This window comes from Suricata suricatta, chromosome 7 (genome assembly GCF_006229205.1).
Source record: "Suricata suricatta isolate VVHF042 chromosome 7, meerkat_22Aug2017_6uvM2_HiC, whole genome shotgun sequence".
In the NCBI taxonomy this organism is placed as follows: Eukaryota; Metazoa; Chordata; class Mammalia; order Carnivora; family Herpestidae; genus Suricata; species Suricata suricatta.
This window is the reverse complement of record NC_043706.1, coordinates 28,754,081-28,822,070: the sequence shown is the minus strand read 5'-3', so window position 1 is coordinate 28,822,070 and position 67,990 is coordinate 28,754,081. Positions and strand designations below refer to the sequence as shown.

The window sequence follows — 67,990 nt, the reverse complement described above, 5'->3', positions numbered from 1 at the left end:
TGGTGGAGGGCACTTAAGGGGAAGAGCACTGGGTGTTGTATGGAAAACAATTTGACAATAAAATATTATGGAAAAAAAAAGATAAAGGAAGAATTCTGAAAGCAGCTAGGGAGAAAAGGACCCTAACATACAAAGGAAAACCTATCAGAGTGGTTACAGACCTGTCTACTGAAACTTGGCAGGCCAGAAAGGAATGGCAAGAAATCTTCAATGTGATAAACAGGAAAAATATGCAACCAAGAATCCTTAATCCAGCGAGTCTGTCATTCAAAACAGGAGAGATAAAGGTGTTCCTATTGTGTGTAATACTGCCTTGTGAGAACTCTTATTGAATTATGTATTTAACTTCAATTTCTCTATATTTGTGTGTCAGGTGGTAACTATAGCTTATATTTCTTTATAATCCTCACAGAATTTTTTTAAATGTTTTATTTATTTTTGATACAGAGAGAGACAGAACATGAGAGGGAGAGGGGCAGAGAGAGGAGACACAGAACCAGAAGCAGGCTCCAGGCTCTGAGCTAGCTGTCAGCACAGAGCCTGACACGGGACTGGAACCCACAAACGTGAGATCTGACCTGAGCCAAAGTCAGAGGCTTAACCAACTGAGCCACCCAGGCCCCCCATTCCTCACAGAATTTATAATAGATACATAGAAATACTGGTTTATTAATGAACACATTTTCTCGTCCTTTTGTCACCATGCAAATGAGCCCAGCAGGAACTCAGGCTGACTCTTACCTAAATCCAGGAGTGACTCATTTTAGGAGCAGTAGAAATTCAGCCTTTTTTTCCATGACCCCTCCCCCCAAAGAATTCCTGTTCTCTAGCCACTCCTGCCCAAAGTCATCTGTAAGGTCACAACCAGACTCAGGAACACTAGTCAGGACTTGTCCCAACTGACAGTCCAATAATAATGATGTCTTTACTTTACAAATATTTTTTACTTTATTATAAAAAGACCAATAGAGAGGAAGCTATCTATTATCTGTTCATTCTTTCCCCTCTGTTGAATCAGTAATAGGTGAAAGGGCTTTAATAACTTGGAGAGAAAATCCAGATGATATGCCTAGAAGGGGGAATATCAGAATCAGGGGTGAAAGTGAGTATAGAGAGAATGTAGGCAGTGGAGAAGGCAAGTGACTCTTCCAGGAAAAAGCCCGGACTGGTTTTTTGTAGAACAGACAGGAAAATAAATGATGAGTGGGGAACACCATCAGGGAGGGTCTGGGATGGGGATCAATGGATAAGACTGCAGGCCAGACAAAAATCCCTTCCTGTGTGCCACCCACAACCCAGCAAGCCAGACCAGCAGGATGTCTACTATAGACACTAAGAAAAACTAAAGGATTCAGAAGGAAGAGGGAAGAACCATATGGATGAGAGATATTTATGATCTTTTCTGGAATTTTCCTTTCTCCCAGGTGTGGAAAGGGTGAAGGTAATAAGTTTTCTTTTCTTCTCAGATTCTACTTTTTTCATTTTAAGAAAGAGGGAAGCAAGTGTCCCTGGAACTTAAAGACAAGTCTACTTACACACAAAATCTAAGAGTAGATGGAAATATTATAGATTGATCCTGACACCCAGGAGCTCTGTCCTCAATCTTCAGGTCACACTCAGACCTGGGACATTGTCTTCTAAGGGACAAACTTCCCTTAGCCATGCTGCTCCTCCCAAAACTCAGTATCCTATGTTGGTGCCCACCCCATGTGTCCTTCAAACATCTTTTCATAAGAACACAACTGATGAAGAGTTAATGCTGTTAACTGTCAGTACTTTGCCTATTCTGGAGTCCAGGAAATAGGAATTGTGAGTCTAATTCCTCCTCTAAGGAAGGAAATTGAAGAGCTGGGGCCTTTCTGAAGGATCACCTTGGGGAAGTGATCTGGCCCTCGCCAAGAGTCTGCTGCTCCATCAGGTAGACTGGGTAGGAATTAGGACCCCTATCATCCTCAGGGTCATTGTCCTCCGTGTTCTGGATTAGTGCACGGCGTGTTTTCATCATATAGGCAATCTGTGATTAGGAGAAAGGAGGAATGAGTTTATCTGCTGTGCCATTTGCCTTCCTCAACACCCATAACCCTTTGATTCTATTTCCCTGATTCTAGACATTTAGCTTCCTCCTTTCTTAAGATTCCATCCAAACCTAGATCCTTATTCCAGCCCCAGATGCCATGCACTAAGTCCCAGACTTCTCCAATTCCCTCCTCTGTCCAATTATTCCCTATTCTCACATCCCAGATTCTATCTCCAGCCCCTAGTTTTTCCCTATTCTATATCCTTTTTTCTCAGCCACAGACTTCTCTCCAATGCCACTGTTCATGCCCCATGCATCTATTGTCCTTCCATACCCCCCCTCCACTATGCCTCTTTTCCTGGGCTAATTACTCCCTTTGGTTCAGATCCATAATCTCTCATCAACTCCTTGTCTCATGGGTTTACTCCCCTGTAGCAACCCTGCCCCTTACCAAGAATATAAGGCCAAGGAACACCAGGAAGAGAATCACAGCCACCAGGACCACAATTACTATGGCCCATGCAGGGAATGAATCATTCTCCCTCATTCCTCCGGCATGAAGACCTCTCTGTGACCCATCTTTGTTCTGATATGGATGGCTTTGGTTGCCTGGGGCCTCTGTCATGATGGAACTCAGCTCCATGTGAGATGTGGTGAGTGTAAAAGAACCAATGGGTACCTCATGGGTAACATCAGTTTTATATGAACCAGGAGAGGTATTAGTCATAGATTTGTCTCCTGTGACTTTGAATGGAGCTTTTATAGTCTCTGTGGCAGCTGTGTTTTTTGCTGTGCTTTCTTTGGATTTTTTGGGGAGTTTTGTGATCTCAGTGGCCAATGTGGCCTTCATTCCATGTTTTGTAGATTTGGATGGAGTTCTTGCAGTCTTCTCATTGGCTGGAGTGGCATTTTTTCCATGTTCTTTGGATCCTTCTGGGGCTGTTTTGGTGTTGCTGTTGACTGGGATGGTCTTCTCCCCATGGTCCATGGGAACTCCTGGGGCTCTTGTGGTCTTCCCAGTGACTGCTGTGTTCTTCTCCCCATGGTCCTTGGGCCTTTCTAGGGCTCTAGTGGTCTTCCCCTCATGGTTCTTGGGGTCTTCTGGGACTCTTGTGGTCATTACATAGGCCAGTGTTGTCTTCTTCCCATGGTCCATGGGCCCTTCTGGGGCTTTCGTGGTCTCCTTGTTGGCTAGGGTGGTTTTCTCCCCATGGTCTGTGGGAACTTCTGGGGCTCTCGTGGTCATCCCATTGGCCAGTGTAGTCTTCTCCCCATGGTCCATGAGCCCTACTGGGGCTTTTGTCATCTCCTTGTTGGCTACGGTGGTTTTCTCCCCATGGTCTGTGTGAACTTCTAGGGCTCTCGTGGTCATCCCATTGGCCAGTGTAGTCTTCTCCCCATGGTCCATTGGCCTTACTGGGGCTCTTGTGGTCTTCTCCCCATGATCCATGGGCCCTTCTGGGGCTTTTGTGGTCTCCTTGTTGGCTACAGTGGTTTTCTCCCCATGGTTTGTGGGAACTTCTAGGGCTCTTGTAGTCATCCCAATGGTCAGTGTAGTCTTCTCCCCATGGTCCATAGGACCTTCTGGGGCTTTTGTGGTCTCCTTGTTGGCTACGGTGGTTTTCTCCCTATGGTCTGTGGGAACTTCTGGGGCTCTCATGGTCATCCCATTGGCCAGTGTAGTCTTCTCCCCATGATCCATGGGCCCTACTGGGGCTCTTGTGGTCTTCTCCCCATGGTCCATGGGCCCTTCTGGGGCTTTTGTGGTCTCCTTATTGGCTAGAGTGGTTTTCTCCCCATGGTATGTGGGAATTTCTAGGGCTCTTGTGGTCATCACATTTGCCAGTGTAGTCTTCTCACCATGGTCCTTGGGCCCTTCTGGGGCTCTTATGATCATCCCATTTGCCAGTGTTGTCTTCTCCCCATGGTCTGTGTGAACTTCTAGGGCTCTCGTGGTCATCCCATTGGCCAGTGTAGTCTTCTCCCCATGGTCCTTGGGCCTTTCTGGGGCTCTTGTGGTCTTCTCCCCATGGTCCACGGACCCTTCCAGGGCTTTTGTGGTCTCCTTGTTGGCTACGGTGGTTTTCTCCCCATGGTATGTGGGAACTTCTGGGACTCTTGTGGTCATCCCATTTGCCAGTGTAGTCTTCTCCCCATGGTCCATGGGCCCTTCTGGGGCTCTGGTTGTCTTCTTGCTGTCTGGAGTTGTGTTCTTTCCATGTTTCTTGGACTCTTTTTGGGTTCTTGTGGTCTTCTTATTGCTTGATGTAGTCTCTTTTCCATGTTTTGTAGACTCTGCTGAGACTCCTGGAGTCTTCTCATAAGGCAATGTGGCCCTTTTTCCATGTTCCAGTGAATTTGCTAGTGATTTTGTGACATTTATATGAGTTGATATGGTCCTGTGTCTATGTTCTCTAAGTGTTGATGATATTTGTGTGGTCTTTTCAATGGCTGATGTGATCCTGTTTATGTGTTCTTTAGCCTTCATCGTAGTTGTGCCTGAGGCAACTGTAGTTCTATGATTAGCAACTATCCTATGATCTCCAGCTCCTTCTGACCTTTCTGGGATTCTTGTAGCTTCATATGATGGAGGTGTTATGCTTTTGCCTGAGGAATATACAGGTGTTTTTGTGCTCTCCCAATTGCCTGAGTTGTGGACAGGATTTACAGTCTTCTGTGAAGTAGTGCTTTTACTCTCTGAAGGAATGTTTCCCAAAGGTGTTACATTTTTATTTGTTCCTGTAGGTGATTTGGATGTATGGCAAGTTGTTTTGATCTTGGGTGCTGGGGTTGGATATTTTACACCAGACAATCCTTTATGTATGTTAGTAGAGTCAGTATGATCAATAGACCGTCCATTCCGGACATTTGGGTCTCTTCCTTGATTGCTGGGGTTTTTTTCAGAAGTAGGAGGAACTTCATAATGACTTGTAGAGTTTTGGGAATTGTCTATAGGTCTGTAAATCGGCTTGAGAGGGTGTTTAGTATTGCAAGTGTGTTTTAGCTTGTGGGTTTCTATAGATTTAGTGAGGACTAGAGGGCTATGGCTGGACTGAAGAGCAGTATGATCAGAGGGTGTTCTATAAACAAATCCTGAAGTAGGAGGGAACAACTGATCAGATGCTAGGGAATCAGCAGTTTTCTGAAGTTCTTGAAATCTGATAGCACCTGTGAAAGAAAAGAGACAAATAAGAAACTTCCATTATGTTCTTCCTTGTTTCTTTGCCCACCTCTCCCTCTAAGGGTCCCTTTATTACCCTAGATATATCTCTCCAGACAGTATCCTCAGATTACTATGATTTATAATCCCCATTCTCTCCTCTAGTCTCTGGACCTTTGTTCAGGCTGTGCCTTCAGCAAGAAGGCTACTTCACCTCTTCCCCATCTTCACTCCTCAGTTCTCAGATTCAGACCTTTCTGGCTTTATGGCATTTTTCAAAATCCTTCCAAGCAGATAAGATTTAGCTTCAACTCAATGCTCAAAAAAATTCTTTGTTAATAACCTTTCCTACTACCTTCACCTCGACCTTACAGTTATTTGTGTGTCTATCAACCTTTACCTCCTGCCCTCTCTATCAAGGGCCCTCTCTATCACAAGATTTTGAGATCAGATATTGATGCTCCTTTAGAGTTTATGTACTTATGGAATGAACTTCCCTTTCTATGACAGGGCTGAGAAGAAAGGGAATAGCAGAATCTCCATCTTTCCATAACATTCCAACTCCATCTTAAATGTAACTGTGTTAGAGACTAAAGTAAGAATTCTGGCAGAACTTACCATAGGAATTAATAAATAGACACAGATGATGAATGGGAGGAGGAATAGAAGAGGAATGGAAGATGGATAGAGGAAGGAGATGGGAGACTTTCATTTTGGTGTTACTGTTTGGTCTGGACACAAAGAAGTAGATTCCATGACTCAACCCTATGGTTCCCCACTGGACCCTTCCCCTCCCTTCACCACCAAAAGCTATCTGGGATAGATGAAGGTTGCCCTCTCAAAAGAAAAAGATGTCTGCTTAGGGATCCTGAGATGAGTGAATGAGGCAAATGAATTCTGGAAGGAACTGACTATGTTTAAGGACAGGGCGTGAGAGAAAACACCTCTATCAATGAACAGATATGGGCCTTAATTATGTGGGAAAAACAACCAATGGGGACAGAGGAGATGTCTCTCATACCTAGTAAAGAGATCGCCAAAGAGTGAGGGAGATAGTGTTGTTACATAACCGAGATTTCCAGTCTCTGTTAGCTCAAGGTGGCAACCAGAACCTGGACCCATTCCCAATCACAAAGAAACACAATCCACCCACCTCCCTGCTGCCAAGGAAAGTAGAGACCTGGGGAACTCTTTGAAAGAAATGTGGGTGGAGCAAGAAGGGGGTGAGGGTCTCAAGTCTCTTATAGGATTTGAGGTTACGGAGAGAAGGGAGGGGGGAATTTTCAAGCCCTCACTTTGCTATGTTAGTTCCATTCTTTGGTTCCCTCAGCAGCAATGCCAATGATAGCTACTATTCATCAGGCACCTCTACGCCAAGAGCTCATGTGGTTGCCTTACAGACATTCTCTTTCTGGATTCTCTTCTAGGATGACTTATCTCCCAGCTCCCCAAAAGGTGCCTTAGAAGCTATTAATCTCCCTATTTTACAGCCAAGAAACGAGTTTCAAGTTTCACCTCAGAGGAATGGTGACTGCACACAATATCACAGCAACAGCAATGGCCAACTTTCTTGCACACTTACTCTGAGACAGCAGGTCTTATTAATGAGGACATGTATTAACTTATTTAGCCCTTTTAAGTTGAGAATTATTTGTTATTCTCCAATTTTTATAAATGAGGAAATCAGGTTCAAAGAGGTTAAGTAATCTCCCCAAGGATACTCTCCAAGTAAGAATTTGAGCTAGAGTTGGAACACACATTCTGGATTCCCAGACACAGGCATTTACTGGTTAAGACTACACCGTACAAACTATAGGTCAGCCTAGCTGTTGGAAAAGGAAAACTGCTGGCAGGCACTTGTGGAACCCCTAAAGGATGCTGTCTATACATTTATTTATTCAATCTTCACCACAAACTTGTGAGACAAGTGTATGATCTTACTATTTTATAGATGAGGAAAGGAAGTTCAAAATGATGAAATAATTGGCAAAGTCAGGCTTCTGCTACACCTCAGATACTGTTAAATGTGATAGGGGATGAATAAATATCCATAAAGTGAATAAATGAGCAGCAACAGCACAGTGGCAAATTCCACTGACTTTAAAGAATCAGAGGATAGGATTAGAGTTCAGTCTCTATCCCTCACAAGCTTTGCATCCTTGCTTGGGTCAATTAAATGTTCAGAAGCTCCATGTCCTCCACTGTAAATAACAATGATGTTGCTTGCACCAGCTTGAGCATAGAAGGTTGAAAGCATTTGTTGAGTCCAAATTGTAGGCTTTCAAACAGTCTCATACATTGCCTTGTTCTCCTGGTAGTAAGGGGAGCCTGAGCCTGTGACCTTCTGCAGCCCCAGGTGTCTCTCCTGACCCACTTGCTTCACGTACTTCTGAGGCCTGCCTTGACCACCTCTTCCAAAGAGTAGCCCCATATTCCCGGGCCACTTCCCTCTGCTGTGTTTTATCAACATGACACTCATCATTTTCCATTTATAATAAATACTTCCCACAATAGCAGGTATTTTTATTTGTTTCATCCATTGCTATGTCTCCAGCCTAGAACAATATCTGGCCCACAGGAAGCACTTCATACATATTTGTTGAATGGGTGATTAACAGAATATCTTAAGACTGATGAAAACTCTTCAGAAGCAGTGCATGCAACCTCTCGTTATGCACTCTTTAAGTAAAAAGGCAGATATAACTGTGAATTCCAAAAGTTGGAAAAACAAAGAGTAACATCTGCCACATGAAGTAATTGAGCCCCTGAGATGTTAAAAGAAGGCCTACAGCCCACCAGTTCTGGGATACTGGTTTACCATTTAATCCCAGGACCCATATAGTCAATAACTAGATTCAGATAACTAGATCTTAGAATTCCAGATCTATATCACACAATTGTGGAACCATTGGTTATTAAATCTGGAGTTGAAGCTCAAAGGATTCCTTGGTTCTGAGCTCAGTTATGGAGCAAATCAGTGACTAACCCTCCCCCTGCCCCTCGATGAGATGATCATCTCTTCTCCTCAGTAGCAATTTTAGTTCCCTAGGAAGTTTTTACCATGAGATATTCATTTCATTGACTACCATAATGGCCTGAAAAATCACTTTTTTGGTCACTGATGTATAGGCAGAGAATAAAATCTGGCTTTAGCACAAGACACTGCAGATGGATGCTCAGCCTGGATTAAAGAATTAAATCCCACAACATAAAAATCTGTGTAATTCCATAGGTCTGTTCAATCTGTTTCATTGTCTTATTTGAAAAGAAGGTGGCATCCTGCTAAGTGATTCATTGATGTAGGGTCTCTGTCAGAGCAGCCTCACCCAAAAGAGTATATCTGGTGTTTCTTGGTGTCCTGCCCCTAGAATATGGCTTACTCTGTTTGCAATAACATGGGGGAAATGATTGGAATGTCTATAGAACACAAGTTCAGTATGTGACCTGAAACTCAGAGTAAAAAGATTAAAGAGAAATATACTCAAATAGTTGCTTGAGTGGGAACTGGAGGGTATTAGATTTTACTTTTCTTTCTCGTTTTTTTTCAATTTTTCACTTTCTGTAATGAACATATTTGTCAGATAAGTTAAATCCAATAACATTTATTGTAGGAAAACATCCTTTTCAGATTTGCCCCAGCATAAGCTCCCCTCAGAGATGATTTAATCCCATTTTTGCACCTCATGTTATAAGGCTGCATGCCACAGACTTCAGGTAACCGAGTCTCGGTATTGACTAGTCCTGTGCATAAATGATGGGGGAAGGATCAGAACTGAGCACTAAAGGTCTTCACCCACCCCAGTCGTCACTCTTCCCTCTCTCTCCTGGCCTCGCTCCCTGCTGGACATAGTCATGTACCCCACCAGCCTTATATTCCAATTCCACCCTTACTCCATCCCCACCTTATCCCAGTCTCACACCCTCCTCACCTATCACCCACTTGCTCCTCTCTACAGGATCTGAGTGTCCATTGCCCTGGCCCTTCCCCCAGCTCTCTCTTCCATTCCACCCAGGCAAACACTAGCAGCCATCTCCCCAGACAAAACCCACAGGGCCCAGGGTGTCCTATTCTGGAATTCAGATCTTAAGTCTGCCCTGTACCTGTCTGTGCCCTAGAGCAAATCTCCCTCAAAAGTTAATGTGTGTGGAGTTGATTTATGCCTCATTCCCTTCTGCTCTGTACCTACAGATCCTTTTTCCCAGGCAGCAGCACAACAGAAGGTGGTGGAGAGCAGCAGGTGGGATAGCAGCATGACAGGAAGGAGGAGAGAAGGGACCCAGGATTGGGAGGCAGAGGACGGCTCTGGTGCCTCTGTCCCCAGACCCTTGAGGTAGGGAGAGATACATCAAGTAATAGCACAGAGAGCACTGCTGAGACCTAGCATAGGCAGCTAGAAGATTCCTCAGCCCCTGTCCCTGCCAGCCACCATTCAATTGGTCCCCTCGCCCCCATTCCTGCTGGCCCCAACATGACCTGAGCTCAGGGAAGAAGAAATTTCCTCCAATATCACTCTCTGTGAAATACTATCAGAAGGAGAAGCTGCTGCCTACCCTACTGAAAATACGGTCCGCAGCATCCAGACTCACAACTTTCTGGGGCCTGGTTTGTGATCGTCAACATCATTTCCATGGTATATAGAGAGTCCCTCTGAATTTATTTGTGTGTGTCTACCTTATGAAGACCCTCCTTTAAATCACTCAGGTCCTCTCCAAACTGCCCCTGTGTTTGACCTCTCTATTCCCTGGGGTCATTCACAGAACTATCTCTTAACTAAGTGAACTAATTTGGTGATTTCACTTTAACTTGTAAGTTCTGTTGTGCTCATTAAACATTTCCACATACATTTTCTCACTGAAGCTCTGGAATGTTCCCTAGCTGTAATATGGGAGATAAAACCATACATACCTTATCAAGTTGCTATGAGGATTAAATAAGCAAATATGGCTGAAGTGTCTAGAACAATGCCTAGCACATAGTAAATGCCTGGTAAGCGTCATCTACTGGTATTGGCCAGGTGTCATTCTTCTAAGCTTATAAATGTAGGGAAGTCCAGACTAATTAAATGGGCCAGAGTCCAGAGTAGAACCAAGGTCAGCATAGAACAGGACTCTTGGGATGAGATGAAGTACCGTAAGCACCTGTGAGTTCCTAGCACATAAAAGATGCTCAGCAAATGTCAGGTCCCCACTGCTGCCTACCCAGGACTGCCAGCCTATACAGCGTCTTTATGTAAACTGCAAGCAGCTCCCCTGTGGATGGGTGCGGTTTTCAGGCTATGCCTTGAGAAGCAGAGCGCAGGCTGGATTTCATCTCCAACCTGCCCCTTAGCCAGCAAACTTGAGCAGTGGACACCCTAGGCAACTGTATGCAACAACCCTGTACCCATACCCCTTCCCACCACACAATCACCTGCTATTCATTTCTATGATTGGTCATTCAACCCTATAAATGCTAAGAAACAATCCCTTTCTGTCTTCTTTCTCCCCATGTTATGGTGACCCCTTTGCCTCTGAGGGCATCTTACCTGCCTCCTGAGAAGCTAGAAGGAAGAGGAGGCAGCAGTGGAAGCCAAAGGTGGAGCGGATGCAGTGGGTTGTCTGGGCCATGTTGGAGTTGGACAGCTGCTTGGGCCATGCCTGGGGTTCTCTCAGCTTATATGGGTCCATGTTTGACGTCACCGGGGGCTGGGGCCCCCCAGGTCTCAACCTTAAACAAATGGAACTGCCCCACCTCACAGGGGTGCCCTGATAACAGGAGACCGCAGCTGCTGTGTCATGGAGCCAAGTACCTGGGCACCTGCCGAATGGGTGGTATCTAGGAAAAGGAACACGGAGTAGGCAGATTCCTGACCCAGCCCCAGCAGAGGGAGAGGGGACTGGGTCGGGGCAGCCTCCAGGGCTCTGCAGAGATAAGGAGCAGATGGCTGGATTCTAGAAGGACTAAGCTCTGATGGGTGAGGCAGAGTGGGGGATGATTGGGTGCTTAGGTTCTGGGAGGAGATTCACATTCTGGTTCTTCTCCAGGTTCACATTTGCCCTTCGGCTTCTCTCACGTCAGCCTTGCTTTCCACACCCCTTACTCACACATGTTCACTCTTTTTGCAATGGGTGGAGTCATCCATGAGTATCAGGTGAAAGAGCAAAGAAGGGGAAAGACCTCACATGGCCCACTACTGCAGAGACAGGTGCTTCCAGATGTCCAGAGATGACACGAGATATGGATACAGTGAGGACAGTGACAGAGACAAGCTACAAGACTGATATAGAAGCCCAGGACCTGACATCACACATCTCGCCAGGGATGCAGACAGGAATGGAGGCTGAGCTCTTTGGTGGAGATGCCTGGTATACAGGTGCTCTGCCTTCAGCCCAGCAACCATCACTTTGCATCCAAGCCCCTATCCACCCCTATATAGAAATGCAGACATTCTCACTTCAAGAATCTCTTGGAGTCTTCCTCTTTCCTTCCTCCTGATTCCTTGCCTAGTTCAGAAGACTGTCAAAATTCATTCACTGGACTCCCAGTACCTGGGGCTGGAGTTGCAGTGGGAAATGGACTACTGGGGTCAAGGAGAGAGAGGTGTCCAAGTCACCACCTCTCTATGGCTCACTTGATTTGTTCAGTGTGTCTCCTCTCATGGAAAGTAAGCACCCTGCAGGCGGTCTTTGTCCTGACCACTACTGCTTTCCCTGTCACCTGAGAGAGTACCTGGCACACAGTAGACATCAGTAAGCACTTACTACTCAGCTGGATGGAGTGGGTGCCTGGACTGTCTACTGTCTTTCTGGGGGAAGTAGAGCAGGCAGAAGGAGCGGGTCAAGATCAAAAGGTCAAGAAGCCAGGGGTTCAGGACAGAACATATGAGTTGCTCTCATTACTTGGTGTGACTTGTCCCTAAGCCCTAGGCAGGGCTGAAATGAGTGAGAAGAGAACAGGCCAACTTCTTATTAATGTGATTAATGGGAAATTAATAAGGCTCCATGGAGTCAGGCCAAAGACTGACTACTCAGAACTGGGTGGCCTGCCTCCCAGGAAATGCATCCTGCAAGATGGAGGAACTAAGGGAGCAGCAGGTCTTCTCCTGCAGCTCCATCTGGACCTGGAATGACTAGCAACTCCCTTTTCCACTAGTCCCCAACCCCACCTTTTCCCCAAAAAAACCCAGTGTTCTGAGCTGAAATGAAGAGTTGGACGCTCAGCCAACTAAGTCACCCAGGTGCCCCTAGAGATATTCTTGTCACAATTTGGAGGGAGTGTTACTAGATAGTGGATAGAGACCAGAGGTGCTATTCAACATAATATATAATGCTCAGGACTGCTCCCAACCTGCAGCAAAGAGCCCAACATGTCAGCAGTGTTAAGATTCAGAATCTCTGCTTTAGTTGCATAAATAAACATCCATCCTTCTCTTTTAGTCACAACTTCCTCCAGAGGACCCATGCATGTGAGTTAGAGGAACTGGGGGGTAAGTAAAGGGTCAAGTTGATCTGTGAGTAGAGGTTGTTGTGTCTAAGAGGTCAGTCACAAAATAACCCTGCTAATTTCTGATGTTTGAGGATTTCTACATACCAAAGAATATGCTAAATACCTTACCTTGTTATAACCTATGAGATTAGCAATGTTAGCTTCAATTTACTAAGGAGAATAAACAGTCTCAGATTAGGGAAGTGACTTGCCCAAGGTCACACACCTGATAAGCAGACCAGACTTGGCTGGTGCCTGCATAATGGCAAAGCACATGTGCTTTGACAAATACACAGTGGCTAGGAGACACGTGGAGGGAGTGGTGTTTTATTTAGCAAGAATTGTGTCCTTTGTCCACTCAGAGTGGTCTAAGAAGGCATCACAGAGCAGGGCTCTTCACCTGTCCCAAAGTGAGAGGACTTGAGGTGTTGGGAGGGCCAGGAGTCAGCCCAAGGGGGCTCCATCTGGAAGAAGCTGTGGAGGAAGAGCTCCCCCATCCTGCACATGGGATGCCCAAAGCGTCCTTAGCTACAAGGATCTCTGAGGAAGAGGGTGGGAATGGGAAGAAAGGGTGAGTGACAAAGGTTCCAACTGCCCATACCTACCATCTCTCTTGGGTCCTTCCTTCTACAGATGAGAAAACTGCTTCAGAGAAGTTAGGTCCAAATGGCAGGCTGGTGGAGGCACCTCAGCCTCCTACTTGGTGACTGACCATGAACTTCCCCTTGCACTGTTGGTGAATGAGACCTGAATGGGCTGGTGGCCCCAGGACTCCACCACAGGAAATAGTCCCAGCTAACTGAATGGGAAGGCTGAGTCTGGGAATGAGTCTGTTTTGGAGAGGAAAAAGGAAGGCTGAAGGGGAAGGGATACTCCACCATCCTGGTCCCACCCCTTCATTTGATGGGGTAGTGGCTGGTGTCCCCGTGGTGGCAGCCAGAAGGGGTCACAGAGCTGCTACCACACCCACATTCATCTCCTTCCAGAACTGACAGGCCTGTGAGATGAGGGATGGAGAAGGTGGTCAATTGAGGGCCCCAGGAACATGCTGCCCAGCCCTCAGCTCTCCCCATGGGCTGCTTGAGAACTCAGGTTCTCAGCATCCCCCTTCAAGTTAAACAATAGTAATGACAAATAAGAGAAATATTGAGCATTAATGACAAGCACCTAAGTGCTTTACATGTATAGCTCATTTCATTCTCCAACAGCTCTTTGAGCTATCATTCTCATTTTATCCAGCAGTCATCTATAAAATGAGGGGTAACAATATTATCTATATCACAGGTACATGGGTATGTAAGTACAACTCCTGGCACATAATAAATGCTATTTAAGTATTAGTTATTATTATTAATCTAGACACAGAGGGGTTAAGTAACTTGTGCAAGATCACTCAGCTATATTGGTGGAGCTAGGATTCAACACCCAGGCTAACGTGACTCCACACAGTAGACAGCTGTTCACTACTTGCATAGAGCTGAATTTAGTGTCTCTCTGGGCTGGCCACCCTCCAGCACTCCTCAGCCTCTCTTTTAGTGACCCCAGCTCTCCATCCCTACTTGGTCACTGACAGGTACTGACATCCACATCACTGATATCCACATCTTTCCGTCTTTCTGAACCTTCCTCCATATCTCCAGCTCTGTTATCTATATCTCTCAGTCTGCAACGTCTCTACTATGAGGATATCCAGGTGGGCTTCTCTCCTTCTTCTAAACCCCAGTCTTTCCCACCACCCTGCCTTGAACCTGCTGTCCTGTCTTCCCTCCCTTAATTTTCTACCCACAGCTACCTGGGGGATGAGACGGGGGGGGGGGGGGGGGGGGGGGGGGGGGGGGGGGGGGGGGGGGATGGAGAATGGAAGGGAGAGGAGGAAGAAACAGAGGGAGGAAGTGGAACGGGATCCTTGGTGGGGGGGGGAATGCCTCTTGCTCCAGAAAAGCCATGAGGAAGGAAGTTGAAAACTTTTCAAGGAAGCAATCAGGTAACAGACATCTGGCAATTAGTGTGGCCAGAAGTTTGAGGGAGCACTGAAACCCGCACTGGGTGTTATACGGAAACCAATTTGACAATAAACTATTATAAAAATAAATAAATAAATAAATAACAACAACAACAAAAAAAGAACTGGAAACATACGCAAAACACAGATGAAATCTGTGGGATGCCTATATTCCCCTCCAGGAGCCAGGGCTGGCTGCAAAAGAATAAGAGAGAATGGGCCCAAACACCATCTTTACTGGTAAATGGCCCAATACAAATAAGAGCACCTTACTGGTCTGGATGCTGAGCTCTGGGCATGTGGTGGCCATTCCAGCCATTATGGGAGTGGAGCCTCCTGAGACAGCCATGCTCTCTATGTGCAAGGCCAAGCACAGTGGGAGCAGTTCCAGGGGCTGTCGTGAGGGAGGCAGATTCTAGAAAAGCGGAGAGAAAAAATGGCCAGAAGAGATCAGAAGTGAGAACAGAAGCAGAAATTACATCCAGTGTGCCCTCAATCAAAATCCGATCGAGTTATAGGAGCGCCTGTGTGGCTTAGTTGGTTGTGTCTAAAATATGCTCAGGTCGTGATCTCACAGCGTGAGTTTGAGCCCTGTCTTAAGCTCTGTGCTGACAGCTTGGAGCCTAGAGCCTGCTTCAGATTCTGTTTTTTCCTCTCTGCTCTTCCCTTGCTTGCTGTTTGTCTGTCTCTCTCTCTCTCAAAAAAACTTTTTTTTAAAAAGGTCCTAGCGAGTTGTTGGTATACATTGATGAGCTAATTCTATGAAAATGAAGACTGAGAATGGCTGAGTGATCTTAAAGCAAAACAAAAGTAGAAAACTTAAACTACCAGATCTTGAAGCTTGCCTCAAAGCTGCGGTCATTAAGTACTGTGGCACTGACCTAAAACTAGACACAGAAAAATAGAATAGGGGCACTGGGTGGCTCAGTTGGTTAAGTGTCCAACTCTTGGTTTCTTGGAATTCTCTCTCTCTCTCTCTCTCTCTCTCTCCCCCCCCCCAACTCATGTGCATATGTGTATTCCCACACTCTTCCTCTCTCTCTCAAAATAAATAAATAAACTTAAAAAAAAAAGAGGAATGGAATAGAGTCCAGAAAGAGACCCACACATATATGCTCACTTGACTTTTGATAAAGATACTCACACAATTCAGTGGTAGGCAGAGAGGGAGGGTCTTTAAATTAAATGGCTCTGAGGCAACTGGTTATCCATAAGGGAAGAAAATGAACCAATCCCTACCTTACTCCATACACAGAAATTAATTGAAGATAAATCATAGGCTTAAATTTCAAAGCCCACATAAGAAAGCTTCTAGAAGCATGCATAAGAGAATATTTTTATGACTTTAAAGTAGGCAAAAAAAAAAAAAAGTCTTAGGATACAAAAGACACTAACTACAAGAGACAAAGTTTATGAATTGCTTAGCAGAAGGTGTGTGTGGGGGGCGGGGGGGGGGGGATTGTATAGCCACCAAGGCCAGGGCACTGCTTCAATGAGATTCTGGGGAACTGTTGACTTACACGTGACGGAGCACAGGAAGCCCCCACCCACAGCCGCAGGCCAAGCTAAAGAGCCCTTCAGAAACGGATTGAGAAACAGAAATATCATCTGGTGACACAGAGAATGTTACTGTAGTGCTCCCAGAAATTGTTGTAGCTGAAATCTGAGGTCTGAGGTTGATTATAAGTTTTAGGAGAGTCAGGTGTGTTAGTACCTCCATCAACCCCAGGACCTCCATCCCTAGGGAGAGGTCACCAAGCTGTCCCCAGGGGATTAACCTGTCCCAACCTAACATAATGAGGGATGGTTTCTAATCTCTCTGCTACTGACTTTCTGTGTGGCCTTCATGAGGCATATGTCCTCTCTGGGCCTTGGTTTCTTAATTTGTAATGAAAGGTCGTAAACTACATGGGCTTCAACCTCTCTCTATACATCTGTCCTTGTTCTTGCCCGTGTATAAGGATGAATGCATAAGGCAGGGGGTGGGAGAGTATTTGATGAAACTTGTGTCTCCACCTGAGTATATAGAATGTTTTAGAACAACTAAAACAAAACATTCAAGGATGAAATTTCTCCCCCTTTACCGAGATTTCTCACAGAAAGCCAGTGTGCCTGGAGGAGCGGGATACCTAGGCTTGGGAAGAAACTTGGTATAATCTACCCCTCCCTTTTGGGCTCACATTCCTGAGCCCTTTGGTGGCATGAATGATGGAAATTAATTGCAGTTAATAATTAATCCCTATAGAGCAAGTAGAGGCCCAGGATTAGGTGGGGCCCAGACACTCACAGGAGGGACCCTTCCTTAACTTCCCTCTCTGTAGAACTGGGCACCACCTCCCTCAAGCCTCCAGACAAAGGGAAGGGGTGGGGCGCAGGATTGAGGAAAGGGACCACCTTCTATTTTCCCCAGCCCAGGGAATGGCCCTCTCCTGGGTCCTCAGAGGCACACTGGGAGAACTGGAAAATCCAGTTACCCAGCTTCCCTCTCCCATTTCCCCCCAAACACCTGTGCTAAGGATTGAGTGGAGTATAGAAAGGAAGGTCTGATAAGGAGAAGCCAGCTGGGGCTTCAGACATCTCTTCTGTCCATCAGAGAAGCAAGAAGCAAAGTGGCCACAATGGGGACCAGGCTGCCCTTCCTCCTCTTCCTGATACTTCTGGGCAACTCACAGGGAACAGGTGAGGGCTGGAGGGCTAGATGTCTAGGTGCTCATGGCAGGAAGAAGCCAAAGAGGGGAGTAAGAGAGGCCCCCAGTCTTGAGCTCCCAGCGATCTGGGGCTGTGAACCCCTGCATCAAGAGGGTCCTGAAGGGCATTGTCAGGGAAGAGCAACTTGGGGGGTGGGGGGAGGCCAGGGTGCCCACATATCTGAAGGAATATGGCCCTAAAAACTCGGCCCTAAGCTGTATTTTTGGATCCCTAGGGCCAGGAATGATTTTGCAGCTGAAGCTGAAGGACTCCCTTCTAGCAAATTTCTCCTATGATTCCAGCTACCTGGAATTGCTTGAAAAGGTAGTTCTTTGGGAGGGGAAAGGTGGGGCTGAGTGAAATTTGAGTGTGATTCTGAGTCAGTGTGGGCCTCTCTCCTGGAGTCTGGCCATCTCCAAGGAGTGAGTGAGAGCCATCTTACACCTTTCCTTCTAACCCTTTCTCTCCTACAGCTCTGCCTCCTCCTCCACCTCCCACCAGGGACCAATGTCACCCTCCATCATGCAGGATCCCCATACTGTGCCATCTGCAAAGTGTGAGAAGAGTCAAAACCTGTGTCCTCCCTTGGCCCAGGCATTTGACTACCAAGATACAGGTGGGATGCCCTAACCCTGCCAAGTGGCAGTAAATATGATGAATTTAACGACTTGCCTTTGTGGGTTTGTGAGCAGAGGGCTGGCAGGAAAATGGAATTAGACACCAAAGTCTCTGACTTTTCCCCTTATTAAGCAGAGGGGTTCCGGAATGGACACCCTCTCCCTCAACACCAGTGTGAAAGGCCTAGAAAGAATCTGGGAAGTTAACTGTTTGGGGACGCATGCACCACACTTATATATGCATGTGCGTGAACACACTTCAACACAAGATCTTCAGAACACCTAGGAATAACAGCAAGAAATATGTATTGAGTTCCTACATTGTTCCAGACTTGATGCTTTCCCATTTTGATGCTTGCAGTGATCTTTAATGTAGCATAATAGGTGTCATTGTCCAATTGTACAGATGAACACTGAGGTTTACAGAGGGCAAGTCACTCACTTTAGGTCCATTAGCAGTGGACCTAAAAGTCAGACACCAGACAAATGCCTTGGCTTAAGCATGATTTTCATTTCATCTCTGCTTAAACTGGGAGCTCATGCACCCCTTGGCCCAGGGCCCCGTACAGGTCAATTAAGGTAGGAGCTGGGGGTGGGAGTACCAGTGGGAAATGAGAGGTTCCACCTGTGAGAGGACGGCCAGCCAGGTGTGAGTGGTGAGGAGGACAGTGGGTGCTAGCAGAGCTTGTGCTGGCTGTGAGGACATACAGTCCCACACTTGAGTCCTAGGTGAATTAATCCTCTCAGAGCCTCTATTTCTTCACCTGCAAAGTGGGGATAGATCCTGATACTTGTTGTGAGCATTACATGAATAAGCTACCTAGGGCACATGAGCGGATAAGTGGGCATGAGCAGTAGGGATTGTTAAAATTCAACCATGGTCCCAACATAGAGGTCCTAGTCCCCTCAGGGGTCCAGGGTCCTCCTTCTGATTTTCTTGAGGCCAGCACTCCTCTGTCTCCTCACCCAAGATTCAAGATTATCTTGACTTCCTACCTGCTCTTTCAAAATGCAATCATGCAGCTCAAACTTGACCATTTTGGGGTACCGATGTGATTGTTTCCTATTCTCCACAGCCCTGTCTCCTACCTACCTACCTACCATACTCCCCACCTACCCAGCATCGCCACCATGGGAAATTAGGGGCTGACTCCCTTGGAGGGAGGTGAAGGCAACAGCTCCATATAGGGCATCCCTGAAGATGAGAGGAGAATTACAAGTGGGGGAGTGATAAGGAAAGCTTCCAAAACAAAATTCCTCTCGTTTCCATTATAACTATTCTGGGAGCAGCAGCCTGGAAGAAAGGTAGCTGGGAGCCAAAAAGGGCCTGAGTGTTTCATGACTTGCTCCTAGCCTTCACCAGGTGCAACTGTGTAGGCCCTACCCAAATTGGGGAACTGGATGTCTGGATTTTCGAGGAGCAAACAGCTAACTGCTCCTCAACTCAATTCCTACATCTCAGGGCCTAGGATCACCAGGCTGATTTCCAGATTCTTTTCTCAAAAAAACAAAAAAACTCTTTTCCAAGACTCAAGACAGGGTGGTACAGGGAAAAGAATGCTTTGGGATTCAACAGACCTAATAGCCATTCTTCTCCTTTTGGGTAACCATGTAAATTCTAACTGAGCACATGACACATTTAGCTTAGCACGCAGCTCATCACATTTCCCAGCCTCCCTTGCAGCTAGGAATGGCAACAGGATACAAGGAGAAAGGCAGTAGGCAACTTCCCGATGACATCTCTGAAAGGAAAGATACTTTCATTTCAGAGGGAAGAAAACAAAGTCCTTCCAGTGCTGGTCCTAGACCAGTGCTTTCCAATAAACTTTCCATGATGGAAATGTTTTAGAACCTACACTGACCACATGTGACTATCAAACATAAATGTAGCTAATGTGACTATGGAGCAGAATGTTTAGTTGTTATTTAATTGACTATGGAGCAGAATGTATTTAATTTTGAATTAGTTAAATGGCAACCATTTGGGACAACACAGCCCTAGATAACTTGCCTGGAGTTTTCCTGACCCCATGCCCCAAAATGGACTTTATCTCCCACTCTTCCCCCCAACACTGGCCGCCTTGCTGCTCTTTGAGCATTCAGGATACGCTCCCATCTTAGTTTTGCTCTGGCTCTTCCCTCTATCTGTAACATTCATCTCGCAGGCATCCACTTGGCTAATTCCTGCACCTCCTACAAATCCTTGCTTAAATCTGACTTTCACAGTGAGTTCTACCCTAACCCCCTATTTAAATAATCTGCCCCCCTCCACACTGTCTTGTTCTACCCTTTTTCCCCCATAGCATTTATGACTCTCAGACATACTGATAGTTTACTTATTTACATGTGTCCTTTTTGACTCTCCTTGCTAGAATGCAAGTACCACAAAGGCAAAGACCTTTGTTTCAGTCATTGATGAATCCAAGGGTCCAGAATAGGTCCTAGCATATAGTAGGTGCTCAAGAAATACTTATTGAATTGGGGGAAGACAGAAAGGAAGCTGCCCAACCCCTCCTCTCCCTCCTCCGTCCTGGTAGGATAGGGGTGGAGGGGTAGGGTAGAACAGATCTTAGACCCAGAGTTGGAAACAGTGTATCAGAATGGCAGGAAATAAGATTAAACAGGGTGTGGGGGCCTCCTTTATTGCAGAACCTTGCACTGCTTCTGCTCAGGAAAAGAAACATCCACTTTGCCTAATTCACCATTATATTTGAAGTTTGATTACAGCAGCCAAAATGAACCTGCACCTATTTATTGGGTTAAATCCCAGTTGATACTTCAGACAAGTTTTTATTCTTTGAGCACATTTCCTCATTTCCAAAATGGTGCAAACATCCACCTCATGAGGTTCTCAGGAGTAATAAATCCATCATGGAAGCCCCAGACCGTGATAGGCTTACTATAAATAATAGCCCCAGAGCTGCTAGACAGAATATAACTTGGGCATGTAAGAGGCAGGTCTCTAAAGTCCATGGAGAAGACACAAGGTGTTTAGGGTGGGTAGGTGGGTGTCTGCATCAGCGGGGATGTACATCTGTTGGAGGCTGGGGAAGATAACCCTGGCAGTCTGGTGTCAGGTAAACAGAACGGTGGCAGCACTCAAGTCCCAGCATGCCCTGCATCCCCTCAGGCTCAGAGGAAGTACCTGCTCCTCTTAGCACATCCCACACCGGGATAAGGCCAAGGAGCAGGGGACATTCCATTTGGTAAGGAGGAAGGGCCTCCAGAAGCCACGGCACTGTCAGACTCCAAGAAGCAGGTAGAACCCAAGTCACACTACCCAGGCCCTACTGGGAAGCCCCTCTTTCTTCCAGTGAGGCAGGCACCACAAGCACACACACTCCTACTGCAGCCCAGAACCCCAGGCTAAGAGGCAGCCCCCCTCTTTTCCGAGACCAAAGTCTCAGGGAACAACTGAAAGGCAAGAAAGTCACCACTAGGGGAAAGGGATAAAAGGACCACAGGCAGTAATATGTGGGATTTTAAAAGTTTATTTCATTCCTAAACTTCCGGATGGGACCGCATAAGAGGGAGGCTGAGCATCTTGAGGACTCCCAGTGACACTGACCAAACCATTCTATTTCCTTATTATGAAATGAGGGAGGTGAGCCACAGGGTCTCAGAATCCCCATCATGCTCTGAGAGCTGCCAGATTCTGTCCGTCTTCAAAGGCAGATCTGGGAGAAAAGAAAACCACCAGGGATTATGAATTGGAGCTCAGAGCTCCCTGGGGCTAGGACATGCATCCATCAGCTGCTGGAGGTGAGAGGCTGCCTTGTCCAACTTCGACAATTCCAACTGGAGGGAAGAAAGCTAGTCGAGAAGAGAAGCAGGTGAGATCCTTATAAGGCCCATCCCCTCCAGCCCACATTCCCACAGGGAATAAGGCTTCCTCCAGCCTCACCCTCTGCTGCCTCTTAGTCTCTGCCTCTCCCTCTGACGGGGTCCAGGCCATGAGGCCATCAAGCTGCCTCTGCAACTTGTGTCTTCGGGCAGCTAGCAGAGATAGATGGGTCTGGGGGTCCACCAGCCCCTGTGGAATAACAAAGAAGGCTCAGCCTTCTCTACACCGTCTGCAGCCTGTCCAGTACCTCTCTGCACCCTATTCTCAGGAGCCCTTATTTTTACAGAACTGGCCCTTTGCCCTCCTCCCAACACCCTTTTCGATTCCACCCCCCCTTCCCCCCCAATCTCCTCTAGGCACCTGCAGCTCCATGTACACCTGAATGGTATCATTGAGTGAAGCCTGGGCCCAGCCAGAGGGAGCCAGTACACCTGGGGGTAAGAAACCCACAGCCCCACAGTGGCCCAGGGTGCTTAGGGGTTCCAGAAAGGCCTCGAAGAGGCCCTGTTCTCCAGGCTCTGAGCTCTGCAACAGCACTGAGGAGGAAAGGGAGACTGTCAGGGTCAGAGCATGAGATCCTGCTTCCCTTCCCATCCTGCACCTCCTAACTCTGGGCTCTGCCCTCCAGGCTCTCCCCACTCCTCTGCCAACCCATTCTTTCTGCGGAGACTCAGGAACTCAAAACCCATCTCACCTCGGGGCCGGGCCTTCGTGAGCTGGTACGTGGCTCGGAGAGCCCTCAGGGCCTGCACAGCCTCTTGGACCCGGGAGAAGCGCTGTTCCAGCTCAGGCTGGTGCCAGTGCTCCTGGAGATGGAGACCCAGAGCTGACAAGTAGAACCCTGGGAGACTTGATATCAGCCCTCCACCTGCCCACTCCGATCTGCTAAGAGCAGCAGAATCTCTCCTTTCTACCACACACAAAATTTACCACCTCAAGGAACGGAACCCAGCAAAACCATCTAAAGACATCTTAGTTGATGTCTATGTTAATGTCTGTTAATTGTTCTGATCAAAGATACCAAACAACCATAAGTAAGTTAGAATTTAAACTGTATCATTGAAAACCTACAAAACCAAATAAGCATGAAAACTTAAATAATTAAACTTTAAAATTACTTTTTGGGTGAGTTTGCAGTATTTATCCTTCTGAAATTATTTAAGCTTAAAACTGCAGCAATTTGGGGGCCATCCTATTACTAACATCTAGTTCTCATCACAACCATGCCATGAACTATTACTACTCCTGGTTTAAAGATGGAGAATTGAGGCATGGTCAGTTTAGCAACAGAGTCCTGCTCTTGTCCATGGGGCTAATACTGCCCCCAACACAGACCTGCCAGAACAACCCATCCTCCTAAAGACTCTACACTAAAGTACACCATGATTATTGATGACCCCACAGCAGCAAATCCTTTGAACAAGACTGCTCCCCAGCCCTTCACCAGAGGTCCCATTCCCAGACATCAGGGACGTGTACTCACCAAGCTGCAGGCAGTGGGGTAGGGGGCAACAGAGATGCTAGGGGCAGAGGGGCCGCCAGGCCTAGGGGGCAGCCTCTGCCAGAGCTCTTCAGCCAGGAAGGGCATCAGTGGGGCAAGGAGGCGGAGACCGATGTCAGCGCAGGAGAACAAGACCTGAGGAGGGGCTCGGGGACGGGGTGAGTGCAATAGCACTGGCTTCACAGCCTCCTAGGGAGGGAAGCCATAGGATCAGGGGAAAGGCCACAGCTGTGTCCTTTGTCCACACACTCACTGCCCTGCCAGTGGAGAATGCTGGGGGTGAACATGGGCAGGAGCACACATCCCGTTGGCTGTCCCAGCATACACTTTGGAGCAAGTGAAAAGTAGAAATCTAGAGCAGGGATTCTCGGTGTGTGGAGAGGTATATAAAATTGTCAGTGTGGTTCAGGTAACAGGAGTGGAATGCCACGTCATGACCCTAGTCTACTCACCAAATAGACATCACAGAGGTTATGGAGCCAGAAGTGGTGCAGGGCATGGGTGATGAGCGAGAGCTCTCGAGCAAGGAAGCCTCGCTCACACTCCTGGGTAGTATGGGCAAGACGGCTCAGGATCCAGGCATCCATGGGTGATGAGGGGGAAAGCTGCGGGCAGCAGAGGGATTCATATGGGACAACTCGACTCCCCTATGTCCCTTCCCTCCAAATGCCATCTTCAGCCCTCAGAGACCTGATAATTCTACCTCCCAAGCCTCTCTCTTACTTCCTCTGCAGGCTGGGGTATGAATTCCTCCCCTAAGGCATTGAGGATAAAGCGCAGGGCATTCCAGATTTTGTTGCAGAAATGCCGGGAACTTAGGACCTCGGAGACAGACAGGTGCAAGTCACTCCCTGAAAGGAAAAGGAAGGGAGGAGTGTACACATGGGTGGCAGCAGTGCAGGGAGTCCTTAACCCTGCCCCACCCTCTACAAGGATGCCTACAGCCCCAACCCCTCTCTGGCCCAGGCTTACCTAAGGCCCCATGGGAGCACAAGGTGAATCTCAGAGCATCTGTCCCACACTCAGGGATCCCATGAGGGAAGTCCTTTCTCTGCAACCAGAGGGAGAAGAGGAGTGGCAGATGCCTATGCAGCTACAGGGCCCGAAACCTGGGCTGTGAAGAAAACCAGCAGCCTCGAGCTAGAAGCTGAGATAAAGTGGACGTTGGTGACTTACCTGTGTTGCAGCCGCAATCACCAGCTCTGTGGAGTCCAAGTTCCCATCCCTCAGCTTTTCCTGCAGCACCTGAGATGGGTAATTCACTGGCCTTGGTCAAAGACCTTATAAGGGTTCCACCCACTCTCCCTCCAGCTGGCTCCTCTCCACAAGCTCCCTTTCTCTCTCCCACAAACCCCACCCCTCACCAGACTTCATCCTGACCTGCAACTCCACCCCACTGATGATGTCCCGTGGGTCCAACACATTTCCCAAGGACTTGCTCATTTTCCGGCCCTGCCTGTCCCGAACCATGGAATGAAGAAGCACCTGGGGGCATGGAGGAGTCAGCAGAGGGGTTAGGGGAGCCTTTCCCTGGAGGTGCCCAGGAGATCTCCGGCTTCCATGCAGCAAGGGTTAGGGTAGGAAAAGAATCAGGAAAAAGGAATTGGGACCACAGAAAATACTGTATTAGGGACCTGAACAGAGAACAAGATTTAGGGAAGACTGGGGAGTCCAGGAGAGGTGCTGGGCATGGAAGGGCTGTTACCTTGCTGAAGGGGAGCTGCCCTGTGAGCTGCGTCCCCAACATGACCATGCGGCCCACCCAGAAGAACAGAAGATCACTACCCGTTTCCAAAAGTGACAGGGGGTAGAAACGAGTGAGGTCTGGGGTCTAGAAGGAAAAAAATAGGCAGTGAGAGGCCCAAGCCCTGTGCCTGCAGCTCTCCTTGAGCCCTCTGGGAGGCCAGGTGTCTACTTCGTCATCCCCACCTTCACTCTCCTCTTCTCAACTCGCCTCACCTCTTGGGGCCAGCCCAGGGCAGCAAAGGGGAAAAGAGCTGAAGAGAACCATGTGTCCAGGACATCAGGGTCTGGGAAACAGAACAAGGGATGGGGGCCAACTGGAACCTCAAGCCCACTACTGTGCATCTCTCCAGCCCGACCCCACCCACAAAGACCATGGTCAGGCCCTCTGTCCCATTCCCAACTTTCCTAACCCAACCTCCTCCACCCCAGAATCTGCCCCCTCAAAGACCCAGAAGCCCTCTCCTGCCCTCCACAACACACACACTCACCCCTCTGCAGGGTCAGCTCTGCTGCTGGTCTCCCTGTCAGCTCTGAAGCTATTTTTCTGGCCTCCGCCTCTGTCCTCCCAACCACCCAACAGTCCTCTCTGTCACCCTACAGAAAGAGTAAGGAGTGGGGGAGAACAAGGAAGAGTAACACCTGCCAGTGTGAAACTTTCATGGGGATGGCTGGCCCCTCCGGCAGTGAGATGAAGAAGTGCCTGCTCAGGCGCTCTGATCCTGCAGTGGGTTACAGGACTCAGTCCGTGAAACCCCGGAAAGGCAGAGGACTGGGAAGTCCTCTGATGCCTGCACTGTGGCTATTTCTGTTTCCACCAAGCCCAGCCCTCCTATCCCCTTCCTCCTACCAACCTTTGTTTGCTCCTCTATAACCAGGTAGGCAGGAATCTGATGGCCCCACCACAGCTGCCGGGAGACACACCAGTCCCTGCCAAGAGGACGTCAGTGGTTTCTCAGCATAAGCAGTGCATCTCCCCACCCATCTCCATGGAGCCCCTTACCCTTACCCAATGTGTGAAAACCAGTGCTGCCAGTTCTTCTGGTGGAAGGAGGGACTGAGCTCCAGAGCTCCTGACTCCACAGCCTGGAGAAAAAGACTCTTAGATAGTGCTTCCCTTCCGGCACTAGCACCACTCCTGAGATGGGACAAGTACCCTCTGAGGTGGTGCTATTGCTCAGAAAGGATCTCCAGACGCTCCTGAGATGTGGGATTTGATCGGGATGTGCGCCAGCCCCTTCTGGGCCTCCCTGCCTCTACCCCCACAGCTCTCCTCTCAAATGCCAGGGCCAGAGGTCTGTGGGGCAGGAGGGCCTCAGGCTCCATTTTTTTCATTCCAATTTTCAGGGAGTTCCCATTTCTTCCTCCCACTGCAGCCTCACCTGGGCAGCTCGATCCCCCATCTCCTGGCAGCGGACAAACCACTGGCTCTTCAGTAGGTATTCGACCACGTCTCCAGAACGGCTGAGAAAGAGACAGGGTGAGTCTGCTGCTCCTTGGGCCCCGTGCCTTTCCCTGCTGGGGCAAAAGACCCTACTACATGCCGGGCCCTTAGATCTGAGACTATAGCAGCAAATAAAACTGATCCAGGCGTGCCTGGGTAGCTCAGGCAGTTAAGTGTCTAACTTCGGTCCAGTTGTGCTAACAGCTCAGAGCCTGGAGCCCGCTTCACATTCTGTCTCCCTCTCTGCCTCTCCCTGCTCACACTTTCTCTCTTTCTCAAAAACAAAAACAAAAAACCAAAAACATTTTAAAAAATGACACAGCTTCTGTTCCATTGCAAGGGATACGGAGCCCATCCTATTGTACTATTAGCTTCATCCACTCCCTTCCTGAAAAAGTCCTAAGTAAAAGGGTTAAAATGGGGTTACCTGCAAATAGGAAGCACCATGGGGTGGTTCTGAAGGCCCCGGAACAGGCCCCGCTCCCTCAATGCAGACATAATCTTTTCCCGGGCCACAAATCGGTGAAGACCCTGGGGAAAGATGGCAACAGTAAAGGTTAAAGCTCACTAAAAACAAGTGTGAGAGGGAGGAGTGAGGAAAGGCAGAAGGTGCTCCCAAAGGATGGGTAACACTGAGGACGGTACCACCTGTAGCCAATCCCCACAGAGGGAGGTCATGGTCCCATCCTCTTTAATGACACTCAGGGGGCTCAAGCCGTGTCGGACCCCCAGCTCAGCATCAGCAGGACTATGGGCTGGAGTCACCTTCACTGCCCCTGGGGGTACAGAACCACCATGAGCACTAAGCCCTGACTTTTTCCAGGTTTTGTTGTTGCCCACGCCCCCATCCCTCTTCTCTCTTCGCTGTCCACACCTCCTTTTTGTCCCACCACCCACTGAGACTACCCCAGAAGAGGCCTCCCCTCCTTTCTTCCTCTTCCTGATGTTTCCTTGCTCTTCCAGAATTCCCAGCCTGCTCTCCTTCCTGTGGCTTCCACCCACCTGTGCCCACATGTGGATGAACAGCAGAGTCTGTGATGAGGGGGAGAAGCTGCCCAGTCAAGGGGTGACGAAGCTGTCGCCCATGCAGATGCTGAAAGGAACAGAGTGAGATCAAGGCCAGGTACATGTGTCGAGTACAAAGGTCTAGACTGAATGTAAAAAACTCCGGGAATAAGAGGGTGAAAAACAGAAGGTAAAGAGCTAGAGCAGCAGTCTCTAAACTTTTTCTTACAGGACCAGAGTGTATTGTAGGCTTTGCAGGCCACGACACAAATTCAGTCTCTGCATAATTACTCTGCTCTGCCAATGCAGCACAGTTAGGCAATACTACTCAGTTATAGATAATACATAAAACATGAAAGTGGGGATCATACAAAAACAGGCAGTGGGATGGATTTGGCCCACAGGCAATAATTTGTCAACCACTAAGCTAGAGAATAAGTAGAACATCAAGAAAAGAAAGGCACAGAGTCAGAGGCACTGGCGGAGATGAGATAAGTCTTAGGAAAAGGAAATTGAAGGAAAGAAGGAGCTACCATCAAGCAGGAAGGGAAGAGAAAGCTACGTGGGTAGGAAAGCCAGCTGGCAGAGAACACAATGTTGTATTACTGTGTATCGGGAGTCGTCAGGATGAACAGCCACAGCCACATCTCCAGGCAACGTCTCTGGTCTTGTGGTTCCTACTACGATCTCTGTGTCTAAAAACAAAATTCAAAACTGAGGGCTGAAGGGGGAGAGGTAGAGGGGAAGGGGAATAATGGACATGGAAGAGGACACTTGTGGGGAAGAGCACTATTATATGGAAACCAACGTGACAAACTATAAATTAAAAAATTTTTTTAAAAAAAGACAAAATTCAAGCACTTAATGCTGGTCATCGCCCTGGACCCTCACTCCTATAACTAAAGCCAGGAGAACCAGAAAAAGGAGCGGGCAGGAAGCAGTCATGATTGAACAGGCCCACAGGTATAACTAGAGAAAATTAGGAGCCCAGAGTTTTCATGTAAGCTGATGACCAGAAGCCCAGAAGGCTGTCTGGTGCTAAGGAGTTTCTCCAAACTTCCATGGGAAGAACAAGTAGAGCATTAACAAAAGCAGCTAGAATCCTTACTTGGTGCCAGACAACACTGGGGGTTCTCAGTGCCCTAATCACAGATGCGATGCATTCTTTGGAGCAAGCACCAGCCCCTCCTTGAGAAACTTCCTCTGTCTATTCTAGCTAATCTTTCTTCTCTTTCTCTGAACTCCTCCAAACATATACTGTTCAAACCACATTTTTGTCTCTTTCAGGGGTAGCAGCCTCCTATAGAATTATGCCAAGCTACTAGGTGTACTTCTTTTATATGGCCCAGAAGACCCAGGATAAATGCCCATAAGAACACCAACACTATCAAGGTTCCCTATGTGCCGCCCACCAGGCCATGTGGGAAACACGCTGGTGGCCTCCCTCCCACCAACCCCACATGTACTCAAAGCAGAGATAAGCAGGCAACCTCCCCGAGGACTACCCTTACCAGGCTCTCCATCCACAGGGAAGGCCACAGAAACAAGGAGGCCAAAAGATACAGGGGTGGGGCAGCCAGGCAATCGAAGCTCCGTGCGGCCAGGCAGGGGCCGGCTCTCCACCTGGAAGAGTCACACAGCAGGGCTGGAGAGCAGCCTTTCCTCCACTCACCTGCCTGCCCTGTAGCCCATCTAAAGACATTCAGAGGATTCAGAAGCCACCTCCCCCTCCCCGAATTCAGTCATAGTTCAGAAATATTCACCGAGCACTTACACCGCACCCGGGTATTGTGCTGAACACCTTCCATGAATTCTCATTTAATTCTCACAGTGCCCCCTCGATTGACACAGGCATTTCCATCATCCCTAGGAGCTCTCACAGACCTGCTTTTCCTCCTCTGCCTCACCTCAATATCCGAGATGGCTGATCTTAAAGCGCAGGACCAGTTGACAAGCTGCTGGTTCCGGTACAACAACCCTGCCTCATAGAGTCGCACAAAAGCTTCAGTCACGGCCACTGAGGAGCCCTAGGGGATGACCTCAGTGTCCATATCTAACAGCTCCATCTCAGCCCACCACCCCACTCCGGACCCAGGCATTCCCACCCTGCTACCCCGACACACACACCATCCCACCTGCCTGCACACATCCCTGGACACTTCCTCAACACCCACAGGGACCAAGGCATAGAACACTCACAGCGTCCATAGTGAAACACTCTCGGTCCCAGTCCAGGGAGGCTCCCAGAGCTTGAAGCTGCTTACAGATCTCTCCACCTTTCCTGTGCCCAGAGACTTTTGTCAGCAAACTTGTCCTGACAACCAACTATGTACAGTCTCAGTGACACTCCCAGCAATGTATGGCATTGATTTAGTCTCTAGAAGCTAATGGAGATACACATGCAAACTCAGTATGGACCTCCTATGGCATTAAAAGAAGTATAAAGTTCTGGAGTACCTGACTGGCTCAGTTGGTAAAGAATGCAACCCTTGATCTCAAGGTCATGAGTTCAAGCCCCTCCTTGGGTGTAGAATAGGAAGGAAGGAAGAAAGGAAGGGAGGGAAGGGAGAGAGGGAGGGAAAGAGGGATGGAGGGAAATAAAGTTCCGCAGTAACAGAGGAGGGTGCAGCCAATTTGGGAAAAACCCAAAGAAGCTTTATAGAGAAGATGGCTTGTGATAACAGCTGTACAAATGAAGGTAATTCCAAGTAAATGGAAGGTAAGAATAGGTAAGTAGAAGAGATAAGAAAATCTAGGCTAGGAAAAATGGGATAAATGCAAAAACAATACACAAACACACCCACACACACAAATCCATGCATTTTCAAGTATGTAACACACACACACAAAGCTTAGAGACTCCAGTGAATGCTAAAGGAATCCAGAGCTTCCCTCTCTGAGGGAAGTTAGGGCTGGATGCAAAGAGCCCATCAGGTTAAGGCAAGTGACTCAGAAGCAAGGACCTAAACCTTCCATGTGTGGGGAGGGGGGAAGCAAACTCCATCCACTGTACTCACTCCTCCTTCCACTTCCACACCTCCCTAAGGAAGTCTTCCCGGCTCAGCTCATGTCTCCTCACTCCTCGCTCCTTCCACAGTTGCTTCTCTACCATGGCCTACAGTAAGATTAGGAGGCAAATGAACAGAGAATCAGGTCACTTTAAAGGGAGAACAACTCTCCTTCACTCAAGAAAAGGAAAAAGTGGCAAAATTCATACTTGTGTAGCAATTCCTGCATGATCTGAGCCTGGGACCCACAGCACCTGATCCCCACACATCCGGTGCCTGCAAAACAAATACCCTCATGGGAACCTCCGAGCTTCCATATTTACTCTCACTCCCTGCACACTAGCACACTTCCTCCTTCCCCTCCCAGAACATAAGCAGCCCCATTCCCCTCTCACCAGCGCACCAGGGCATCCTGTATGGCCACCGTCAGTGCATGCCCAATATGTAGGGAGCCGGTGACATTGGGAGGTGGGATACACATGGAAAAGGTCTCCCCTGTGGCCTGGGGCAGCCTGGTCTAGAAAATAGAAAAGTCAAAGGTCAAAAGAAGACTGGATGTTACCTGGGGGAACAGCACCCTCTGGTGCCCCTGAGGCAGAAAGAACTGCAGAAAAAATAGTCCAGCAAATTACAGGAAAGGGGAAAACCTGCCAAGAAAACGCTTTGGACACCAGAAGCAGAAGACAAGTTCTCTGTTTTATTATGCAGGCTTTGTAATATTGCTGGCTGTAAGCTCCAGACTCTGAGGTTCAGCTGTGCCCACCAAACTCAATGGCCATTCTTTGCTGGGGACCATTTAGTACCCCTCTCTTCCAGGTACTAACCTGATATTCTGGTTTGAAGAAGCCCTCTCGCACCCACCAAGAGTACCAGGCGGCCTCAACATATCGGGGGCTGTACGCAGGAGGCAGGACCCCGGAGACATCTGCAGCAGCAGAGGAGAGCTCCACTAACTCCTGAACTTTGTTCCCAGACTGCATTTCAGCAGACCAAACGGGCAACAAAAATGTGAGAGGAAAGAACTTCAAGTTCCCTAGTTACCTTTCTTTTCACCGTGTTCTGTGGGAATTTCATATAACACCACCTCCTTAGGAGTCCAGGCCTTACTGGATTCTGCAGGTGACTGGAGAGAATGACCAAAAGCAGGGATGCAGGGATACAATTTCCAGTATACCCTAGGCATCTGGAATCCAACTAGTCTCTCCTCCAGCCCTCTGCAAAGTTTTCTCAAAAAAACCAAGGACAAGCTATCTGACCCCTAACCTTGCTCTTCAGGGCTATCCCAGCCTCCAGCGCCGCCTGCTTCTCTCGCTGGCGCTTCCGCTTGGCTTCATGGTTTCTCCGGGAGAGGGAGGATCCATGGATCTCTGACTGAGTAGAGAGGGGATGGGACCTGGGAAAAGCCTGTGAGGGCCTCAGGGCCCAGAGTGGTGATCGAAAAGAAGCCAGAGGCATATGAGGCATCAGGAGTGTTTGGAAAGCTGTTCCAGACAGACAGAGCACATTAGAAGGATACGTGGGTGGGTGGGGGTGTCACACCCTCTTCCTTATTCCCTGCCTTCTATTAGCACTGGTCTGCTTTCTGTCCATTCCCTCCCATACGACTCTTCCCCCGTTAGGACTATAGTGCACAGTGTCGGAGTCTGTCGGCCTCAACCTATGTATCCGCGACGGTGAATGACTCCAATGCACCGACGGGAAAAGGACTCAAGGATTCTGGGAGATTGCCGCCATCAAGGGTCTCGCCAGGGTCACTGCCATCTCGGCCTGCCCAAACACCGCCCGCACTGGCCCCGACCTTGCTCCGCCCGGCTTTCCCGCTCGTGCACCCGGTGGATCTTGGCTGTGCCGAGCCAACCACCCGAGGAGGTCGCTCTGGCGCGCGCTCACCAGGCTAGCCCGCCGCTATCCCAGGGTGCTCCGCGGCCGCTGCAGCCCGGGAGGCTGAGGGAAACTAGCGAATCCGACTCCGCAACACGACCCGCGAGCCGCACGGAGGCGGGGCCACGTCCCGCGCATGCGCAGTAGCCTGCTCGGACCGGTTCTCTCCCTCCTTTGTCTCTCCTCTCCCTCTCTCTACTCTCCCTCCCTCTCTCCCTCCAATCAGGTGGCTGCCACAGCCGTACAGTGCAGGTGCTCCAAGGAAAAATGAAAAGCCTCGCGGGGAGGCGCCCGGAGGGCACTGCGGTTCACTTCCACAACTTTATTAAACAGTAAGAGTCCGGCGTGTAAATAAAAAAACACCTGAGTTCTGAGGCTGTCCCCGCCTCCTCCAGGCAGCCGCCCCACCCCGCCTGGTCTGAGCCAGCACTCTCAGGAGCTGTGCTTCTGCCGCTTCCAGAAGCGCTTGACATCGCTGTGCCCGGCCGGGGTCACCACCATTAGCCGCTTGGCAGAGTTCTCGAACACCAGAACGCCCAGCTCCCGAGCGTGGGCCAGCAGCAGCTCAAAGTCCACTTGCGACAAAAACTGATTGTACAGCACACCTGGAGTCCGCAGGACAGGGATGGTGGGAGAGAGAAAAGGCAAGAACTGAGGAGGCTGTGTGAAGCCTCGGGGCATTGGTCTGGGCTTGCCACCCACCACAATCTGAAAACGAATCCTCTATGCTTGTCTGTTTCGGACTCATGCTAACACTAGCGTGATCCAGCCATATTCAGTAAGGCATACAACACAATAAGGGAATCCAACTAATGCTCACCAAATCAGAGAAATTACTGTTAATTATCCCTTATAATTCCGTCTTCTAGCTAAATCCAAATTGCAGACTTGAGACAATTTACTTACAATTACGGACTCATCTCCAAAATAAAAGTATTTTACCAGTTTTTCTCTACCAGCCCATGCAGTAAACAAAAAAATAAAACGCATAAATAGCTTTTTTGGTTCAAGACTAAACTGTCTTTCCCCTGGCCAACGACCAAGAATCAACCACCAGAAGCCACTCACCCTCAGTGAACCGGAGTCTGTCCCTTTCTAGCTCCCACAGCCGAATCTGGTCTGTGATGGTGGGTGGCAGCACAGGTGTCTTTAGGTGCAAGAAATGGCTATAAGATTCAGGAATACTGCCCCAGGCAACCCCAGCCATCTATTCATTCCCCAGACTTGGATGCCCCTCTCTCTTTGCCATCACTCCATCACCAGGTGCCAGGGGCTGTCAGCCTCCAGCAGCTTGATACCTGTTTGAGCATCACTGGGTGGGCCCTTGTCCTTAGGAAATGGATGATCTAGGAAAACAAAGAATGGGATCAGGGGCTCAAGTTAGAGGGCAGGAAAGCTACCTAAGCTGTCTTCTGATGTCACTAAAATACCAGCTTACTATTTAAAAATCCATAGACATGCCTGTCTTTAACCCATCTCTGTTCAGATGTCCTCCCAAGTTGCTGTTCCCATTGATCATGTCTGCTAAATGTGCTCTAGCACATTTGCCCTTTCCATAGTCTTGTTTTTTCTTTCTTTAAAATAGCAGCAGCTATTAACTTTTGAGCACTTACTGCATGGCAGGCTCTGAGCTAAATGCTTTACTGCTATTCTATCATTGAATCCTCCCCCAAACCCCATAAGGTGAGAACTATCATTATTTCCATTTTCCAGATGAGGACACTGAGGCTCAGAGAAGTGAAGAAACCAAGCTGTTTATGCAAATAGTAAATGGTTGTTAGTGAAGACACAAATCTATACCTCCTCCCCCATGTTTTTGCCCATGGAGGGTCTGCCTTTTCCCACACTTAAAAGCCTTAACTTCTCTTCGTGTGGATAGTCTATGTTCAAACACAAACAACTCACCGCCATCTATTGTAACAGAGCCAATGTTAGCCTTCTGTAAGATGAGTACCTGGTACCCCACAGCCCAAGTGCAGTCTATCTTCCCACCCTCACCTTCCCCAAGTGAGGGTACCTGTTGGGCTGTGATGCCACTGGCGATGGCCTGCTGCACGCTCTCCCGGGTCACCTGTGCCACCACCATGTTGGGGAAGCGATAGAGCATCTCTGAGAAGAGGGCAATCAGGGCAATCTGCAGCTCTGACTCTGAACAGGGAGGGATAGGAAGAGAAGATGAGGAGGCTATCCCCATACCCAGACTCCCTCAAGACCTTCAAGTTTGAGGAGGACTGTCAGAGAACTCTAAACTGCCGGGTAAATATGAACGTAAACTGGCACTCCCTCCCCACTCCCATCCCCAGCCTGCTGTCCTTGGGGCCCTCTGTCTGGCCTCACCTGTGTAAGCATACAGTCGGTAATTAGTTTCCACAACAATGAAGCCTGGCTGATGGGCGGTACCCCCAGCTCCAGAAACACCTGACGAGAGATTGATGGCCAGTCGTGTGGGGTAGTAACGCCGAGATTTCCTCTGGAAAAGACAGAGCAAGGCAGGGGGCGCTTGCTCAGGTGTCACTAACAACATCTTCCTGTCTGAGACAGACCCCTTCCAGGGCACAGAGCCTCAACTCACAATTTGTCTTCTCCAAGGGACCCAGGTCCTGGCAACTACATCCTGCTACTATCCCCCAAGACCCACTCTTTTTTTTTTTGTATAATTGACATACAATGTAACATTAGTTTCAGGTACACAACATAGTGATTCAAGAACTCTACACTTACCCTATACTCACTACAAGTGTAAGCTAACACTTGAGACCCCACTCCTTTTTAAATGCCAAGGCAACAGACCACCCTCCCTCTTCCCTAGAAGCCATGTATCTGAGTGCTCATACCTTCCTCTGGAAAACAAGCCCAAACTCACGCAGATGTTGCAGAAAATTCAACAAAGAGTCACTCATACCTTCCACAGAGTAATCCTGGGAAAGAGAGGTCCCCAGTTGGAATCCAAAATACATCCTATTCTCCCCCTCCCAACCCCATACATTCATTCCCTCTTTTCCCATCTGTGCTTTGTTTCTTCTTATCTTTCACACTTTTGCCCATAACCTGATTTCCCCTTCTCATCTCTCTACCTATCAGCTTGCCCACCCAAGCCTCCAGCTCCATCCCCCTGTTTACCTTGCCCAGAGTAGAGAAGCTGAGCTGGAAGAGGAAGGAAAGAATCTCCACTAGGTCCATGCCCCGACTCTAGGGAGGAATGGGCAGAAACAAAGTGGGAGGGATGGAAGGGAGAAAATGAGGGGAGAGAACATCAGGGAATAGTCTGCAGGGGTAGTCTCTTGGTGGGTCTTGAGAAGAGCAGAGCATGCGTGGCCTCCTCACCTGGGCTGTCTGCAAATACTGCAACATAAAGTACCAGAGCTGGGCAGGGGTGTCCAGCAAGAGGAACTGGAAACCAGCCGATGTAATGCAGGGTGGCTCTCCAGGTTCAGTGCTAGAGACATAAAGAGAGACAATGGTAGAGGAATGCAGAGAAAAGCCACCATCCCCACTTGTCCTCTCGTGTTTGTTTCTTGGTTTCTCTCTGGCTATTCTCTACTTGGCTCTCCTTTTTCAGTTAACCACCTGTAATCCTAACCCACCCTGGACACTCAGGGATATGATGTACCTCGGGTTTTCTTACCTCTTCATGAGCCCAGCCTGGCTGAGAAGCTGAGCCAAATCCTGGCTGACGGCTGCACTGGGGGAGCCCACCATGAAGTGCAGGACCACCTAAGAAACAGAAGTGAAAAGAGAGAACGATGCCTCTATGGGCCAATGGAAGTATGAGAACAAGCAGATACAGAGTCCCAAGTCCTCACCTCCCATCGCTCCTCGGCATACTTGTCAAGTGAGGGAACATCCCGGGCATGCTTGTCTGGACCTAGTTGACTTGTGTCATCAGACCAGGCCTTACCCCTATGTCAAGATGAGCAAAGAGTAAGGAACCCTGCCAGTGTTCCCTGCCTGCCCCCCAATACCCACCCTCTTCCCTCCCCCCATCCCTGCCATCTCCATGGGCTATGAATAGAAGACATTTCTTTCCTATACCATGCAGCTACATCTAGTCCAATTTATTCCTAAAGGAGCTCCCAAAGATGGAGCCTACTAAGTTCCAGAAAGGTCCCTCGGGCCCCCCCTCCCCCGCAGTTTAATTACTAGTTCCCCTCACCTAGCTTAGGAAGATGGAAGTGACATACCCACCCAGAAGGGCAATGCGGAGGTTCTGGCGGAAGATGGGGTTGAGGATGAGGCCCTGAAGACCACCAGGGAGCAGCTGGGTGTGCCAGATACGAAGGCCACTCAGCAGCCCTGTACTTTCCTCTTGAGCTCTGAAACAGAAGCAGAAAGGTGAGGGGGTGTCTAGAGAACAAAAGGAAGAAAGCCCACAATGGCTTCTATTTCTGCCTTTTCTGAGCTGGTGATCCCTTGGAACATTATTTCACAGAATGAAATCAGTGTCTTCTTAAGGCAAATTTCTTACTGCAATACCTACCAGAACCTTGTTGTAGACATCACATCTGTTCAAGGGGGTAAATACAGTATGCAGAGTTTCCCAAACTTATTTAAATACAAGTTTTGTGCTATATCCATTAATATTTCCTGGAAGTGTCCCAAGGAACACTTGGAATATCTAGCTGTTGAGAAATGTGTATCTGGCTGAGCATGCAGCAGAGACCCACTTGCTGAATTCCTTCTTCACCCACAGGGCTACAGCGGCTTGTGGCAAAGGCTGCTCCAGAAAGAGCATCCGCATCACCCAGTTCTTAGCCAAAGATGGGAGCTCCCTGGAAGGGGGTAGAGATAAAATGTTATTATCAAAAACTGCATTATGTGCATCTCTGCCCTCAACAGCCTCTTAAACATCTCATCCCACTCCCCACACCTTTACCAGTCTTGCTGCCCCCACTAACTCCATCTGTTCTGGCCTGACACACTTCAATCTCCAAGCCCCCCAGGGCTAAGCTTCAACCCATAACTTATTCCAGTCTGCAGGCCCCACTACATTTCCTCAACATGGTCCCTGCCATGAAGGGGGTCCTTACCTAAACACAGCCAGACAGGTGGCAGGGTGCCCATACAATCGGTCCAATACACCAGGGCTCAAGCCCCCTAGGAATTCCTGCAGATTCCTGCACTGTAGGTGGACTCGGTTCAGTCCGCCCCTTGAGGGGATGCTCTCCATCACCTGAGAGATGAAAAGTCAGAAATGCACCCCCCCACCAGTCCATGCCAGTGTCATCCCTCACCTCATCCCAATTCCAGATCCACTGGCCCCACAATAACCCATCCTTTCTATGATTTCTTTTTCTATGTCACTCATCTCTCTTTTCTCCCAAATCTCACCAACCTCCTTTCCTCTCCTACCTCCTCACCCCACTCTGGCCTCAACTCTAGTCTTCTCTCAATTTTCAGACGAATGAATTGTTAATTGCCCCATATTTGTAAAATCATTTTTTATTTTAATATCTTGTCTCATCTTTACCTAAGCAGTGACAAGGAAACTTGTTTGAGCCCAATCCTCTCTGCCTTCCACCTCTTCTGGTCCGATTAGCTTACGGGCACCAAATCTGTCAGTCCTTTCCATCTTATTTCTTGGCCCCACAGGTCTTGCTGGGCACAGCAATGAACTACTATTCTCCTCGTCTCCCAAATCTACGCCCACCTCTCCTCTGTCCCCCGCAAGACTTCACCCCATTCATCCTGATCCATACGTCTGATCTTCTAACTTCTCTCCTACTTTCCTGCTACTCCTCCTACTCCTCTTATACCTTCCCCATCCCCCACCCCTCTCTCGGCCCCCCTACCACTCTGTACCGATTCCCCCGCCCTCGTGCACCGAGTCTCAAGTCGTTGCTTAACCGGAGCTGCTGTCTGGCGTTGGCTCTCCGGAATAGGAGAATGGACGGTGGAAAATGAGAGAAAAAGATGGGGAGAGAAACAAAGAACTAGAAAGGAGTCCAGAGTGTAGGATTCAGAAGAGAAGGAAAGGAGGGGAAGGAGTGGAAAAAGTAGGAAAAGAGAAGAACAGACACTGCGCTTACTCGCCCGCCGCGGGGCATTCTGGAAATTGGAGTCTTTTCTGGGCTCACCCCGGAGTGGGCGGAAGCGCGTCTGACTACAACTCCCAAAAGGCACCGCGGGGAAGCCGAGCGGAGGGAGGCTGGCCTTTAATTGTGAGAGCCGAAGACAGCCGAGGCAGCGCGGCTTAGTTCCGCGTTGCTTTCCGCTTGTACCGGTAACGCGTCACTTTCGGCTCGTGCAGCTAACGGCGAGTCTAACCGACCTAGGCCTAAGGCGGGACCCAAGGAGGACAAGGGCCCCTAGGGCTTTCTGGCAGAGGCGCGGAGATGGCTCCTAATCAGACGCTTAGTTCAGAGACACACGAAACTGAGCTCCTAGAGCTCTTTGCATCTCGTCAAATTGAAATACAGCACTCTCTAGAGCGGTTTCCCGAGTTAGGAGCACCACTCCATGCGTCTTACTCGGCTTGTAAGTATTCAATAAATCTTAATTGCCACGTCCACTATGCTCCCACCAACCCGTTTCGTAAAAGATTCTAATAAATACGGGAGAGTGGGGGGGAGGGTTGGGTTTGTTTGTTTGTTTGTTTTTTAAAGGAAACCAGTTGTTGGGTCTGATTTATGAAGCTGCTGCGGGGAAAGGAAATGGAACATCTTAAGCCAAAGCCAAAGCTACAAGTACCCCCAGGTTCCTATAAAGCAAGTTTTATTATTCCCTCATTACAGACCAGAAGACCGAGGCTCAGTGGGGTTAAGAAATATGCCCACAGGGGCGCTTGGGTGGCTGAGTCGGTTGAGCGTCCAACTGCCGCTCAGGTAGTGATTTCCAGGTTTGTGAGTGCCAGTCCCTGGTCTTGTCCTCTTTCTGTCTAGGCGGAACGTGCTTAGGATCCTCTGCAGCCACACCTCCCGCCTCCCCACCCCGCCCCTGCTTCTCCCTCAGCTGAGGCTCTCTCTCAAAAATAAATAAACATTAAAAAAAGAAGAATTTGCCTACAATCATTCATCTAGAAAATCCTGAAGCTAGGATTTGAAGTACCTGTGAGGGACTGTGAACCAAAATGGGAAGAACTGTGTAAGACTTGGTAATGCTTTGTAGCTCACCCATGCTTGTTTTGTTCTTCCATTTCTTTAGCAATTGGTATAAAGTCCACAAAGAATGACACAAAGCTGACAAAGCATTTTTATGGCTAACGTTAAGTACAGTAAGAGACAAATTAGTCTAGGAAGAAATATTTGACAAAACAGACAATAAAAAGCTTTTACAAAGCAACAAAAAGAACAATAGAAATATTGTAGAAAGACATAACAGGTAATAAACAGAAGAAATACAAATTGTTTATAATCAAATGAAAAGGCTCTCTTCACCAGTAATTAAGGAAGAGTAAGCTAAAGAAACAAAATATCTGATTAGCAGAAAAAACTGTATATATTATATATATGACAACCTCTGTTGTCACTGTGTAAGAACTTACAGTACTCTATACTTCTGTTGAAAGTTGACATAGTCACACCTTTTTCTGGGCAATTTGGCAGCATGTACCAATTATTTTAATGCGACTGCCATTTGATCTACCAATTCCACCTTTAGAAATGTGGAAATTCTCCCACATGGATACAAAAATTTACATGCAAAGCTGTTTATTGAAGTGTGTTTGTTACTCTATTATGAAAACAATGGAAACAGCCTGAATGTCCATCATGGGGAGTTGGTTAGATAACATGTGGGTTATTGCAACAATGTGGAATACTGGGCAAGCAACACTTAGAGAGGACACTGTATGCATAGTGACTGAACTATGTACAACCTATCATGAGGGGGAGAAAAGCAGATTACAAAATGGCGTGTGTAGTTCAGTGTCATCTTTGTAAGAAGCTTCTGCGTATGTGTAAAACTGAAATAGGTCATATGCTTCATTTTGACAGGGCAAGCAGGGAGAAGCTAGGCAGACCAGGTGACAGTTCCCTGCAGTGTAGTGAAAACTCTTTAAGGCTACCCTGTCAGAATAGGAGCCACTAGCCACCTATAGCTATTTAAATTTAAGTTATATAAAAGAAAAATTTAATTCTTTAAATGTTTGTTTATTTTATTTTAAGAGAGAGAAAGAGACAGGGTGTGAGCAGGGAAGGGGCAGAGAGAGAGGGAGACACAGAATCCGAAGCAGGCTACATGCTCTGAACTGTCAGCACAGAGCCGGACATGGGGCTTGAACTCATATACCATGAAATCATGACCTGAGCCAAAGTTGGACACTTAACCAACTGAGCCACCCAGGTGCCCCATAACTAAAGCAAAATTTCAAAGTCAGTTCTTCGGTCATATTAACCCCATTTCAAGTACTCAATAAATAGCCATATGTAGCTAGTGGCTACCTATTGGATGGTGTAGCTAGAGACCATTTATTTCTGTGATCACAGATTCTCTTGGAGAGCCCTGCTTGAAGGGATGCAGTGAATAGGGGCTAGTTGTCTGATGTCAAGAACCGAGCATAGGCTGAGTTTCTGGAGCTGGCCTTCAGGAAGATTATCAGCCTGGGCTCCTAGAACTTCCCGACATAGGAGACATAGGATTATCCAGTGTTCGATGGAGAGTTCACAACCTCCTCCCCTTAGGCAGCATCCTGAAGAGAATACACAGAGCAAGGGGCCCACTAGCTGCTGCTTACCAGTTTTGTAGCTTCCTGGCTGTGCTGTCTTGGGCAAGCTGCTTAAAAGAGAAATTTTCTTTTCTGTGAAATGGCAATAATTTTAACTATTTCATATGTTGTATTAAAAAAATACAAAATATCAAAACCACACTGAGATACCACCTCACACTGGTCAGAGTGGCTAAAATGAACAAATCAGGGGACTGTAGATGCTGGCAAGGAGGTGGAGAAATGGGAACCCTCTTACACTGTTGGTGGGAATGCAAACTGGTGTGGCCACTTTGGAAAAGTGTGGAAGTGCCTCAAAAAATTAAAAATAGAACCTACCCTGGGGCGCCTGGGTTGCTCAGTCGATTGAGTGTCCAGCTTCGGCTGAGGTCATGATCTCACGGTTTGTGGGTTCGAGCCCCGCATTGGGCTCTGTGCTAACAACTAGCTCAGAGCCTAGAGCCTATCTTCAGATTATGTGCCTCCCTCTCTCTCTGACCCTCCCCTGCTTGCACTGTCTCTCTCTTTTAAAAATAAATTTAAAAACGTAAAAAAATTAAAAAAAAAAATAGAACCTACTCTATGACCCAGCAATAGCACGTCTAGGCATTCACCCAAGGGATACAGTAGTGCTGATGCATAGGGCCACATGTACCCCAATGTTTATAGCAGCACTTTCAACAATAGCCAAATCATGGAAAGAGCCTAAATGTCCATCACCTGATGAGTGGATCAAGAAGATGTGGCTTATATATACAATGGAGTATTACACAGCAATGAGAAAGAATCAAATATGGTCATTTGTAGCAAAGTGGATGGACCTCGAGGGTGTCATGCTAAGTGCAATAAATCAGGCCGAGAAGAACAGATACCATATGTTTTCACTCATAAGTGGAACAGGAGAAACTTAACAGAAAACCATGGAGAGGGGAGAGTTACAGAGAGGGAGGGAGGCAAACCACAAGAGACTCTTAAATACTGAGAACAAACTGAGGGTTGATGGGGGATAGGGGAGACAGGAAAGTGGGTGATGGGCATGGAGGAGGGCACTTGTTGGGAGGAGTACTGGGTGTTGTATGGAAACCAATTTGACAAATTATATTAAAAATAAAAAAGATCTTATCATAAAATATGTAATAAGGATGATCCTGGCACATAGTAGGTACTCAGAAAATATCGTTATTTTCTTAAAAAAAAAAAATCACCCCTGTAGTAAGCACTACAAAGAAAGTCCTGTGTTCTGAGAGCATCAAGAGGGGATTCAATCTGGTTGGTCAAGTCAGGGAAGCGTGCCAAAGGACAAGGAGGACTTAACAAGGCAAGGACAGCAGAGAACTATGTTCCAAGCAGGGGAACAAGATTGTATAAAGGCCATGGTAGGAGGGACTATGGAACTGAAAGTAGGCCAGTAATATATAAAAGACAGGGTGGGGAAGGATGCTGAAGGAAGGAAGGAGGGGGGCAAACTTGGTCAGGACGATTTTGTTCTTTATTATAGGGTCAAGAGTAGCCATTAAAGGATTTGAAATAAAGTAACAGAGGTCAGATTTATCCCTGACTGCAGGGCTGAAAACAAATCAGAGAACAGGAACATACCCTAGGAGACTACTGCAGTGGTCCCGGCAAGATAGAGGTAGTATGTGCCAGGATGAAGATGGAAATGGAGAAAAATGATAAATTTAAGGGAAATCTGGGAAGATCAGAGCTTCATGATAGACTGACCTTGGAAAGTGAGGGTAGAGGAAAAGGGTGTCAAGGATGCTTCCCAGGTTTTTGGCTTGTGCAGCTGAATGGATGATGTGGCCATTCACTGAGTCAGGAAACCATGGAGGAGCAGATGTGAACACGCTAAGACAAGTTCAAATGAATGCTAGGTTGTTGCATAGGCCTAGAGCTTTGAGAGTTCTTGGCTCATTGCCATGGCTTCCATTGTTCACCATTCTGGGTGGCCTCTAAACTCCTGACCCATCAGTGCATGTCTTAAAACATGGGTCAGTGTTTGGACCTTCATAGATTTCAGCAGGACTCTTCCATCTGTGACCTGGATCCCAAGAGGCTATTGATTCAATTTAAGATTAAACTATGTTTATTAGTATCTTCATTATCCAGTTAGCTCATATTTTGAATATCATCAACCAAAACTTCAGGGTCTTTATTTCATAGGAACTTCCATCAAGATAGGTCTGCATTGTCCAATACTTGCAAGTGATTTTTCCCCTAACCAATTTAAACTCTGTTAAAATCTCAGTGATTGTGGCTCATCCTTCCAAACCTCTAAGATTAATTTATGCTCTTGATTCTAGCTCCCATCCAAATAGCTCACACCTACTAGGTCACCTATACATTTAATCAGCCTAATCCAAAGATTCTCCCCCTGGAAGGGGTCCTAGAATTGCCCCCCAACACACACACAATTACACCTCTATTTTTATTTATTCTTTATTTTTTTATTTAAAAAATTTTTAATGTTTATTTATTATTGAGACAGAGAGAAACAGAGCATGAATAGGGAAGAGGCAGAAAGAGGGAGACACGGAATCCAAAGCAGGCTCCAGGCTCTGAGATGTCAGCACAGAGCCTGATGTGGGGCTCGAACCCATGAACCCTGAGATCATGACCTGAGCTGAAGTCAGACGCTTACCCAACTGAGCCACCCAGGTACCCCACCTCTATTTTATTAATCTCTAACTGAAATTTAGCATTTCCTCCCAAGTGTGAATATGACCAAAACTCTCAGTAGTATTAGCAGGACCTGGGTCTTGTCACTAAGACACCACAGCTGTTTTCATATCTCACTACCTTTATAGAAATCTCCCAGTGTCAAGTATCTTTTATGCTTATTACTATTGGAGATGTTGAGTTACTACACCTGCTGCTAGATCTTGTTATTAAATATATTTAAAAGAAACATGTAGGTTACCATGTCATACACTTTTTTAAACATTTTAGTGGGGCGCCTGGGTGGCTCAGTCAGGTAAGCCTCCGACTTTGGCTCAGGTCAGATCTCACGTTCGTGGGTTCGAGCCCCGTGTCAGGCTCTGAGCTGACAGCTAGCTCAGAGCCTGGAGCCTGCTTCTGGTTCTGTGTCTCCTCTCTCTGCTCCTCCCCCTCTCATGCTCTGTCTCTCTTTGGATCAAAAATTTAAAAAAAAAACAAAAACATTAAAAGACATTTTAGTAAACTCAATTGATCTCTGTGATCATATATACATCAAAAACATATTTATGTGTGTGTGATTTTTTTTTAAAGTTCATTTATTTTGAGAGACAGGGATAGCAGGAATAGGGGAGTGGCAGAGATAGAGGGAGACAGAGAATCCCAAGCAGGCTCTGCACTGTCAGCATGGAGCCTGACACAGGGCTTAAACTCAGGAAACCATGAGGTCATGACCTGAACCAAAATGAAGACATAGATGCTTAATAGAGACTGAGCCACCTAGGTGTCCCTGTGTAATGGGTTTTGAAATGATTCTCAGGAGGAATCTGTAGACCTCTCTAGACTACCAAAGGGTTCCATGGATTAAGGTTAAGACCCCTGGCCTAATTCACCCCCTCCAAGCCTCCTGGAGAGTTCCTGTTGGAGCTGACAAGGTTCATACATTCATATAGGACCTGAGGTCCCAGAGGCAGGGGCCTGACTTACGGAGAAACAACACAGTACTGGGCAAAATACACAGTAGGAAATGGAATGAGAAGGAGAAAAAGGGAGAAGGAAGGAAATGAGTTGGGAGTGGACACAGGGAGCCAAAGAAACTCACAGCTGTGGAAAACTCAACCTTTATTATTACCTGCCTAGTGCAGGATATTAAAATTGCATTGAGCTAAATCCATATATTAGTGTAAAAATCTGTGTTTCTCCCCCCAAAAATGTACAAACCCCAAGTGATTATAGAAAAACCAGTATGGCAGCTACAACAAAGATGTCCAACCCCAAGGCCACAGGCCCTTGCTCCCTCTTTCCCCCTAATCCCAGTATTTAATCCACAGAAACATACAGGCTTAGAGAAGTTCTAGCTACAACACAGCAGGTGGGAAGTGGGGATGGCTTGGGGGAGGGGATAGGGATCACCCCAGGTCCAGTGTTTCAGAGGATGGAAGAGGAAAAAGCCAAAGCCAAGGACAATTCCAGGAGTTAGAACAAGGGAACATGGGAATATCCTCCCTTTCTTGTCCTCCTCATCCCCATATTATCAGCCAGTGGGGTCCAGTGTGCAGCGGAAAGAGAAAGAGGCTAGTGGGGCCACAGCCTTCTCTCCAGGAACCAGTGTTGTCCAGTGGGGCCCAGGTGCTCCAATAGGCCTTATCCAGTGTCTGCCCTATATTTGTCCCCATCATCCCCCCCAGGGATGACTAGAAGAGGTCAGAGAGGATCCCATCCACAAGGCCAGCTGGGTGGGTGGCAGAGGCTTCCAGGAGGAGAGCAGGAAGGGGAAATGAGAGTGTGTCTGAGGAAGGGAAGGCATCAGCTCCCTGGCAGGCCCAGCCCACCTATGGTCACACTGCCTCTTTCTCAGAGGTGAAGGGTGATTGGGAATGGAGGGGGGTGACGTTAAATCCTCTTGTTTATTGCCTCTGGCTTCATCTGAATCCTCCCTGAGGAAGGGGCAGCTGGGTGTGTGATTCACACTGTGTTGAGTGCATCTTCTGCCAGAAACCGATGTAGCTGGGAAAAGGGTGGTCGCTGCTCAGGCTCCCGGCTCCAGCACCGAAGCATCAGCTCATACAGGCCCAGCGGGCAGGCAGGGGGCTGAGATAGGTACACCTGCATTATGGTGGGGTGGATGAAAGGCAGGGAACAAATGTTCTTTAGCCCCCAAGATAACAGGCTCTCCCTCCCAAACCCACAACTCCGTCTTCCCTCTCTTCTGTTCTGACCTGCCGGCCCTGGTCCCGGAAGAACTCTCCTGCGTTCTCGATGACTTGCTCATCAGTGAGCTGCCCAAAGGGCTGGACCCGGCAGAGCATCAGCACTTCCCACAGGGTCACCCCAAAGGCCCACACGTCACTTGCAGTCGTGAACTTCCCCTGGTGTGTGGATAAAGCAACAAAGGCAGAGAAAGGCATCAGGCCACATAGACCCTCCTCCCCTCCCCACAGGGAGCCCCGTGTTACCCCAGCCAGACTCCCTCTTGGCTGGCCCCCTCTCCCAAAAAGCCTGCTCCTCCCTCCTTCTGGCTCTGCCTTCTTTCTTGGGCTCCAGCCCTCTTTTTCACCTCTTTCTTTCTCTACCCACCCTCCCTCTCCACTCTGCTCCCCATTTTCTGGTCCTGATTCTCTCCCAACTCATGCCTTTCTATCTCTAGCCTCCTGTCTCCCCTTACCTCTCTTGCTCTCTGCCACCTTGACTCCAGCTCTTATACCCACTCTTGGCTCCTGGACCCTTACTTTATTGATGAGGAATCTACAGTCCAGGGAAGGCAAGTGACTGAGCAAGACCATAGAGCAGCCAGTGCTCTCCTCCCCTGTTCTCCCCCTGCCCTGTCTTCCCCCACCTTCCCTGCCTCCCCCTACCCCACCCTGCACGCCTCTCTCAGGGCCTCTTACCATGAGGATGCATTCCCACGCCATCCACCGGATGGGCAGCACTGCCCGGCCCTGCACTCGGTAATAGTCCCCGGCATAGAGGTTCCGGCTCATGCCAAAGTCAGCAATTTTAATGGTGAAATTTTCCCCAACCAGGCAGTTCCTTGTAGCCAGGTCCCGATGCACAAAGTTGAGGGTGGCCAGATAGCGCATGCCCGAGGCAATCTGAGCTGCCACGTGTAGCAGCATGGGGTAGCTGAGGAAAGGAGCCAATAACAGAAGGTCACTGGGGCAGCCCCAGACTCATCCCCACCTCACAGATTCCCAGGAGAGGAAGAGGAGCCTACTCTATGGGACTGAGTTAAATCTATTCCAGGTGCAAAGATGGAATGCCCCTGTAGAGGCCTAGGATAGGTGCGCACTCAACATTTGTTTAGTTCATCTGACCCAGGAAAACTGCTTTATTGTCTGGCCTCGAGCAGTAAGGGTGAGAGAGGGCAGGGGGAGTTGCCTGACAAAGCCCAAGTTCCTTCACCTCCCACAAGGCAGTAACTTTGGCCTTTTGCTCGTTAGTCCCCAGATTAACATGACCACGTGTTCCTCATCCCAGCCCACACCCTGCTGAACATATAGCTGCCTCCCTATCCCATGCTCCCCTCTTTCCCTCTGGGTTGGAGCAAGGGGAGAGGAGACTGTCTTGGGGAGCTCTCAGCGAAGGGCCAGCCTGAGTAAATGGGTACCTGATGGTGGGCCCCTGGGCAGCCTCCTCATCCCCAGGGTCCTCAGTGGCCTTATCCTCTAGCTGGTGAGCACTGAGGAACTGGTTAAGGTCACCATTCTCCATGTAATCAGTAATCATGCAGAGTGGGTCGTCCTGCACACACACGCCCAGGAGCCGGATGATATTTGGGTCCTTTAGCCTCGACATGATCTTCACCTCCTTCAGGAAATCATTCCTAGAGAAGCAGGTAGGTAGCAGGGACATTGAGGGGCTGACCTGCACCATCTCTCCTGCTCACATAGACCAGCACCCTAACCCCAGCAGACAAGCTAACTCACTAGTGACACTGAGACCTGGCCTGAGATCGGCCTAAGATGGAAACTTCCTTCCCCAGACACTCCCCCTCTGTTGGTCTCTAGATCATTCCCCACTCTTCATGGCCTCCTTTCCCTATCTCCAGACATCATCTCTGGTCCTCACCTGGCATTCTTGGTGGCATCCGGCCGTAGGATCTTGACAGCTACCAGCAAAGGGTGTCCCTTGCACACATTAATGGGGAAATCAAGACTGACCAGATCTTGAGGATTCTCTACCTCACACAGGTGCACCTGGGGAAAGAAGTCACATGGTTCACTGAGGGCACAGGGTCAACTGGAATAACACAGTCACGGATGACAGGTTCCAACCAACAAGGGTATATGGGCATGGCATCAGAGCCCCAGATAGTGGAGACACTACTGATTGCTGGGCAGGATCCTCCTTACCTCCCCAAATTGGCCCTCGCCAAGCTTCTCCTTGAAACGGAGCCGAGACCGAGGGAAATCCACTCTGGGGGGCCCATCCCCAGCAGCCCCTGGGGGCAGTGCAGGCACAGCATAGGTGTTGCCCCCGGTGACGCCCTGCAGGGTGACAATGTCAGCCTCGGCGTAATGGGGCACGCTGTTCTGGAGAGGTGGGGGTAGAAGTGGGGCACCAGGCTTCTCAGGCTCCATATAGTCCCCACTGCAGGCTAGAGAGTTGAGGGGAAAGAAGACAGGACAAGGCATCAGGAGCAGCCCCTGAGACCCATGGCTCTCCACACTGCAACCTCCCAGAGGCCCCCTGACTCTCTGTTGGGTGAAAGACTGGGACTACTCTCCATCTTCTTGGTATTCTACCCACCAACCTCAAACCAGAGAAGACGCTGACATGAGATGAGAGTTAACTGTTTAATAAGAGTTTAAGGCAATGGAAATAGTTGAACAAAAAATGACATAAAGTCTATTCCCTAGGGATCCCAGCACAGCCCAAGAGACCATGAGGTAACTCTTGGCTGGAAGGGGAATTCCTCCTACCCACCACTGGAAGAAGGATGGTGCCAGTCATCCAGTCACCCGCTACTTTCCAATCCCTTTCCCACTCACTGTCAGCCCCTCCTGTTCACAGCTGTTCTACCCACCCCACACCCCTTGCTTTCAGCCTTGGCTCCTCCCTGCCATGGTTACCCAAACCCTTCCTGACCCAACACCCCAATCTCAAAGACAAGCAGAGACAGGGGCACACAGAAAGGGGGAGAGGAGAACAGTTCCTCACAGCCAGCACAACAAGGAATCTACAGACAGTGAAGAGGAAGCAGAGCTGTCCTCTCTTAGCCCTGGGTAAGGGGGAACAATGAGAAGGCAACACCAAGGAGAGGAGGCGCAGACAGGAAGGGCAGGGTGTGAGCCTTCACCTCTGGGACTGCAGAGAGAGAACACATGGGGGGAGAGGGCAAGCACCCAGAGTGAGAGGCCCTCCTTCTCGAAGCTCTAGAGAGAGGGGAAACAAAGGAGGAGTTATAGGATAATCTGGGGTCAGCATAGCAACCTCCTCTCTGGGTCTGGAGAGCAAAAAAGATGGGGTGGAAGAGGAAAAGGAGGACAGAGCTGAGAACCTTTGAGCTTTCTGCTCCTCTTCTCAAGGGAAAGGCCTTAAGAAGGAGCAAGCACAGCAGAGAGCTAAGGGCATAAGAGCTTCCTCCTTGGGAGCTCAGGAGAGCAGAAAAGGCCACAGTAGGGAGAGGGGGCAATGCAAGATGTGAGGACTTTTCCCTGCCCCAGTAGTGGTATGGGGAACCTGAAGGAGCCCAGGGGCAGAGGGGCTTACCCTGGGTGTTGGTGGGTTTGGCCCAGGTGGGTGTGGGGGGGCCAGGGCCTCGAGGGGGACGGGCGTAAGTGGCCAGAAGGAGGCGGTAGGCTGGATTGGAGAGCAGCAACGCTGTCGGGAGAAGGAAGGGCGGGGGAGACACAGGGAAGGGATGAGACTCAAGGCTAGACAGACAGAGAGACCTGGAATAGGGCAAGACCAGGGCTGATGGGAATGGATGTACTGAGAGACAGGGACAAGATTAAAACAAGGATCTGCGGGGTTCTGGATAACTAGATGAATAATGAATGATGGGATGGATAGATCAATGGATAGATGCATGGATGACAAACGAATGGTTGAATGGACCGATGGACAGACAGATAAACAGATGGATGAATGCATATGAGTAGATGGATGGGCGGATGATAGATGAATGGATAGATGGATGGATGGATGGGGAGATGAACAAATAGATGGATGAATATGTATGAATAGATAAATGGCTGGATGTTGGATAGATGGATGAATGGGTGAATGGATGTATGAACATGGATTGATAATGGATGGATAGATGGATAGACAGAGGATGGATGGGTGGTTGAATAGATGTGTGAATATGGATAGATGGATGGTTGATAGACAAATGGTCAAATGGTGGATAGACAAAAGGATGGACAGATGGATGAATGGATGTATGAATTCAGATAAAAGGATGGATAGTGGTTGGACAGATGGATGGAATGAATGCAATGAATCTAGGAGAAAGGAGGGGAGCCAGGAAGACACAAGGAGAGGGAACAATGGAGAAGAGAGATGTGTATGAGACACTGAGACAGGGTGAGACCACTAGGAATTATGGGTAATACATGGAAAATTCCTGAGAGATTATACAGTAGGGACATGGAGTGAAATGGAGTATGGTGACCAGGGGCACAGAAACAAGAAAATGAGATAAATCTGGAGAAGACAGGAAAAGAGACTGGGAACAGAGAAGAAAAGGGATACAGTAAGAAAACAGGCGGAGGATGGAAGTGGGACGAGAACAAAGTAGGTCTTACCAGAGCCATTGGGGACAGTAGGAGCAGAGTGGGATGGAGTCCCACGAGGCCGGGGCTCCTGGTAAGGGGGTGGTTCAAGAGGGCCTGGGCGGTTGTTGATGAGGATGGTGTCCCCAGGGACAGAGAGATGAACTGTCAGCTCCTCTTCTAATACCCGGCGCTCAGCCTGGGAATGGGAAGGTTAACTATGGCTACTGCCTAGTGCATGATTCCAGCCCATTAAATGCCATGCCCACCTTCTCCCCTTCAGTTCTCACAACAGTCCCACAGTTGTATCTACTATTAACTCTATTTCAGAGGTAAAGAAACAGAGGTTCAAGAGCATATGAGTGAGTCCCCTTATGTCCCATTCCAGGATTCCAACCCATATCTGACCAGATAATTATGGAATCATCCAACCTTCATGCATATCACCACCGCTGATTCTTGCCAGGAAGACATGGGCTCAGAGTGTGCCAGGCTTCTTCTTCTAGCTCCTCCCTGCCTCTCTAGCTCCACTCTCCACCTTTCCCATCCAGTTTCTGCCCCAAGAGATGGACCAGTGTGAACTGTATCAACAGGCTTGTTTTGGGTTGGCTCAAGAGGAATTTGTCAGGCAGATGGGAAGTGACGTCAGGGTGATTACTCTCCCAGCCTCTCCCTGAGAGGTGTGCTTAGGCTAGCTGTGTTCCTGAAGTCTACTACCCCTCTCAAGCAGCCCTTTCCCCAGACTCACTCCTCAGGTTCCAGCAACTGCCCTCCTCTCATTTTCTAGGCCCATGGATGGTAACAGCTCTGTGGAAATTGCACCGCTCCTCCTAATTTCCACACATCTGCCCACTCCTCTGTAACCTGTCTCATTACTAAGCCCACCTCTAATTACTCTGATTAGACAACATTCTATGGTCCCCGCAGGACCCAAACTAATCAGGAGTTCCCACACACATTGGCCTCAGCCTGGCCTCACTCTCTACACCCACACCCTGTCTGTCCTCTCCAGGCTATACTCCCCAACTCCTTCCACCCACATCACCCCCACCCCAGCTTAGGCCCTGCCCTCACTCTGCCCACCTTGCTGAGGAGTCTGCGCCAGTGCAGGCGCCACAGCATGAGGGCGATGATGAGCAGCAGCAGCAAGATAATGGCCACCAGGCAGCCAATGAGGATGGCAGTTGGGCTCCCCTCGGCCTTGGCCACAGGTTGCTGGCCCCTGGGCTCCAGCTCTGGCAGAGACAGAGAGTCAGAACCAGAGGAGGCTTCCTACCCAAGTTGGGAGCAGGGGCATGGAGAGATGGTATCCCAAGACCCACTTGTTCAGGAGGAAGCCCGAGGGCTGCTCACCCAAGCTGCTGAAGTTTGTGGGAGGTGGGCCAGGTGGCCACCAGGGAGCTGGTGGGAAGGTGCTTCCTAAAGCTGGAGAGGAGTCATTCACAATATCTGCAAAGAAGGAAGAGAAGAAAGGAAGGAGTCAGGAAAGAGGGACCAAAGGAAAGCTACTTGCATGAGACCTAGGGAATTCTACTTCTAGGAGCAGGGCTGATACTCGGTATATGTACCAACCAATCAGAATGGGAGGGGCCTGGCTGTTGTGGATGTGAACATTTTAGGTGCTGGATTTTGGGGAGAGGCAGGACTCCTAGAGAGAGACCCAGGTGGGGGTTTGGGTATCAGGAAGCCTACAGGAAGCCTGGAGAAAAGGTTATTTCTTAGCTAGCACAGAGTACTTCAATATATTTATAGCCAACACTGTCCTACTGGCTCAGTATCATTCATGCGTGAAGGACTTCTAAAGTAAAAGACAGAGATGGGTGGAAGGGGTAGGGATGTGTTCAAATTATTTGGAGCATCCCTGCTTGGGAAGTCTCATGAGTGATAGATAAACACGATACCAGGAGTGCATATTTTGGTGTACTGTGTGTTGGCAATCCCAGAGGTTGAGGATTAGGCATAGACAGGGGCTTACCAGAGATGAAGGAAATTTCGCTGAAGAGTAACCAAGGCCCAGCAAAGAGGAAACGGCATTGCAGAAAGCGGCCCACGCGGCTGCCCAGAGGCACGGACACAGCCCGGGCTCTGGGGTCCCCCAGGCTGCCCCCCAGGGCGTGGCGCACAGGCTCCCCCTCCCAGGCCATGGCAGGGCCCCGCTTGAAGCGACATTCCACCCCACCAGGCAGGCGGGCTCCCAGGGTGTGCATGTTGTTACAGTGGACCTGGGGGGAAGGGAGGAGGGACACAGGGTCAAAGCCAGGAGAACCTGGACAAGCACCCCCGGGGCAACCACCCTAGTCTCAGAACCTTGCCTAAGCGCCGCACGCACTTACCTGCATGGCCTGGAAAGCCCTCAGCCGGTCAAACTCAAACTCCATCTCCACGTAGCCACCTGGGAAACTGTGGTTGCTCCATCCTACATAATCATAGCCTGGCCAGACCCGCAGCTCCTGGCTCTTCCTAAAGTCATCCAGCCCCACCACACCATCTGCCAGCTGACCCAGACCTCCATACAGCAACCTGGAGAGCAGGGGAGCCAGGGAAGACGAGGGTGGGAGAAAAGAGAGTGCCACCCATCCAAGTGCTCTGCAACACCAACCTCAGCCAGTTTGGGCCAGCCCCTATCTCCTGCCCCAACTTCCTTCCTGTGTTTCTCTCTTTCCCACCCCTAGGACTGTCATGGTACTTTGTAGCTACAAACTGCAGGAAGGCACCACTTCTAGAAGGTACCATTCAACCTATGGAGTGTGAATTTACTGTGACAGTTTCCAACAGATGTATATTAACAAAGGGGTGCCTTTTTCTAATTCACACAGAGTGTCACATGGGCTAGTAGTCACCTTGCTACCATTCAATCCTGTTCCTGTGTCCCCAAGGCCCCACCTAACCCTTTCCTCTTCCTATTTCTTCCACCTCACTCCCCAGACTCCTTAACCCATTCACTACATCCTCCCTCCACCTCACAGGCTCATGCCCCACAGGGCCTGCCTCATTTACCCGCCAACTGCGTGTGTGGTATGTCCATCGTAGGTGGAATCGTTGAGGTGCACTGCTTCAGATAAGTACATTGTCTGCCCCACAGGGGCTGTGTAAGACAGGAGTCCATCTGGGGCAGGGTAGGAGAAGGGGAGTTGGAGGCTGGAAGTCTCCTGCCACCTCCCCTGTGTCGCTCCCCTTCTTGTGTGTCTCCACAGGCCCACCAGCATCGAGGAGGCAGTGTGGGCCAGGCCCCGCCTCACTCAGAGTGACAGCTTCCCAACAGGAGAAAGAGGATCCTGGATGCTCTTCTCCCCAGGCCTCACTCCCCAGGCCCAAGGCCAGGAAATGAATTCTTGGGGGTCTGAATGACTCACCCTTCCAGAGGCAGCCATAGAGCTCCACCCGCAGACAGACGCTCATGACCCTGTCAGCCCGAGGGTAGAAGCGAACCAGCCGGGCCACCATGGGGGGTCCAAGGTCCTTCAGTACCACTCCCCCAGGGTCCTCATTACCTAAAATCACCTGTCACCCAGGAAACAGGGTGGATGAGTGGGAAAGGCTACAGGTTGGATCTAACTTCCCAGTCACCAGCTGTTCCCTGGCCCAGCACACAGTGGCCACAGAGATTCATGAAGGGTGGTATTAAGCATACAGGGATATGGGGTACAGCCAGGCATTTGTAAAATGAGGGGCTGCAGCAAAGATCTCTGACACATCTCTCAGCCTGACAGTCTGTCCTCTACCTCCACTAACAACCTCGACTCTTTGCCTATCTCCACATTTGTCTCTAAGCCACCCATCCAGCTGTGCATGGATTCTACCCAGTCCCTCACATCTCTGCACCCCTGCTTTGGCTTCCCCCCTCTCCCTTTACCCCATTCTCTCTGTTCACTCAGAACAGAGGTGCCTACTCTGTGCCAGTTATGCATGTTCTCAGCGGTAAACATCCATCCTTCCCCTCTCCCCTTGCAGTACTGGGATTCCAGTAGGAAAAACAGCTGTGACGAACACGAGGCAGGGTGTGGAGCTGGAGCAGGGGAGGTGGGCTCTCTGAAGAGGTGATATTTAGAGGAGAACTAAGTGAAAGGAGAACCTGGGAATATGGGGGAGAAGCTTTCCAGGCACGGAGAACAGCACTCAGAATGTCCTGAGGCTGTGAGACGAACTCTTGCTTGTTCCAGGGAGAGCAAGAAAAGCAGTGGAACCAGGTGGAGCAAGAATAGGAAAAAGAAGTAAGGGATAGAGCAAGGGCAGGCTAAGCTTCTGCACCCAGAAAGGAACTCAGCTTTTGTACTGGCAGAGCGGAAAGCCAGTGGCAGAGCCAAGTGCGCCTCCTCTGATTTGCATTTTCTCAGGTAGAGTGTCTGTAGCTTTGAGGTAGAGATAGGACTCCAAGTTGGAAACAGAAAGAAGCAGGAAGAACAGTTTGGAGACCAGAGGATTCATCTAAGCTGGGGATGGTGTGCACAAGGCTTAAGGTAGGGGTGGAGGTGGTGAGAAGTGGTTGGATTCAGGAAATACTATGGTGGTGGAAGAGACTGGCCTTGCTGGTGCTTTGGAACTAGTGGGTGAGAGACCAGAAGAATGAGCAGTGTCATTTTAGCTATGGCCTGAGCAACCGGCCTAAGCTGGGGGAGAAGCAAGTTTGGAGTGAGAATGGGATTCAAGTTCAGCTAGGGAAATTTATGGTAAGTTTGAGAACCCATTAGACACCCAAGTGGAAAGGCCTAGAAGGTGGTCAGGTTTGCAACACTAGCGGGAGCTCAAGGGAGAGGCTTGGACTAGAGAGGGTTTAAATGGGAGCGTCGTCATCCGAAAGGTGGCATTTAAAGTGTAACTGGGGGAGAGAGGAGAGGCAACCTTCCTCTGCCAGCCTCACCTCCTGACCCCAGCGGTCCCTCCAGTCCATCCAGCGGTGGCCATCTCGGGAATAGCGCAGCCGGTAGCTGGGAGAGAACTCTTTGCCCAGGCCTCCAGCGTGCCGCCCCTGGGTGCCCACCAAAGCTACCAGGTGCAGCCTCCGCAGATCCACCTGCAGGTACTCCTCCTCCTTTGGAAAGACAGGCCCTGCAGGACACCATGCCCCATCCCCGTCGCTGCTCTCCAGCCTGGGAGGGGGCAAGAGGTCACAAGGAACATCTGGTCTGTCTGTCTGTCTCTCTCTCTCTCTTTCTCTCGTATTTATAGCTCCCCCAGGATTGGGGATGGGGAAGTTTATTGGCATTTGCCCTCCCAGAAGCCTCTTGGCTTTCACAGAGGAGCTGGAAGGACAAGTAGAGGCCCCAGGAGCTCCCTCGGGAGCAGTCCCAGGGGTGCCAGGTACCTGCTGTGTCGAGCAGCAGTGGAGTCTGACCAGGAGCTGGAGGCAGAGATGTCCCCATCTGGAATGGTCCTGTCCTGCATGCCCAGGGCATAGCGGCACTTGGCTAGGTGAACACAGGCACATGGAAGGTCAAAGTCTCTGAACTCTGTCTCCCAAAGCCCTATCCTCAGGGACCCAGGAGCCAGTCTCCTCACCAGGGTCAAAATGTCCTTTCATGTCAACATCTCCAGTTGCCCCCAAGAGCAGCGACAGCAGCAGTAGAGATGAGAGGGTCCCTGGCCCCATAGCTCCTGACTCCTCAGGCCTAAGGGGGTGGAGGCAGCATCTCTGCAGGGGACAAAACAAGTGGTAGGGTAAGTTAAAGGGCAATCAAAAAGACTGAGTCACAGCCAAAAGACAGAATCGCCTGTTTGGGGAATAATAGGAGTAAAGTGACAAAGCAGTCATTGTTTAAGAGCATCAGCTATATTTTTAGAATGTTTCCCATGTGCCAAACGCTGGCCTAAAATCTGGTCTCTTTTCCACCTAGGAGCCCAGAATTCTAAGAGAAGTGGGGAACCCCAGTGTCTTCCAATCTCACTGTCCTCTGTGGCCCCACTAAGCCCAGTTCAATCTCTGGACCAGCTGTTTAGGAGACAGGCAGAATCTCATCCCTACCCTAGATCTGCTGGATCTGAATCTGCATTTTGGAGAAAGGAGAACCTTCTTACACTGTTGGTGGGAAGGCAAACTGGCAAATTTTAGGAAACGAAACAGATAAACATATGGGAAGACAGAAAAAAAGAGGGAGGGAAGCAAACCATAAGAGACTTTAAATATAGAGAACAAACTGAGGGTTGATGGAGGCACATGGGGGGGGATGGGCTGGATGGGTGACGGGCATTAAGGGAGGGCACTTGTAATGATGAGCACCAGGTATTACATGTAAGTGATGAATCACAACATTTTACTCCTGAAATCAATATTATACTATGTGTTAACTAGAATTTAGATAAAAATTTGGAGAAAAGAAAAAGAATCTGCATTTTAACACCGTTCCCTGCTCTTCTTCCCCAGGGCCCAGGTGGCATACACAACCTAAAACCATTTCCACTGGCATCTCCTTGTAAATCCAGGTATTTACCCTCTCCAGCCCCAGCAGCAGGAAAAACTGTTCTGAAGTCTCCTCTTCCTGGAGGACTGCAGAGTTCTCCAGGCCCTGGAATCCCGAGAGACCCATAGTGCCACATCTGCCATCAGATCCAAAGCACCCCATTCCAGCTCTCCCTGCTGTGTCTTCCCTTCCTAAGACCCAGACATCCTGTCCCTCAGGTCCCACTTTCAGAGGGTGGCTGCTTCTGAAGGAAAAGCCTAGAGCTGAAGGAAAGCCTGCGTTGCCTTGGAGATGAGGGCAGGTCTAAAGTCAGGGAGGCCAGGTCACCCCAGGAGGTAGGAAGAGTGGGGGGACACTCCCCCACCCCTTTGTCCTCCTCCAGCTGCTCCCATAATGCTCTAGGGAAGGAATGTAAGAGGCAGCTGAGACCCCACAGCTCTGAAGCAGCAGCTGAGGGGGCTGACTCAGTTGCAGGGGGCACCCAGGCATCAAAGAAGAGCTAGAGCCAGAGGCATCACACCTGGTCCCTTGGAGGTCCAGGAGCCACGTGCAGGGGAGCAGGCTACAGGGTCCCAGGCGGCTGGCCTGGAATTCCTGGGTTCCCCTCTCCACCCCCACCTCTCTTGGGAACAGCGGGGCCCTTGTTCCCCGTGGGTAACCTTCATGCCTATCCCAGATGAGTCATCAGAGCCAGACAGAGCTAGAGGAGCTCTGGGCAAAGATACAAAGACAGGCAGAGGATAGGAGGCAGGGGGAGACAGGGCGAGAAACACAAAGCAAGAGGTAAATAGAGCTGGCTCAGAAGCAGAGGGCACAGAGCCAAGCAGAGAAACACACAGATGTCTGGGGCAATCCAATCCCTCCAAGACTCCAATCAGCCCATTTCTCTCTATTGGGACAGACTCATGAAGAACAGACAGACCCAAAAACTTATCCTAACCACACCCCACCCCACCCCATTTCAACCAATTACGAAGCGGGGACCTGGACATTGCTGCAGGTCCTTCCCTCTCTTCTCTCACCCTCCACCCTCCACCACAGACAATGCCCACACAGCTCTGTATACGCACCCTTCCACACACACAGACTTCACACGTGCCAGCTTACAGAGATTACAGAGCTTACTGACAGAGCCCTGTGAACTCTGGGGCTAGAGGTAGCATGCTCACCGCCACACACACACACACACACACACACACACACGCACACGCACACACGCGCACCTCTATAAAAGACAACTCTCCACACTTTCAGAGACACTCACGTGATATCCACATAAATCTGTTACACACATGGACTCCCAGCGGGGGAGATGCTCACACACCCATCAACTCCATTCATAAGTTGGCCTTTTTGAAAGTCCAATCCCATAACTTAATTGATAGCCATCTTCAGGGGCACCTGGGTGGCTCAGTCAGTTAAGCATCCAACTCCAGATTTTAGCGCAGGTCATGATCTTGTGGTTCATGAGTTCAAGCCCCACATCAAGCTCTATGGTGACAGCGCAGAGCCTGCTTGGGATTCTCTCTCTGCCCCTCTCCTGCTCTCTCTCAAAATAAATAAAACTTCAAAAAATTTTTGCAAAAAATAAAAAATAGCCATCCTCAGACACGTGTGAGCATGAAATGACAGACACCACATGGGCCCACCATCAGAGGACAGTGTGTGAGACACACACACTCAGGCTCTCAGGCACAGGATCCCAAGAGCACTGGGGCCCACCCCTTAAGAAACACCATGACCAAGCCAGAGGGAAGTCAAGGTGGTGGGGAACAGAAGGAGTCACTGCTCCATTTTCCCATACTCTCAGCTTTCAGCTGGGTCCACTGTAGCACTCAACTCCGGATGCACCTAAGTGCCTGCAGCAATAGGGAGTCTCAGCACCAGACACTGGCTGGGGATAGCAGCGGTGCTGGAAAGGAAGGTCCGGCCAGCAGGGACCTGTGCGAGGAAGGCAGGGTGATGGCTGGCCAGGAAGGGGTGTGGAAGGGAGTGGGGGATGGGACACTGAGGATGGTGCTCACCGGGCAGTGACAATCTCACGACAGAACTGACCATCCAGAGGGTGTCACTGGCAGTTTAGGGTGTCAGGGACTCTCTCTGCCGGGCGGGGAGCAGGCTGCCCAACTGGAAGCTGACTGAGTGGAGGCGTAGCAGTTAGCAGACGCCCACAGGGACTAGCCTGGCGGGAGGGCAGGCCCACTTCTCCAGAGGGCCGAGGATGATTCAGCCTGAGGCCACACACGAACACCTGTCTTCCTGGGGGTCAGTTCCTTCACAGTGAGTAAAAGGGGTCCTTCCTCAATGCTGGAACACACTTTCGCGGAGGTCAGGGAGTTCCCCTCATTTTCAGAGAGTAAGCCAGAGCGCTGGGGAGGCAGACAGGATCACGCTTGGACAACCAAGGACAGCCCGGGAGCCTCGCGCCTCCCCTCACCCGGCGGCCGCGCCAGCCGCGCCACACCCGGAGCCCCAGGCCTCCGCCGCCTCCCCTTCGCCCCACAGGGTCCTCCGGCCGCTCCCCCTACCTCTCACCGCTCTTCCTAGCAGACCCCTGCGTACGACCCTGGAGCGGGGCCTCCTCGGCGGCTGGGCGAGGGGCGGGGGAGGCGCAGGGAGCGGGAGGCGCCGGCTAGGCTCGGGTGTCGGGAGGCGGCTCCCGCGCGCAGCTGTCGGGGGCCTGTTCCGGGGAGAGGAGCCAGGGCTGGGGCGGCTCGGGCCCAGGCGCCGCCTCCCCCTCGCCCGGCTCCCCCTCCCTCCCGCCAGCCCGCCCGGGTCGCCGCCCTTCCCCCTCCAGGACCGCTCCGTACCCGCCGCTCCCACGCCCGGCGCCGCCCTCCCGGCCGTGCCCTCCCAGGCGCCCGCCACGCCCACCCTGCATTCCCCTGCGTGCCCCGGCCTCCCCCAGGTAACCATCCCGCTGTCCCCTAAACGCGGCATGCCCAGCCTTCGCCGCCTACCCGCGCGGCCCAACCCCCAGGTCCCCACTAATGGGAACAGCCCAGCCGAAGCTGAGGCTGAGGCCCCATTTGGGGCCTCCTACATATCCAGGCCCCAGGAGGAGATGGCCCCCTCCCTACTCCCCCTTTCTGGGCTCAGTTCCTGGAGAGGGAGGTGAAGGGGGCAGCCCCAGGGCACAGGGAAGGAGCAGGTTCCCACAGGCCAGGTGCCCAACCCAGCAGCAGGAGTTTGGATGCAAGAAGGGGGCAGGCTCACCTGTCCAACCAGGCCCCTGGGACCCACATTTTTCACACCACCAACTTTTGCTTCTCTCTAGCATCCTCCTGCTTCCTGTCCTCTACACCCCAACCCAGATTTTCCCAGAGCCTGATGACCCCCCCACTCTCTCCTAGCCCAATTCTCTCTCTACTTCCACTCCCTCCCCCTCCCCTAGTCCTCTCAAGGACCCTGGGGCCCAGACTCCCAGACACTGGTCCTTTTGGGCTCCCAGCTCAAGGCCCAGGAGGCCTCAGGGCAAGCCTCCCTCAGGCCCAGCCAGCTCTGGCCATGGCGGGGTCGAGGCTATGACCACCGGCAGGGATAGGCCTGGAAGTTGAGGGGGTTGAAGAGGATAGAGGCAAAGAGAAAATCGGACACAGCCCAGAAGGTACAGGACCAAGAGTCCCAGGGAAGATGAGTGCAAGGAGGCGGGGTGAGGTGGGCAGGGCAAAGGAGCTGTGGTAGGAGGCCTCAGGACACCTCTCCACGCCTGCCAGCCACCTATCAATGTCACCGGCTCAGAAAGATCTCTAAGTCCATTGCAGATCTCCGCCCCACTGCACCTCACAGTAGTTATCAGCTCGCACCCTACGTGCAGTCCCAGACAACAGTCCCAAGAAAGAAACACCAAGTCCTAACCAGACAAGTACACAAAACTACTACCAGGAAGAAGTTGGCCCTCTGGAGAGGCCAAGGCACATATGGGCAAGAGCTACAAATCTCCAGAGACTCACCAATCCAAGGACGCCCGACTGCTAAGGGACTCACTAATAGAACCAAGATCAATCGGAGAATTGCCTCTTTCCACCGTCCCCTCCGACCAAACCCCCAGGGGTCCCCCAAAAGCACATACCCCTCTGGAGACAGCCGCCGGAGTATCTGGGCCCCGGAGAGGCTGGACCTGGGGGTGGAGCCAGGAAGGGGGCGGGGCCAAGGTTTCCCCAGTAACCTCACCTGGGCCGACTCTCGACTCCTCCTTCCAGGACTGTGCCCGGAGGAAGCCCCGGGCTGGCAGACGGGGCTGGGCCGCAACCAGACTCCTCAGGGAAGGTGGAGCGGTAGCCCCTCACACCCCACTGGGACATTCCACACCCTAGACCTATGCTCCCGGCCAGGGGACGCCAGGGGACGTGGCGGGGCCAGACCGAAGGGTCCTCTGGGGAGAATAGAGGAAACTGTGGAATCCTGAAACTCTTGCCCCCCTGATCTCCCTCAAGAGAAATTCCTGGTCAGTGATGCCCACCTCGGCCCAGCCCAAACTGGAGGAGTGGGAGGGATGCAGAGCTGGGGCCCAGCGGAGTCAAGTGACAGCGGAAAGGGGGCTGGAGTCAGCTGGAATGTGGGGCTCTGAGCCGAGATTCCCAGGGGCCAGAGAGGGGAAATCCCAGGCATCTAGGGGCCCCCAGAGTAGTGCCAAAGACTGAGAGTCCACACAGCCTTCCATGGCCCGGGAGCCCATCCCACATCTGCTGCATCACTCCCAGCTCCAGAGGACCCCATGTCTTCCTGAGCTCCCAAAGGAACCACCATTCCTCCCACATCCATGCCCTCCTATCCAGGTCCCCCCCCCCCTTTAAACCAAAGGCCTCCTGCTGCCCAGGAAGGAGAGGAGGGGAAACAGCTCAAAAAACGTGAGGAGAGGCACGTAGCTTCAGGCCACTGGAAGGGAAGCTCCTGGAAGGGAAGCTCAGCAGGACCAGTGAGAGGGAGGATGGACCAGAAGGGCCCACACATACTAGCTGCATTCCCCTTCCTAGGAGACGCAGCTGCCTCTGGAGCAAGTAGGCAGGGCAGGCAGCTGGGAAGAAGGAGAACTGATGGGCGTGGGGGGCGCAAGTCTGCAACCATGAGTCAGGCCTTGATGCCCCAAATGGGAAATGGGAAACTGAGGCCCAGAAGTGGAAGGGGTGGGGAGAGATGGCATAGTATGGGGAGAAAAACGGGGCAGTTCAGCTGTGGGCGGCCTGGTGGGTGGGAAAAGATGGGAAGTTGGGTATGGAACTCAGAGGACCGAGGGAACCAGGAATCCGAGAGGAAAGCCGGGGAGAGGAGGAAGGCACACACAGCATGAGGGGATAAGTTTGCTGGAAAGAGCAACAAACTAGAGCGGAGACGGGAGTAGTTGGGGGCACTCAGAAAGGAGGGCAGGGAAGTGTGGAGCCCTAAGAGGTGGGTAGACAGACCAAGGGGACAAGATACAAGGGCAAAGGAGAAAAAAGGGGGGTGGGGGTGGAGTGAAACCAAGAGATGGGGGAAGAGGAGGAAGACTAAGGACTAAGGTTTAAAACAAAGGGACAGAGGGAGATGACAAGTGTAAGCAGCTAGAAAAGGAAGGGCCAACAGAGGGACAGACCAGGGGAGACAGAGGCCTAATGGCTGAATCAAACCTGTTTCTAAGTGACAGGACAGAGCCCTAGACCTCCCGCTGGGGACATCTTAGCCCCTCAGCCCATTTTTGGCACCACGGTCCCCAACTGTCCTCCTCCTCCTTCCCCTCCTCCTGCAGGCACCAGGCTGCCTTCCTCCCACACTAACAGCTAGCCCAGCTCTAGTCCTCACTGCTGCCCTCCCACTTTAGCCCTTAGCTTCTGCCCTCTCACCTCCAGCTCAGGGTTCTCCTGGGCCCCAGTCCCCCCTGTCTCAGGCCTTTAGGGTTCCAGGTCTGGGACTGCCAAGGACGCCTGGCTTTGTCCGCCTATCCGGGGGCTGGGAGCAGCTGCCCTAGCCAGCTGCGGCCGGCTTCGACGTGACCATGGCAACCCAGCCCCACTCCCCTCCCCCTGCGCGACTGCCGCGGTCCCGCAGAGAGGGAGGGAGCAGCCAGGCCAAGAAAAGAGAGGAGGGGAGGGGGCAAAGGACTTCAAAACTGAACCAAAGGGAAACCTCAGACAAAGAGACTCCAGACAAAGGGAGATGAGGGAAAGGGTAGGGGGAAACCAGCATTGGCTAGCTGTGGCTGAAGGCTTACTTAGGCAGGGGGTGTCTGGTCCTGCCAAGGGGGGGAATCCAGGCAAGGGAAGAGAGATTAGCAATGACTGCCTGCAGGCCTTTGGAGGCCTCCTGGGTCCGTAACAATTCACATCCTTCTCTCAGGATTTTGCAAAAGACACCCTTAGTTTTCAAGAACAGCCCCAACTTCAAACATATGCTGATCTGCCACCTCTGAAATCAAATGTCATTGTCAGACAGTGTACACCAATTCTTAGTTTGGAAAATATCCTCAAAGCCAAAGGTGACTGATTAGGCTTGAAGGGGGCTGGGGGGCAGGGAGAGAGATAGTGACCATGCCTCTCACAGCCTGAGAGTAGGCAGAGTGCTAAATGGAGAGGGGAGAAAGCAGGACTTGGCCTCTCAGAGGTGAGGCTTGACATTGCCACTTACCATCCATCTAGCTTCTTGTAATAAATATTACTACATCCAGTTCTCTCACCATAAGATGGACATGATAATACCTGCCCATGGAGTCTGTAGGCATAATATAATATGAGATAGCATCTGTAAAGCACAAACCCTTTTCCTGGGAGCAATCAACCAAATTCTATTAACATGATCTCCCTCTGTAGCTCCCTCTTGTGTCACTTGGGTCTCTGAGTTCCACCTCCCAATTGATTCCATAGTTATTGTTCTCTGAAAGTAAGCACTATGAGAGGTACGTTGAGGAACCCAACCCACTCCATGTTCTTCAGGCATTTACAGTCCAGAGGGGGAGCCGGGCATGTGTATGCATATATGTATGTGTATGTATATGTATATAATCACAGAAGATAGTATGACCCTTGCTATAATTGGAGCTGGAAGGGGCTAGGGAAACCCAGGGGAGGAGCAAACCAGGTTCTCCTGAGTCAGGATCAAAGACTTCATGGAAGAGTTGGGGCTTGAATTGGACCTTAAGTCAGACAGAGATTTGCAGAGATGAGGCAGGGCTGCTCCTGGCTGAAGAGGCTGAGGGAACAAGAGCAGGGAGGCCTGCTTATTGGAAATGTAGCTGTGACTGGAAGACAGGGTCTGTCCAGGTGAGTAAACCCAGAAAGGCAGAGTGAAGTGAGGTAATCTCATTAGTAGTCTGGCTTATTGTGAAGGTGAGGAGGAAGGGCCTTGGGGTATTGAGCTGGGAAATGGCTTGTTTAGATTTTAAAGGTGATTTCTGACAACAGTGTGCTGGCAGCATCTGGCAGAGCAATAGCTAAGGGGGAGGGAGAAGCTGATTCCAACTTTATCCCATCCACAGCTAGCCAGTATTTCACCCCCTGCCCCCAGCCTGGAATGCCTGGAGGAAATGCTGAGATCTTACAAGAAAGCAGTGTACATGCTAGATATTTTTCTGGTATTTCCACATCATTTGGTTGTCTCCTTGTAGCCTTTGAGGTGGGAGCCACAGGGCTCCTCATGAAAGGGGAACCAGACCTGGAGAAGTTGTAACTTGCCTCAGATCTTGAGGCAAGTTGCTTCTTTCCACCCAGGACCTCTCCTAGATTCCTCTGCCTCGCTATTCCTTCTTCAAAAGGGGGAGGGAAGTAGGAGGGAGATCCAGAAGAGCCTCTGTGGGGCTAGACAAACATCTGAGCTACTTGAGTCTTGCTCTCCCCTGGAAACTCCACCTTTCATCAGATTCTTTTATGAGGCTTATGGTCCCCGCAATGAACAGGATGGCCACAGGGGGGCGCTTGCTTCACAGGTGACCACTATTACGGGCTGGACAAAGACGTGAAAGCCTGCAGAGGAAGAGATTCTAGCCTGGGCCTGGAAGGGCAGATAGGCAAGGAGAAATGAGAAAGGCTGAGTGGAAGCTGCCAAGGTTGCTGCAGGTCCAATTAGGGTGAAATTTCCTGACAGTCATGTACAGAAATTTTGACAGAAATACTGTTATTTTTTGACAGAATCTCAGAATCTTCACTTTCTCTTTTCTGTTGTCCTTTGCCAAAAGCCTGTGGCATTCTCAGCAGCCTTGGCCTCTTCCTGAACACACTGCTGATTACTGAAACTTGTTAGGGCCAGGCTCTTCCCTCAGCACTTTCCTGAGTCACCTTATTTGGTCCTCACCACAGCTCTATGATGTGGCATTTTGATATATGCCCACTTTTACAGGGGTAGAAACAGGAGAAGAGAAGTCACCTTGCTCACAGACATACAAAGCCACTGGCAGATCTGGAATTCAAACCCCTAGTCCTTTTGACTTCAAAGCCAAAGCTAGACTGGAAGATCTTAGCCATCATTATTTTCCCAAGTCTAGGGTCTGTAAAAAACCTTCTCCCTTCCTTCAAGTCCTCAAAAAGACTCTAACTTCCTTCATTTCCCAAGAATACTGGTGACTCAAATCATAGTTTGTGTATGAAGAATATACAGAGATCCAACAATGGCAAAAGATTTGCTCAAGGTCACAGTGGAAGTCAAGGTCAGTACTAGGATAGTATTTCTGAAACTGAGGTCTCTGGACTACTGAGAACCCATGATGCCCTATGAAAATAATTAAATTCCATGTTTCTGTGTCACTGGTGATTTTTAAAAAGTGTTATAAGCATTTTCTGGATCATATGTAACAGATCTCAGCCCTATATGTGAGTGTCTGTGTTTGTGTTAGCACTTCTGTAATGTACTGGGTTGCATTTGTACCAAATGAAGTCCAGAAGACATGTACTAACAAAGATTGCTTAGCAATTTGAATAGACACAAGTATGGGGAGAATTGAGTCATCACTGGGCACACAGCAGAATTTTGTGTCAATTTCAAAAGAACCTGCATTAGGCAATATGTGTTAATGTTGCTAGCAGCAACTTAATTTCAGAAAAATAGCTACTCATCACATCAAATTACTTACTTTAATTTGCCCATTTACTTTTATGTGGATTTATTTCCACCTTGTTTTGTTTCTACAGCTTCGTAAGTACTCAAGTATTTTTAAAATTTATGTTTATTTATTTTTGGGTGACAGAGAGACAAAGCACAAGCAGGGAAGGGAGAGAGAGAGAGAGAGAGAGAGAGACAGAATCTGAAACAGGTTGCAGGCGCTGAGCTGTCAGCACAGGGCCCAACATGGGGCTTGAACTCACAAACTGTGAGATCATGTCCTGAGCCAAAGTCCAATGCTTAACCAACCGAGCCACCCAGGTGCCCCTAATTGCTCAAGTATTGAAGCATAAGGAATTCATAGTTAGCTGGGTTTGCATGCATGGCTTGCACACATTTAAATTATAAAAATAATTCAAGTCAAGTCCATGAGGATCATATTTGTTCCAAAAGGGTCTACACATTATTCAAGTTTTAAAACAGGGCTAAACTAAACCTGGGCCTTCAGGAACCTCCAAAGGAAACCTGTAGTGATGGAATTCCTGTTAAGGACCAGAAATCTCCTCATCTTCATGATCCAGTGAAAAGAAATTAGAACCTGGGGCCTCTGTGCTGTGAAATGGGAGTTGGTCACAGAGTGAGGAAGTCATAGAGCAGGCACCTGGGTAAAACTCCAAAGAGACTTTACATGACAGGACCAGGAAATGAGGTGAGAATGTGTAGAATTTTTCCCAGATATGGTACACAGATTTTTTAAGGAAATGGAAGTGTCTATGAAAATCTTAAAGGTGCATAATTTCCCCAGCGATTCTACCTGTAGGAATTTATCCTACTTGGATGTATTTGTACAGGTGTGCAAGATGTGTACAGAGTTCCCATTCCCTTGTTTGAAATGGAAGGAAGGAAGGAAGGAAGGAAGGAAGGAAGGAAGGAAGGAAGGAAGAAAGGAAGGCAGGCAGGCAGGAAGGAAGGAAGAGCAGAAGAAAGGAAGATACTGAAATGTTCCTTAATTGTGGTGAAGAGTCATGAAAATGATGGTGTTTTCATGAAGGTTGAAAGTTTCCGAGTAACATGCCCTGAGACAAGGACTTGTGTAGAATTCATTTCCTTAGGAGGGGAGCCTAAGAAGCACAAGTGAAGGGCTGGGAGGAGTGAGACTGGGAAGGAAAAAGAGCCAATAGCGTGTATGTTAATTTGTGGACTACAGTTGGGGGACACTTGGACTTAAAACTTTGGAAGCCCTCTAAGGAACTGTATAGAGTCCTCCTCATATTTGTCCCCTTAAGAGATAAAGAGGTTATTTCTCGCCATCTTAGTCAGTTTGGACCGTCATAACAAAATTCCACAGACTGGATGACTTAAATCACCAACAATTCTTCTCACAGTTATGGAGGCTGGGAAATCCAAAATCTAGGTCTTGGCAGATTTGGTGTCTGATCCATGAATTCAGTAAGTTGCAGGGTACAAAATCAATGTACAGAAATCCGTTGCATTTCTATACACTAATAATGAAGCAACAGAAAGAGATATCAAGAAACTGATCCCATTCACAGTGAAAATTATAGAAAATTTCTGAAAGGAATTGTAGAAGACACAAAGAAATGGAAAAACATTCCATGCTCATGGATTGGAAGAATAAACATTGTGAAAATGTCATTACTACCCAAATCAATCTACACATTCAATGCAATCCCCGTCAAAATTGCACCAGAGGTCTTCTCAAAGCTGGAACAAACTATCCTAAAATTTGTATGGAACCACAAAAGACTCCGAATAGCCAAAGTAATATTGAAGAAAACCAAAACGGGAGGCATTACAATCCCAGACTTTAGTCTCTACTACAAAGCTGTCATCATCAAGACAGTATGGTATTGGCACAAAAACAGACACATAGACCAATGGAATAGAATAGAGAACCCAGAACTGGGTCCACAAATATACGGCCAGTTAATCTTTGACAAAGCAGGAAAGAGTATCCAGTGGAAAAAAGACAGCCTCTTTAGCAGGTGGTGCTGGGAGAACTGGACAGCAACATGCAGAAGAATGAAACTAGACCACTTTCTTACACCATACACAAAAATAAACTCAAAATGGATGAAGGACCTCAATGTGAGACAGGAAACCATCAAAATCCTAGAGGAGAAAGCAGGAAACAGCCTCCTTGACCTCAACCAAAGCAATCTCCTACTCGACACATCCCCA

At 49.5% G+C, this 67,990-nt stretch overlaps 4 protein-coding genes across 13 annotated transcripts; 1 reads left to right on the top strand and 3 right to left on the bottom strand.

Annotated features, from left to right (window-relative positions):
- Positions 1–17,122: 17,122 nt before the first annotated feature.
- SFTA2 (surfactant associated 2) lies at positions 17,123–17,996 on the top strand. The gene is made up of 3 exons (XM_029945528.1): positions 17,123–17,323; positions 17,568–17,656; positions 17,806–17,996. The coding sequence occupies exons 1-3, from the start codon at positions 17,263–17,265 to the stop codon at positions 17,890–17,892; spliced, it is 237 nt and encodes a 78-aa protein (XP_029801388.1). The 5' UTR covers positions 17,123–17,262; the 3' UTR covers positions 17,893–17,996.
- A 3,426-nt stretch (positions 17,997–21,422) lies between these two features.
- VARS2 (valyl-tRNA synthetase 2, mitochondrial) lies at positions 21,423–32,471 on the bottom strand. 6 transcript variants are annotated; one of them, XM_029945624.1, is made up of 30 exons: positions 32,385–32,471; positions 31,758–31,975; positions 31,536–31,617; positions 31,319–31,419; positions 30,890–31,011; positions 30,704–30,770; positions 30,504–30,601; positions 29,686–29,767; positions 29,394–29,513; positions 28,998–29,109; positions 28,093–28,181; positions 27,484–27,574; positions 27,130–27,257; positions 26,909–27,012; positions 26,420–26,501; positions 26,047–26,123; positions 25,892–25,967; positions 25,529–25,634; positions 25,254–25,324; positions 25,000–25,125; positions 24,675–24,779; positions 24,471–24,539; positions 24,267–24,345; positions 24,018–24,145; positions 23,747–23,899; positions 23,277–23,483; positions 22,488–22,599; positions 22,154–22,329; positions 21,854–21,982; positions 21,533–21,762 (listed from the first exon to the last, which is right to left on the bottom strand). In XM_029945624.1, exons 2-30 carry the CDS (start codon positions 31,956–31,958, stop codon positions 21,667–21,669), a joined length of 3,189 nt encoding a protein of 1,062 aa, XP_029801484.1. In that variant the 5' UTR covers positions 31,959–31,975; positions 32,385–32,471; the 3' UTR covers positions 21,533–21,666. The 6 variants fall into 6 exon arrangements, 4 of the variants coding, with proteins under 4 accessions (XP_029801485.1, XP_029801486.1, XP_029801484.1 ...); XM_029945625.1 differs by having other exon boundaries at positions 21,423–21,626; positions 31,758–32,452; XR_003911321.1 differs by lacking the exon at positions 22,154–22,329 and having other exon boundaries at positions 21,534–21,626; positions 31,758–32,456.
- Positions 32,472–32,682: 211 nt separating this feature from the next.
- On the bottom strand, positions 32,683–38,548 carry GTF2H4 (general transcription factor IIH subunit 4). Of its 3 annotated transcripts, none has more exons than XM_029945634.1 (14): positions 38,450–38,548; positions 37,403–37,545; positions 37,040–37,144; positions 36,557–36,688; positions 36,179–36,275; positions 36,001–36,089; positions 35,700–35,811; positions 35,496–35,564; positions 35,210–35,293; positions 34,713–34,845; positions 34,393–34,523; positions 33,674–33,721; positions 33,444–33,522; positions 32,683–32,980 (listed from the first exon to the last, which is right to left on the bottom strand). In XM_029945634.1, the coding sequence occupies exons 2-14, from the start codon at positions 37,540–37,542 to the stop codon at positions 32,808–32,810; spliced, it is 1,392 nt and encodes a 463-aa protein (XP_029801494.1). In that variant the 5' UTR covers positions 37,543–37,545; positions 38,450–38,548; the 3' UTR covers positions 32,683–32,807. The 3 variants fall into 3 exon arrangements, with proteins under 3 accessions (XP_029801494.1, XP_029801492.1, XP_029801493.1); XM_029945632.1 differs by lacking the exon at positions 38,450–38,548 and adding an exon at positions 38,175–38,411; XM_029945633.1 differs by lacking the exon at positions 38,450–38,548 and adding an exon at positions 38,197–38,411.
- Positions 38,549–44,776: 6,228 nt separating this feature from the next.
- Positions 44,777–62,699, bottom strand: DDR1 (discoidin domain receptor tyrosine kinase 1). 3 transcript variants are annotated; one of them, XM_029945630.1, is made up of 18 exons: positions 62,605–62,699; positions 55,887–56,019; positions 55,693–55,795; positions 55,249–55,477; positions 53,744–53,891; positions 53,388–53,496; positions 52,724–52,910; positions 52,366–52,612; positions 51,744–51,839; positions 51,474–51,625; positions 50,424–50,589; positions 49,384–49,494; positions 48,024–48,268; positions 47,740–47,867; positions 47,279–47,494; positions 46,560–46,794; positions 45,891–46,040; positions 44,777–45,777 (listed from the first exon to the last, which is right to left on the bottom strand). In XM_029945630.1, exons 2-18 carry the CDS (start codon positions 55,975–55,977, stop codon positions 45,637–45,639), a joined length of 2,754 nt encoding a protein of 917 aa, XP_029801490.1. In that variant the 5' UTR covers positions 55,978–56,019; positions 62,605–62,699; the 3' UTR covers positions 44,777–45,636. The 3 variants fall into 3 exon arrangements, with proteins under 3 accessions (XP_029801490.1, XP_029801489.1, XP_029801491.1); XM_029945629.1 differs by lacking the exon at positions 62,605–62,699 and adding an exon at positions 59,314–59,482; XM_029945631.1 differs by lacking the exons at positions 49,384–49,494; positions 62,605–62,699 and adding an exon at positions 59,314–59,482.
- Positions 62,700–67,990: the final 5,291 nt, after the last annotated feature.

What these genes read in the sequence shown, in the direction of transcription:
- GTF2H4 (XM_029945634.1), bottom strand. Translation starts at nt 37,542, where the DNA reads ATGGAGAGCATCCCCTCAAGGGGCGGACTGAACCGAGTCCACCTACAG. An exon ending in CGCATTGCCCTTCTGGGTGG is followed by an intron (nt 36,276 to 36,556) that starts GTATGTCACTTC and finishes ATCTTGACATAG; the next exon opens with GGGTAAGGCCTGGTCTGATG. An exon ending in CAGGCTGGGCTCATGAAGAG is followed by an intron (nt 35,812 to 36,000) that starts GTAAGAAAACCC and finishes TTATGTCTCTAG; the next exon opens with CACTGAACCTGGAGAGCCAC.
- SFTA2 (XM_029945528.1), top strand. Translation starts at nt 17,263, where the DNA reads ATGGGGACCAGGCTGCCCTTCCTCCTCTTCCTGATACTTCTGGGCAAC. An exon ending in GGGCAACTCACAGGGAACAG is followed by an intron (nt 17,324 to 17,567) that starts GTGAGGGCTGGA and finishes TTGGATCCCTAG; the next exon opens with GGCCAGGAATGATTTTGCAG. An exon ending in ACCTGGAATTGCTTGAAAAG is followed by an intron (nt 17,657 to 17,805) that starts GTAGTTCTTTGG and finishes TCTCTCCTACAG; the next exon opens with CTCTGCCTCCTCCTCCACCT.
- VARS2 (XM_029945624.1), bottom strand. Translation starts at nt 31,958, where the DNA reads ATGCCTCATATGCCTCTGGCTTCTTTTCGATCACCACTCTGGGCCCTG. An exon ending in AGTGTTTCACTATGGACGCT is followed by an intron (nt 29,514 to 29,685) that starts GTGAGTGTTCTA and finishes GTCATCCCCTAG; the next exon opens with GGCTCCTCAGTGGCCGTGAC. An exon ending in AGGTGTACATGGAGCTGCAG is followed by an intron (nt 21,983 to 22,153) that starts GTGCCTAGAGGA and finishes GTTATTCCACAG; the next exon opens with GGGCTGGTGGACCCCCAGAC.
- DDR1 (XM_029945630.1), bottom strand. Translation starts at nt 55,977, where the DNA reads ATGGGGCCAGGGACCCTCTCATCTCTACTGCTGCTGTCGCTGCTCTTG. An exon ending in GAAAGGACATTTTGACCCTG is followed by an intron (nt 55,796 to 55,886) that starts GTGAGGAGACTG and finishes GTGTTCACCTAG; the next exon opens with CCAAGTGCCGCTATGCCCTG. An exon ending in ACCACACACGCAGTTGGCGG is followed by an intron (nt 52,911 to 53,387) that starts GTAAATGAGGCA and finishes CCTGCTCTCCAG; the next exon opens with GTTGCTGTATGGAGGTCTGG.